Raw genomic sequence first — 72,089 nt, forward strand, 5'->3', positions numbered from 1 at the left:
AAAGTATTTTCATAATCATACCAAGATGTCATTTACTTGTGTCACTGTGGTCAGGTGTACTGATAGAGAAAAGAGGCTGTGGGTGAAACTGCTGGCCCCTCCCCATGAGTCAAGGCAACACGATGTCCTAGCAGTCATTGTGTTCTGCACTGTCACACACGTGCAGGAAAACAATGGCCAGTCTCACTAAAGAATGTTTTTGATGAAGCAGTAAAAATTACTCAGTTTATTAATCTTGACTCTGAGTTCATGTATTTCCATATTCTGTGTGACAAACTGAGAATTATGCATAAAAGCAGTTCTGCTGTATTCCAAAGTATGATGGACGAAGAAAAGTGCTTGAAGAAAAGCACTGTGTAATGGGTTTGAGTTGTGAGCTGAACTAGCCTTTTTAAAAAAGTGAAACACCATTTTTACTTCAAAGAAGCACTGATAGACACAATGTGGTTATTCAGAATAGGGTGTTTGGCAGAAACTTTCTAAAATGATCAAAGTGAGCCTGTCACGTCAAAGATATCAACTGACAGTATATGTTGCCAATGGTGGAATTTGAGCTTTTAAACAAAAATTTTTAATTTTTGGAAAACTTTGCATCCACACCTGTAAGCTTGACAGCTTCCCCCAGTTCTAAGACTTTTCTGATGAGACTGGTCAAATTAATGAATGGGATTTTTTGGATATCATCTGAGGAAATGTGTCAACATTTAGGTGATCTGCATAACTCTTTGAACCAATATTTTCCAAGTGACCGATTCATGATGCGACAAAACCGTGCTTGGTAAAAGATCCATTCATAGTGCAAGACAGACCAATGGATTTTAATGTAACAAAGAACGAAAAACTCATTGGTTTTCAGATTCCATGTTGCAACTTATCTTTAAATAACTGCTGCTTGTTGAGTGGGTGTGACATCAAAGAACATCCATAATAATCTGAAAAGGCTATTAAAATACTCCTCCCTTTTCCAACTATACATGTATGGAGACCAGATTTTCTTCATATATTTCAACCAAAACAACGTATCCCAACAGATTGAATGCAATAAGCCAGATACTAAAGAGGGCTGCAAAAATGTAAAAGGGTGCCACTCATCTCACTTGATATTTTTTGGTTTGGAAAATATCACCATTTAAAATAAAAATATGAATTTATATTAACATTTAATGGGTTATTTTCTTACAATGAATTACTAAGTACATATTTTTTAATCCTTAGTTTTAACTTTGAGAATAATAACTATTACCCATATTAATAACTCTTTGGGGTCCTCAGTCATTTTTAAGAGTGTAAAAGGGTCATGTGACAGTGAATTTTGAGAACTGCTTTAATCTAGAACGAGTCATACATGCCTTACTCTGATTCTCTAGAGAGCCCAGAAAGATCACAGCCATTAAGAGCCACTAATTCTACTGTAAGGGGGCTACAGTAGAGGTTATGATGTACAACTGAAAATTCACTTTCATGTATATGATACCAGTTTATCCTCAAGCCCTCTCTGGGAGGGCAGCAGGATCTACCTTTCCCAGAGGAGGAACTGAGACTGTGACAGGTATAATACCTGGTCCCAGACCAACTCCCAGGCAAATCAGTCAGGATTTGGACCCAGGTCCTCTGACTCCAAGCCCAAAGCTCTTTCTGCTCCTGTGAACCTTACCTCTGTGCCCAGATGACCCTTGACTTCTGTCTCTTCCTTGCCAATCTTTCCCCTTGTTTGGTTTCATGGGCAGTGTGAGTCTGTCTTAAAAGAGGAACTGCAATTCTATTTCCACTTGAAACATTCTGTAATTGACCATGGCAGCTCTACCTCCAGCCTGCAGTCCTCTATGCCACGTGACCCTCCTGTCCCCCATAATGACTATCTGTGACTGAGGGACCAGGGTGGTCCCTTGACCCAGAGGCAGAGACCATCCATAGCTGTTCCGGACCATTCAGCTTCTCTACTTCAGTGATTTGATTTGAGAGACACAGAGGGTGCTGTCAGATTGATGGACAGTCCTGAAGCTGAAAGCTCAGGCTGACTTGGGGACTGAGGTGGCTCTTTGGGGGCCACGTGAAAGATGACTAAATAGAGGAAACTGGAGACGGGAGGAAAAAGAAAAAGAGAGAGAGCAAAGAAAAAGAAGTGGCCGTTGGGAGGCAGACAAGGGGGCCTCAGGTCCTTATCCTGCAATCCCCGTGATATCTGACTGCTTCCTTTCTGTCCTCCAACACCCCTGAGATGACCCATGCCACCCCACAGCCACCCCTCTCACCCCACCTTCTAGAGCGACCACTTCCCAGCTCCTTGAAACTCCAAGGGCCTTGGGGCCTCACCAAGGCTCACTTTGTCCTTTAGTCCTTCTGGCAACCCTGGAGGGACATGTATGTGCTCTCTGGCTTGCAGTTCCTCCAGGGAACTACAGCAGTGACAGGGAGCCCCAGGATGGCGTTTTTACTGGTGCACAGTCCTTTTGCTTTGGGGCAGACAGATCAGATCCGAACCCACAGGGTGGTTTGGGAGGCCTGGGATGGTCTTCTCCACGTTTGAGTGCAAGCCCTTTTTCCTTTCCCTTGGTAACCATGGTTTTCACTTCATTCCAAGTTAAGATGCAGTGATCGAACACACCCTCAAATCTAGTAAAATCACTTTAAATTGGATTGAGGATCAGATGGATGGACTGCATTTCATGGGACTCGTTTGGTTAACAAGAGCTCTTCTCCAGCTCTGAACAGAAATCTCTCTCTCCCATGTTCATCTGAAGCTTTAAACGCCCCCTCATGAAACACCAAGCACTAAGGAATGCTGACTTTGGGAACATGCTGGACAGAAGGGCTAACCCGCGTGGCCTGCTGAAAGGAAAGGCGGGTGTCTCCTGTCCTCTCGCCACGTGCCAAGCGTCCCTGTTAGAGTCCTGACCAGGTGTGGTTGTTTTCACCATCACCTCTCCATCCCCACGTCCTGGGGCTGCTCTGGCAACCCTCTGCCTAGATGGCAGACCCTATGCATGTGTGTTTCCCTGTGCTGGTTCCCTTGTCCTCTCCTTCTGGAGCCTCACAACAAGGGTCATGGGAAGTGAACTATGACCAGAGCCTGTAGTCCGGCAACTCGTTGGTAAAGAGGACATTGTCACACCCAGCTGGCAGGGGAGTAAATTGGTCCAACCTTTCTGAAGGGCAGTTTGGCAACATGTATCATGAGCTTTAAAGTAGTTCATACTTTTTGACACAGTAATTTTTTTTTTTTTTTTTTTTTTTTTTTTTTGCGGTACGCGGGCCTGTCACTGTTGTGGCCTCTCCCGTTGCGGAGCACAGGCTCCGGACACGCAGGCTCAGCGGCCATGGCTCACGGGCCCAGCTGCTCCGTGGCACATGGGATCTTCCCGGACCGGGGCACGAACCTGTGTCCCCTGCATCGGCAGGCGGACTCTCAACCACTGCGCCACCAGGGAAGCCCAGACACAGTAATTTTTTTAAAGAAATTTTTCCAAAGGTAATAGTATTGTTCTTTAAAGCACATTTATATTAACAAAAGCTCAGAAACAACCTAAAAATGTCCCAAAACAAGGAACTAATTAAAGAAATTGTCAATACATGAGGCCATTGAAAATCTTACTTCCAAACACTACAGACATGTAAAATTGCTCATGGAAAGCTGTAAAGTGAAAAAAGCAGGATACAAAATCCTAATGTATTAAAATAGTATGTATAACATATATAGGATGTATAATATCTTATATGTTATATGTAGATATAGAATTTATATTTGTGGCATAAAGAGTATTGTGTGTGTGTGTGTGTGCACGTGCACGCGCGTCCGTGACTGAAAGTTAATGCAGTAAATTGGTAATAGTAAATGTGGATTTATGGGTGAGTTTTTATTTTCTTCATATTTTTATATAGTTTCCTATATTTTCTGGTGATCACATACTGCTTTTATAATTAGGAAATAACAAAGTTAAAATCATTTTTTAAAAAAATCTTAATGCTTGACGTGGGGTCGTGTAACCCTCGGGCAAATGATGCTGCCTTTCTGAGCCTTACTCTCCACTCTGTAAAATAGTAAACAATGTCTATCTTGATTTTCTAGTGGGTGTTGTAAGGATCAAATGCAATTAGACAAAATAAAATGCAGCCTATGAATATAACTTCTGATATGTTTTGCAAAGCAGTCGATCTTTGACAATCTGAGCAGCTGAGAGCCTTCCCATGACACCCCTTTGAAGCAGGATAAAGCCCAGACTTGTGGCTCCCACCCCAGCCTCTGCCTGACTCTCCCTCCTCCTCTCCAGTTCTTTGGTTCATACTTTCAGCTCCAGCAACAGCAGCTCAGATGCGTAGCTCCGCAAGCACCGTGCTGCTTCTCCCCTCACCTTCGATCCTGCAGTTCCCTCTGCTCATGCTGCCTTCCCTCACCCCATTCACTTGGCTCTAGTCTTCCTTCTGTGTCATCTTAGGCATCCAGGAGGACCTCCTTGTCCCCTCCAAGGTGGTTAATCTCCCTGGACGAAAGAGATCCCTCCACCACTGCACTGCACCATGCTGCACTCGAAGTGCTGTTTAGCTCTGAGCCCCTTCCCAGCTTAACTGCAAACAACTTGAGGGCAGTGACCTTCTCTCTTTGGCTGTTGGGTCCCTGGTGCCCAGCATGGGGTCCAGTCTTAAGAGGTGTTTTAAACTAAGACACTAGGGCTTCCCTGGTGGCACAGTGGTTGAGAGTCCACCTGCCGATGCAGGGGACACGGGTTCGTGCCCTGGTCCAGGAAGATCCCACATGAGGAGCGGCTGGGCCCGTGAGCCATGGCCGCTGAGCCTGTGCGTCCAGAGCCTGTGCTCCGCAACAGGAGAGGCCACAACAGTGAGAGGCCTGCGTACCAAAAAAAAAAAAAAAAAAAAACTCTACAGAGATTTATACTAAACATGTCCTTAATTCATAAATATGTTGGAACAATAAAAAAAATAGGACACTAAAGCTTTGTATTTTTTGAATTAAAAAATCTGCAACTTCAACAAACGCTGCTCCCCACTCAGGGCCACTGCATACGGTTTTATAGGTTGTACACTGTGCAAAGGTGCCTGGCTGAGAAGGCAAGTTGGGGCCAAAGTCCAACCACGGTTGACTTGGCCAGCCGTGTGCACTGGCCCACGTTTGCATCGGCCCAGAGCCATGGGAGACTCTGGCTTTGCACAGACTCCATTGTCCCACCAAGTGATGGCTCTGGGACTATACCCACCCAGAATTGTATTAGGCTAGTGTATTTGGCTATACCTGTCTAACTCCTGCAGAGGCTGTGTATGGCCCAGCCAAAAGGCAGAAAAGAGGTGACCCACAGGGACAGCGATATCCTCACAGATCAATACTAACCAATGCAAAGTTCACTGTTTCGGAGGACACAGCATTTTTATAGAAAAAAAATGATTAAACTTCACATGTTAACATGAAAACATTTATAATCTTCTAACTCATTATTTACAATCTTCCTTACAACCAGCTCTGTCCAATAGAACTTTCTGTGATGATGGAAATGTTCTGCGCTGTCCAGTATAGTAGCCACTAGTCACATGGGGTTATTGCACACTTGAAATATGGCTAGGATGATGGAGAAAGTGAATTTTAAATTTTTATTTAATTTTAATTAATTTAAATAGTCACAAGTGGTAAGTAGCTACTATATTGGACAGTGAGGGTAAAAACAAAGTGTTCTTAAATTTTAATGTGCATAGTAATTTACTGGGTACTTGTCCAAAAAATAGAATCCCAGGCTCTTTCCAAGGGAATCTGATTTAGTGGTTTGGGACTAAGGAATTTCATTTTTAACCAGCACTCCAAGAGCTTTTTATACAGGTTGGCATTTGGACCATATTTAGGGAGTTGCAGTTAAATGGGTGTTAGGGTATCTTGGAGTTGTTGGTCTTAGGCCTTCTTAAAAATTTAGAATGTTTTGGTTCCTAAGCTAGAACTTGCTGTGTTAACTCTCACCCTATTGAGATTCCGGAATAAAAGAAACACTTCCTAGAGATAGATTTTCTGGCTTTGCTGATTTCTCCTTAGAAGATCACATAATTGTCCATGTCAATTTGCTCTGCTGTAAAGAAAATGAAATTCTGTCCGTGGCAACACTGGGTGCTCAAAGTAACCAGCTGAGACCATTTCTTCCTACCTCTTCTTTCTTCCTGCCCCCGACTGACCCCACCCCCAGTACCAGCCTCTCTACTCCCACCTCCTTCCCATCCCCTGGGACCTCTCATAGAGGCAGCATGCTCTGGGTCCTGGCCTTGGTTAAGAAATCCCTCCACTGAGTGATTGGAGGAAATGCCTCCTGCTCTTCCAGAATAGGTCCTGGACAGTCATCGCTAAGTTTAGCTGGAGCCAGGGATGTGGCAAGAAAGAGTGATGCTAACACTCTGCCTACACAAATTCTCCCAAGTGCCCCAGAGCCTCCCAGTTTGGGAGTATATTTGTTTATGCCCCAAATACAATGATCCTGAGCAAGGCCTTCACTTGCCCATGCAGAATTTAGCTCCTTTCAAGAGGTACTTGGTAAATTCTAGGAGAAGCTCTTGTTGGGCCAGGCTACCAGCTGCAGCAACCACTTGGGGCTGCCCTGCGTGATCTCTCTCTCTGGCTTCCACTCACCTGTTAAGCTGTTAGAAGAAACTTTCCAAGACCACCCTCCTCAGCATGGCGCTGGGTTCTATGCAGCAGAAGGAGAATGGCCGCTTTCCTCTCCCAGGCCACACTTTGTCACCTGGGTCCTAAGCATCCCACTTTGTGCCCAGAATCTTACAGAGTCTTCCATGAAAATAACCCCATCAGTTTCAAATCCTTATCCCTGTAGAGGTCAACCTTAGGCCAAGGGGGCAGCTGGAAGACAGATCTCTAAAACCCCCGCCTCCTTCCTCGCCCAACTACAAAGTCTACACCTCTTGCATAGGAATGGGTGCAAATAGATAGAGGGGGATAATAACATGCAATGACTAAGTTCTAGCTCAGCCAAAATTGCCCCTTGATACGCATAATGAAAAATGATCCAGTTTCATAAACGGAAGAGTAGGACGCCGGCCTTCTCCCTGTGGCTCTAAATCGAAGGGGTACACTATGCCCAGAATAGAGTCAGAGATGCTGCAGCCTGGATGGTGGGGAGGGGAGAGTGGTGAGAAGGAAGTCCGAAAGGGTTCTTCTTATGAATACAAAATTTGCCGCTCCTGGAGAGCACCACCTCTTTGTTCTTTCTTTCCCTTTGCTCCGCTGGAAAGCACAGTTCATGGATTCGGGCTTTCCACTGAGTCAGCCCACTTTCAATAGACTCCAAGGAAGAAGAGTTAACATCTGCTGTGAGGCCCTCAGGGCAGCTAGGCATGGGAGACTCTCTCTGAGGCTTCTCCAGCAAAGTCTATTCAGTTCACGTTTCCTCTCAAACTAGTACTAAGTGGAAAAGCTAGCACCAGCGGGCCTGCCATTACCCGGACTCAGGGCTTGGCTGTCACTGCAGCATAACCACATTCCAGCAGATGGAAAGTTAATTGCAACAACGAAATTAATTTTGTTGGGATGACTTGGGGAGCTAATTTTCCTGTCCTTGCATAATCTGGTCCTGCTGACCCCGGGAGCAGCCTGCCAGCCAGCTGCCGTCACCGAACACGGAGCACGCGCACCCTGGCACCTTGGCTGCGGTTCCTTTCCAACTGAGCTGCGGAGCTGCCATACACACGACTTGGTGAGCGATCTCTGGCTGCCATTCAGGGGAAGACAGATGGCCGAGAAACGATTTTCTGGAGTTTCCTGACCAGATTTCTCTCCTGTATATCATGAAGCAAACCACGGCTTTAAGATCCATTCGCGGAGTAGCAGGCAGCTGCGGTCTCTTACTGGAACCCTGCTTGGTTGGGAAAAATCTGATCACTATAGGATTGAGGTCAGGGCTTGCCTATCAAGTGGTCCATTTTCATTTTCTGGAACATGGGTAGGGAGGGGGGCAGACTTGGGATATTCATAGCTGGTATTAAACCAAGGAGGCCGCCAAGAAGAGGGAGATCACGTAAGACTGTGAAAATGGCACTGGGGTGGGACAAGGCTGCCCCGTCACACCACAGGGAGACAAAGAGGGGGCCCTGCCATCGCCTGCCACCCCACCCAGGGCCAGGCTCGGTACTTTACATGAGACCTTGGCCGTTTCATCAATGAGGAGATTTTTTTTTTCCTCTTCATGGACTAAGTGCTCTTCCCGGAGATCATCTCTGCTCGTGTGGCTTCAGTGACCCTCCGTGCGTTGACAGCTCACAACCGAGCTCTGTCACCCTTCTCAGTCCCCAGTGTATTTACACAATTGTCCAGAGAACTTCTTTGGCCTCAAACTCAGCACAAACTCCCTATCTTTCCCCGTGCCACCCCTGTGACCATCGCCTATCTCTGGGACTAGCACCACCACCCACCAGAGGCCAAGGCAGAAGCCAGGAGACCACCCTGGGTCCCTCCCTCTTCCCTTGACCTACCATATCCCCCAATCACCAGATCCAGTTGTTTACCTGTGAAATAGCTCTGGGCGCCGTCCATGGTTCGCCATCCCCCGGCCACTGCCCTGGTCCAGACCACCTCACTGTCACAACCGTCTCCTAATGGATCACCCCCTCCAATCTATTCTGCGCGGCAGCTGAGATCAGAGATCTCAGCCTTCTGATCCTGTCGCTGTCAAGCTTGAAACTCTACTGTTTCCTGAATTTACCTTGGATGTCCCTTCAAGATTGACTCCTGCTACCTCCTCCTCAGCGTCACCCTGTCCCTCTCCTGGCACACCGCACTCCAGCTGCACTTGACGACTTTAATTACCAGAGTGTGCTTCTCATTCCTTTCTCCAAACCTTTGGAGGCTGTTCCCTCTGTCTGGAATCCTCCCACCCACAAATGCTGATCTCCTATTCACCTACCCTCAGGTCGGCTGGCTGACGCCCACTGGCTCTCTGACTCCAGCTGAGATGCCACTTCCTCTAGGAAGACCTCTGACCTCTTTCCGATTGTTGGGGGTAGTCTTTAAGAAGACGTGACCACTGGTTTCACCTGCAGGCTGGACCCTGGCAATTGGAGGCCCCTCCCCACCCTCCCCTGTCCTTAGAACGTACATTGTGCTTGCCTTCCCCGCTCTCAGAAGCTGCCCCAGATCAGCAAGTACATGGGGGAGTTTGATTCAAACCTGGTTCTGTTTGCCTCAAAGCCTGTGGCCTTTCCTTTGCATTCTGATGACACAAGCATTATCATGTGGATTATTTAAAGCGAGGCTGGATGACCTCTAGAGCAATTACAGTAGCTTGGGAATCATTGCAGTGAACTTTTGAGGGTGCTTTGAATCTGACATTTTGAAATCAATGTTGAGTATTCATCTTCCTTCCACTTACTATTCTGGTCTAGAACACAGGTCTCCTGCTGCTCTTTATCTGCAAATTGACTGACATGCATCTTCAAGTTATGTTTCTTTCCCCTCAGAGCAACATCTCAGCGATAGTGCAGTTTGCTTCATGGTACAGTCCTGTAATAACATGCCCTGAGAGTTGGGAAGACACTGAGCCATTACCGTACCTTCTTATTAAAGGAAATTGCTTGTATTTCTGTCCCAAGATTGTGTGACTTGTAGTTGATGCAATGTAACCAACTAGTATTACAAAATTCAATCAGCCTGGAAAATGTCAGCAGAGGCCAAGGAAGAGCCTCCTACTCAGCTGCAATCACTGTAAACGCGACTCATAATATTTGCTCTTACGTAAACCATGGATAGATTATATTATCTACCTCTGCTTTATTCAAATGGTGAATGACGTGCAGCTGGGGAACACAGAGACTCAGTAAAAACCCTGGACGCCCTCAGAAGTGGGCTGGACTAGTCACTTACTGTAGGATCATTGGCTCCCACAGGGCAGGGGATAAGCGCAATGCACCAGGGCTCCCCCGTTTCCCTGTGCCCCTCAGTGAGGCCATCCCCTGGCTACAGGCCTGGGCTGTGGTCACAAGAGATTCCCACCAGGATCCCCTCTGAAGAGGGAGACTTTCATCGGTCTTCCGAATCCTCACCTGCTTAAATGAAAGTTTTAAAAACATCCCCTCTGGATCTGATTCAAAATAATCTAGCCAAATTGGGATGAAATATGTTGTAGATGAAATAGATTGGACATTAAGTTGATCATTATTGAACCTGAGTGATGGCTATCTGGGGGTGTCGTAATGTTCTCTATTCTTTTGTATATTTCTAAAATTTTCCATAATAAAGGTTCTTGTAAATGCTGCATTTGAGTATAATCTGGTATAATTTTTCTGAGGAATAATTTGGTATTATATATTCAAAATCCTTTAAAAATGTGTAAATCCTGTGACTCAAAAGTTCTTCTAGGAATTTACCGTTAGGAAATAATCATGAATGTGTGAAAAGATTTATCTGCTGGAATGTTCTCCACAGTCTTGTTTATAATGTGAGGAAAAAGGAAACAACCTAAATGTTCAACAGTGAAGACTGGTTAAATAAACTGTGGCACATATTATGATAGACTATTATGCAGTCATTAAAATAACATTGGGTCTGGGGATGGCTGAGAAGAAACAGTCGTTTCATACAATGTTGGTGGAAACGAATTGAGTAACTTTGGAAGACAAATTTTTATTATCCGTCGTTTTTTAAAGTGTACATATACTTTGAGCCAGTAATTACATTTTTAAGAATTCTTTCCCATTAATAGACCGAAAAAAAAAATTTATATACTAGGACGATTGCAGCATTCTTTACAGTAGAAACAAAATGGAAACAATATAAATATTCAACAAATGAAGACTCTTTGAATAAATAACAGTACATCATACAATGGAATACTTTGCAGGCATTATTTGTATGTAATAATAATTAGAGCTAACATGTTTGAAAGCTTACTGTGGGCTGGGCACTGTTCTAAATGCTTTACACATGTTAATTTATTCAATGTACTGATATGAAAACATCACTGTATCTGTTAGCTATTTCCACATAACAAACTGCTCCAAAACTCAGGGGCTTAAAGCAATAAGCATCTTTCATTGTTGGTTGACCTTTGGTTGACTCTGTAGTCAGATGTGGGTTGGGTAGACAGCTCTGCTGATCTTCAGCAGGCTCTCACATGTTTGGAGGTCAGCCAGTGTAGACTGGTTTAGAACTGACTTGGCTGGGACAATTAACCTCCACATGGACTTTTATCTTCCAACAGGTTAGCCCAGGTTTGTTCACGTGAAAGAATTCCAAAGGAGGAAGTGGAAGCATGCAAGGCTTCTTGAGACTTAGAGTGAGAACTGGTATACCATAACTTCCATCACATCCTGTTGTCCAAAGCAAACCCAAATTCAAGGGGTAAGGAAGTATTCCCCCTCTTTTTTTTTAATTCTTTTTTTTTTTTTGGTATAGTTGATTTACAATGTTGTGTTAGTTTCAGATGTATAGCAAAGTGATTCAGTGTTTTATATATACAGTCTTTTTCAGATTCTTTTCCACTACAGGTTATTACAAGATATTGAATATAGTTCCCTGTGTTATACAGTAGGTCCTTGTTGTTTACCTATTTTATATATAATAGTGTGTATCTGTTAATCCTAAACTCCTAATTTATCCCTCCTTCCCTCCTTTCCCCTTTGGTAACCATCAATTTGTTTTCTATGGCTGTGAATCTATTTCTGTTTTGCAAATAAGTTCATCTGTATTATTTATTTAAGATGCCACATATAAGTGATATTATATGATATTTGTCTTTCTCTGTCTAGTTTACTTCACTTAGTAAAATAATCTCTAGGTCCATCCATGTTGCTGCAAATAGCATTATTTCATTCTTTTTTATGGCTGAGTAATGTTCCCTTGTACATATATACCACATCTTCTTTATCCATTCATCTGTCAATGGACACTTAGGTTGTTTCCATGTCTTGGCTATTGTAAATAGTGCTACTATGAACATTGGGGTGCATGTATCTTTTCAAATTAGAGTTTTCATTTTTTCCACATACATGCCCAGGAGTGGGATTGCTGGGTCATATGATCACTCTATTTTTAGTTTTTTAAGAAACCTCCACACTGTTCTCCATAGTGGCTGTACCAATTTACACTCCCACCAACAGGGTAGGAGGGTTTCCTTTTCTCCACACCCTCTCCAGCATTTATTATTTGTAGACTTTCTGATGATGGTCATTCTGACTGGTGTGAGGTTTTGATTTGCATTGTGGTTTTGTTTTGCCTTTCTCTAATAATTAGCAATGCTGAGTATCTTTTCATGTGCCTTTTGGCCATCTGTATGTCTTCTTTGAAAAAAGTCTATTTAGGTTTTCTGCCCATTTTTTGATTGTTTATTTTTTTTTATATTGAGTTGTATGAGCTGTTTGTATATTTTGGGAATTAAGCCCTTGTTGGTTGCATTGTTTGCAAATATTTTCTCCCATTCCATAGGTTCTCTTTTTGTTTTGTTGGTGGTTTCCTTTGCTGTGCAAAAGCTTGTAAGTTTGATTAGGTCCCATTTGTTTATTTTTGCTTTTATTTCTTTTGCCTTGGGAAACATAAGAAAACATTGCTACAATTTATGTCAGGGAATGTTTTGCCTATGTTCTCTTCTAGGATTTTTATGGTGTCATGTCTTATATTTAAGTCCTTTAAGCCATTTGAGTTTATTTTTGTGTAAGGTGTGAGGGAGTTTTCTAACTTCATTGATTTACATTATTCTCCCTCTCTTATGGGAGTAGCTTCAAAGTTATATTGCAAGAAATATGAGAAGGCGGGGAATAATTGGGACCATTTTGATAATCAATCTACTACATATGTAAGGTGCACAAGTGTGTGTTGTGTGCTCCTATTTGTCCAATAAAAGATAAAACATGACACATATTATCTCGCACACACATGCACGCAAACATGTGTGTAAGTGGAAAGTTTCTGTCAGGTGTGCAAAGTTACTGTTCACTATGTGTACCTTAATGAAAGGAACTGGGGTATGTGTGGAATGAGAGAAGGACTTTCTTTTTATTGAAAACTAATAAAGTTTGGATTGTTTTACCATATGAATAAATTAACTTCATAATTAAAAAGGCTAGTTAGCAAAATTAAAATGTCCCAAAAAAGGAAATAAAAATACGTATAACTTAATGAAAAATAAAATATAACATGTCAAAATTTGTGGGATGCATCTAAAGCAGTGCCAAGAGGGAAGTTTATACCATTAAATGCTTACATTAGAAAAGAAAAGGTCTCAAATCAAAATTTAAAAAAAGAAAAAATGGTGGCGCAGTAGTTGAGAAGCTGCCTGCCAATGCAGGGGACACGGGTTCGAGCCCTGGTCTGGGAAGATCCCACATGCCACGGAGCAACTAGGCCCGTGAGCCACAACTACTGAGCCTGCACGTCTGGAGCCTGTGCTCTGCAACAAGAGAGGCCATGATAGTGAGAGGCTCGTGCACCGTGATGAAGAGGGGCCCCCACTTACCGCAACTGGAGAAAGCCCTTGCACAGAAATGAAGACCCAAAACAGCTAAAAATAATTAATTAATTAAAAATGAATATCTGAAAAAAATTGTATTATATAAGAACATTTAAAATATGAAAATGGTCTTAAAATATTTAAAATGAAAATATGCAGATTACAAGCAGTATAAATTATGATATATAAATATGAACATAAAAAAGGTTGGGATGATGTATGCCAAAATATTAGATCATGAGGTGATTTTTAAATTTTCTTCCTTATAATTATCTATATTTTCTATTTTTTTCTATAATTTACATTTATTATTTTGTTCAATCAGAAATGAAGGTCCTGTAAATACAGGAAGCTAAATCCCAAAGATCTCAGGAACAGTTTCAGTCCTCACATTCTAGGGTATTCTTTCCATAGGCTTCAGAATAGCAAGGCATGGACTATAATTCCTACCATAGTTTGACTAGCCATGGGAAATGTGTATCCAATTTCAGGTCCAAATTTTAGTCATTCTCTCCTGTCCTCCTAACAACAGTAAAGGAGAGTGGAATTATTAGGCTCATTTAACAGATGAGGAGACAGAGACGCAGCTCAGGGCTGAACTCAGATTGTCTCACTCTGCAGTCTACGTTCATGAGCAGCAAACACTGGTCCCTCCCCCTGGGGAAGACTGAGGCAGGGCTTAGACCTAGCTGCCCTGATTTCCAGTCTTTTTTAGTGTTTGGGTTGTCTATTGGAAGTTGTCATATTCTGGGGATATAGCCGTGAACAAGACCAACAAAGTCCTTACTTCATGGAACTTACATTCTAATAAGGGAGATAGATACTAAGCAATACAGTGATTAAATTCTTCATTATAATTGTGCTAAGTGCTACAAGGGAAAAGTATAGGCTCCAAGAATGCATATGACAGAAAGAACTGGCTTGGCCTGGTGGATCCAGGCAGACTTCTCTGGGGCAGTGATGTTGAAGTTGAAATCAGGTCATATCACCACTTGTGCTAAACCCAGAATGTCGTGCATCTTGGGCAATGATACAATTTTGAATGAACACACTTTCAGATATCATGGTGCAGTAGAGAAAGGAACAGTTCTAGTTTTGTCCTCTGTTTTACCCTCTGCTAGTTCTGACTGTGGACAAGGCATTTGCATCTCTGAGTCCCTGTTTTCTCATCAATAAAAATGAAAAAGTTAGATTAGCCAGTGATTTGCAACCTCTTTTATTTTGTTTATATATTTTTAGCACAGAATCTGAAACATAGCAGAGCTGAGCTGTTGTAAAATGTGTTGGCCCTGCCCCTCACCCAGCCCCCTCCTTGATCACTGTGGCAGTCCCCTAACACCCCTTCAGGAAGCCCTAGGACCTGAAAACCCCAGATTCCTTTCCAGATGTGAAGTTGTATGGTATCAACTTGGAGTATCAGGACCTCACACACATTCTCCACCACACATGTGTACAGAGAGCAATGAAGCTGAGGCAGGACAATACCATTGATTCGGCATTCAGCGTCCACTCCAACCCCCTTCTAAAGTGCCTTCCTGGACTAAACATGCTGAAAAGCTAAAAACTACATTTTGCAGATTCTTTGCCACCAGCGTTCCCCACATGACCTAGGTCCACCAAGCCAAGACACCCACATGAGACTTGGAAGGCGAAGTTGAGCAATTGGGTCAGTGGCCATGTGCCATGAGAGGTTGGACCATCCAGCAAGGGTGGCAGCAGAGGGATTAGCTTTTATGGAGTGGCTGGGAAGATGATTCTATCTTTAGCATCATAGCCTCTGGGTGGTCAGCAATGGCAACAGTGGGTTTCCTCTAGAACAGTCTGGAATTCTGCTTCATCATTTCCCCTGTCTGCATGATCCATGAATTTGTAGCAATCAAGCATGATTTGAGCCAATTCTGGAAATTCTACAAACTAAACAACACCCTGCAACAAATCCCCTTCTGTTTAAATGAGTGAGGATGAGTTCTGCTGCCTGAATACGGTGGCCAAGAAACACCAAAGCAGACGCTTAGGTGGCCCTTATCAACATGCTGGGCCCTTATTCTTCCTGGCTGATTCCCTACCTCCTGCCTCTCTACACGCCTCCTTCAATCCTTCCAAAGAGGACTCACAGAGTCTCACTACACCTACCATGCTAGTTACACATCTGGATGCACCAATAGTCCTGAGCATGAATTCCAGCTCTGCCACTTAGGACAGTACAAACTTAGGCCAATTCCTTAATCTTTCTGTTACAGGTTCCTCATTTGAAGAATGGGGATAATAATGCTGCCAACCACAGATGACTGTAGTGATAATCAGTTGAGATAATGTAAGAGAAGCTCATGGCACAGTGGCTGGCACATGGGAAAGGTTTGATACTTGGTCACTGTCATGGATGTGATTATGCCCTTTGGCTTCGGCACTCCTCTTGTGGCTGACCCGCTCAGTGGCAGCCAGAGCCATCTGCCTGTAAGTTTACACATGACACAAAACAGGAATGGGGTGTCTTGATTCCAAGTGTCCAGCCTGAAAGATGGGCCTCACCTCTATACCAGTCAGAGTTTGTGGTTACAAGGAACAGAGCTTGACTTTAGCTCTTCAGTTGAAAACAACATTTATTGGAAAGATGCAGAGGACCTTCAGAAGCCACTGGTGATGGGAGAACCAGGCTCAGAAAATGAGAAGAAAAGCAGCATGTTTGGAGAAACAAGATGACCATCTTTATCAGCCACTCTCTGCCACAACCGGAAGTGAGATCTAACTGACACTTCCTCTTAGCTCACCCTCTTCAGATGCAAAGTCCCAGGCAGGAACATCTGATTGGGCCAGCACAGGTCACGTGCCTGCATCCTGCAGCCAAGGTGCAGGGAGAGGGACCACCTAACTCTTGGCTTTCTGTAGCAGGAAATGGAGCATTACCTCCCACCAAGAAGATACCCACTGGGTGTGATGGTTAATTTTATGTGTCAACTTGACTGGATCACAAAATGCCCAGATATTTGGCTAAACATTTTTTCTGAATGTGTCTGTCAGGATGTTTCTGGATGAAAGTAGCATTTGAGTCAGTGAACTCAGTAAAGCAACTTGCCCTCCCCAGCATGGGTAGACATCATCCAATCCATTGATGGCCTGAATAGAACAAAAAGGGAGAGGAAAGAAGAATTCAGTCCTCCCTGCCTGATTGCTTGAGCTGGGACATCAGTCTTCTGCCCTCAGCACTCCTAGCTCTCCCTCAGATCATCAGACCTGGGTTGGAATCTGCGCATCCTTGTTCTTAGGCTTTCAGATTCAGACTGAATTGCACCACCAGCTCTCCTGGGTCTCCAGCTTACAGACCACAAGTTGTGGGACTTCTCAGCCTCTATAATCACATGAGCCATTTATATATATATGGTTCTGTTTCTCTGGAGGACTCTGACTAATTCACTGGGAAACTCCCCAAACCAGAGAAGGAGGGAATTAGATGATGGACAGTGGATTACTCAGAGCTCTCCAGAGAAACAGAATCAATACAGTGCCTATGTAAATATATATATGGAAAGAGATTTATTATAAGGAATTGCATCATGTGATTATGGAGGCTGCAAGTCCCAAGAACCGCAGAGTAAGTTGGCAAGCTGGAAACCCAGGGAAACCAATGGTTTAATTTCCAATCTGAAAGTCACTGGCTCAAGACCCAGGAAAAGTTGATGTTTCAGTTCAAGAAAAAGTTGATGTCTCGGTTCAAAGGCAGTCTGGCAGGAAGAATTCTCTTAGTCAGTAGAGGATCAGCCTTTTTTTAAAATTAATTTTTTTTGGAGTATAGTTGATTTACAGTGTTGTTAGTTTCTGCTGTACAGCAAAGTGAATCAGTCATACATATACATATATCCACTCTTTTTTAGATTCTGTTCCCATATAGGTCATTACAGAGTACTGAGTAGAGTTCCCTGTGCTATACAGTAGGTTCTTATTAGTTATCTATTTTATATATAGTAGTGTGTATATGTCAATCCCAACCTCCCATTTTATCTCTCTCCCCCTTTCCCCCTTGTTTACCATAAGTTTGTTTTCTACATCTGTGACTCTATTTCTGTTTTGTAAATAGGTTCATTTGTACCATTTTTTTAGATTCCACATAAGCGATATCATATATTTGTCTTTCTCCGTCTGACTTACTTCACTCAGTATGACAATCTCTAGGTCCATCCATGTTGCTGCAAATGGCATTATTTTGTTCTTTTTTATGGCTGAGTGATATTCCATTGTATACATGTACCACATCTTTATCCATTCCTCTGTCAATGGACATTTAGTTTGCTTCCATGTCCTGGCTATTGAAAGTAGTGCTGCAGTGAACACTGGGGTACATGTATCTTTTCAAATTATGGTTTTCTCCAGGTATATGCCCAGGAGTGGGATTGCTGGGTCATATGGTAGCTCTACTTTTAGTCTTTTAAGGAACCTCCATACTGTTCTCCATAGTGGCTGCACCAACTTACATTCCCACCAACAGTGTAGGAGGGCAGCCTTTTTTTTTTCTTAATTCAGTCCTTCAACTGGTTGGATGAGGCCCACCCACATTAGGGAAGGTAGTCTGCTTTATTTATTCTAATGATTCAAGTGTTAATCTTATCCAAAAACAGCCTCACAGAAACACCTAGAACTAATGTTTGATCAAATATCTGTGCACCCCATGACCCAGTCAAGTTGATACATAAAATTAATCATCACAGATAATGATCCCAATGTCTGTTAGGATTCTTTGAGAGAATAGGAGTGTCTCACTGGAGCTGACAGGTGTGGGGTTCCTTGTGTGGGACACCAACCAGGCCTCCCAGGGGACGCAGAACCATGGATGCCAGCAGTGACCTCATGGCTGAAGACAGCTTGAGTCATGGGGAAAGCTGTTGTTCTGCAAAGTAGACCCCAGGCTGGTGCAGTCTGAGAATCTTAGCTTATGAGAGAAACACACAGTATTTTTGTTCCACAGCAAACTTCTCCTCGGACCAGCTTTCCTTCTTTGGTATGATGTAGAAGAATTAGCAACATTTTCTGTCCTCACCAGTCTGACATCCTGATCAGGCTTTGTTTAATAGCCCTATTTATCATGGGGCGCCTGTCCCAGACTATTTATGTTATTAACACCCATTTGTCCCTATTAGGATACATTTCTGCTTGGGAGTCTTGCCATCAGAGGGCCAGTCTCTTTATATGATATGCTGAGTCTTGTCATTCTCTAGACAATTAGTGTTGGTGTCACCTGAAAATACTGATGTGTTAACATATTTCCTCCTTCTCACAATAAACCTTGGGCACAGTGCACCAAAAAAGACCTTCAAAATGCTGTGTTTCTGATCTCATCAGGCTTTTCAGGATACAGCAGTCTCATTTTTGAGCAATTTCTGGGATAATATACCATCTGAGTCTCCTCAAATTAACCAATCACTGCAAACAATGCATTTTCTTTGGTGGCTATTGTCATATACACCTCTCCGTTTTCAGTTAACAAAAGGAAAAAAATGACAATTTCTAGAGGAAAATTTGCCAAATTCCACAAAACTTGTTCAATCATTTGCTCAAATTAAGTAGAAAATCTTATCCTCTAACAGGGACAGTAAGAGCCCGTTTCATGAATTAAATCATTCTCTGCAAAAGAATTTTTCCCCCTAGAGAATGAATAAACTCAATTGAGTGTGAGGTTTTTAAAGCTCTGCTTGAAATTTTAAAGGAAGTTATTTTTGCTACACGTATACAATTTTAATCCTCTAAAATGAAACTGATAATTTTTGAAAATGTAAGCTATCAAACCATGCCTTCTTTCTTACGTACCATGGCAGAACTCTTTTGAAGTGCTCCATGTTTTCAAAGGAGACTTTGAATAACTGTTCCAAAGGACCACTTCTGATTAAGTAAGTGGATTAGCTAAATTTAACACTTATTCAGACTCTTCCTACCACTGACACTCAACTTTTCTGGATCCTGACCATATCTAGGTTTTTCTACTCGGATGTCATTTTGACCATTGACCTATTACAATGTCATTGCTAGCAAATGTCCCCCTCACACCCACCTGGACACAAGGAAATGGGTAATAATAAGAGTAAATGTGATGAAATATTCTTGTCTCTGAACCTGACCAATCAAATTCCAAGAGCTTGCCTCCCCATCACACACTTCTCCACACAGGGTCCCGCACCACATTCTGCCTGTCTCAGGACTCGCCCCTGCATTGATGGTAATTGTTATCATCCTGGTGGAGGCAGCCTCGTCACCCCTGGGAGGTATCCATGTCCATCCACATCAGTCCTGTGTACCCTGGCCATTCCTCTGGGTCCACAGTCGGGTTTCCCTCTCTTACCCAAGGGCACAATTCATTTTTTTTTAAGATCCCATCTTGGAAGGTTTCACACTCTTGATTTTCTTACAGCACCCCAGTGTTTTCATCCTTTTAATGTTATTTGCATTTCCAACATAAAAATGTTGAAAATATTGATAATCATCATCACCATGTAATAAGCCTTTTTTATAAGCTCAGACACACTTTACATGGGTTATCTCAATTGAATCTCACAACAGCTCACTACCTTCTTGCTGGCTAAGGTTGTGGCTAGGAACAGACACTTTGGAATCAAGCTGGCAGGGTTCCAATTCCAGCCCCAAGATCTTAGGCAAATTACAAAGCCTCTCTAAGCCTTTCTTTCCTCAACCATACAGTGGGGGTTAGAATAGCCTCTGCCTTGAAGTGCGATTATTAAATGAAATGGTGCATGTGAAGCAGCTAGCAGAGTGCCTAGCACAGAGTAGGTGTTCAGTAAGTGGTAACTGACCCAGGGCTCTCCTGGGAGTACCCCCACCTGTGTGATCCACAGATTGCCAAACTCAGCAGTCTCCCATCTGGGGAGCACTGCACCCCTCAGTCTTCCCACCGCTCCAACCCTCCTCCAACTCCCAGGACTGTTGTAACACTCTGAGTTTCTCCCACTGTGGGATGGATTTCCTTCCTACCCATGAAGATAGAAGGGCAGACCCTGCGCCTCTGCTCTGCTCATCTGGTGATGAGCCCTGGGCCAGGCTCACAGAATAGGACTCTCTTCTTCTGTGGTCTGAAATTACCCAAAGTCCTTATGAAATTCTTTTCAAATTAAGGTACTTGATTTCACTTGATATCTTCTTTATTCTTAAGAGAATGGAAGTATTTCTTTTCATGCTGGGTTTGGAAATAGCCAGCTCATCCTGGTGCAGGACCCTGTTTCCAACCTGGAAGCTGCCAGCCCTGGGAGGCCTCAGGGTTATGGTCCTTTTGAGCACCAAGCGGCCTAGAGACTGAAACTATCATGTGTCATTCACTCATAGATATAGTCTGCATTTTCAAATGTACATGAGTAATACAAGCTACTTTATAAGCTTTGCTGAATTCATGGTTGCTTTTTATCATGACTGCATATAAAATTTATAATCAGTAGATACTAAAAGCACAGCTTTGGTCATGTAAGAATGTTCAACATGCTTGACATTAAAAAAGGGGGTCTTGGGCTTCCCTGGTGACGCAGTGGTTGAGAGTCCGCCTGCCGATGCAGGGGACATGGGTTCGTGCCCCGGTCCGGGAGGATCCCACATGCCGCGGAGCGGCTGGGTCCGTGAGCCATGGCCGCTGAGCCTGCGCGTCCGGAGCCTGTGCTCCACAACGGGAGAGGCCACAGCAGTGAAAGGCCCGCGTACCGCAAAAAAAAAGAAAAAAAAAGGTGGGGGGCGTCTTTTTACTTTAAACACTTGGAAACTCCTGACGTCACAGAAAGTACACCGGAAGGGAAGTCAGGTAAGTTGTCTGAGAGTGTGATCCTGCACAAATCGCGTCCCCTCCCTAGACTTCAGGATCCTCATGTGTAAAATGATGGGGGCTGGAAGAGATTGTCTCTAAGCCCCAGCACTAAAATTTTGTGAGTCTAAAATCACTCTCTCCTAGCTACATGAAGATGAAGATTTATAAGAATGGCTGACAGTTTTAAAGGAAGGGAAGTATACAGATGTGCTCTATACCCACGTAAAACAAGAGCAGGTTAGTATCTGCATAGTTTTTCTAACTTATTTTTATTACTTTTACCCCTCCTCTAACACCTTCACTTTTTCCAGCGTCACCGGGGTTCTGAGAGAGTCCGGCCCCTCAACTTCAGCATCCGTATCTGCCTTTCAAGATTTATTAATGTCGGTATTTTCTCAGTGATTATAAGGTGGTTGCTATTGCCTCTCCATTATTTACCCTTTTCGCTTGCTTGGTTTTATTTTTGTTTTCTCTGCCCTCCAAGACCTCGCCTTGAACAGATTGCTTTCTATTACCACAGCCTTAACGCTCTGTTGTGAGCCAATGTCCCCTGTCGCCCTTTTACCATCTTAAATTCATCCGTGGGAGTTGCAATTGCAAACACTCCAACTGTTGCTTAAATATTTGCCCCTTTCTTACAACAGCTTATTTGAAAAGAATGAAATTCTCACTGTTGAGTCATATGTTTATGTGCTCACCATCAGTTGCGCCTTTGTACTCGCTCTGAGCAGAGGGGGCTTTCAGCGCCTTTCCATCACCACCCTCCTACCCTTCACCCACTCCATCCACCTTGGCACCGACCAATCAGAATGCCTCTTTATGTCTGGACAACCAATCAGAAAACGTCCTCATTCCAAGTATTTATTAAGTCTCTGTGAAGGGGGAAAGCCTCTTTCCTAAAAGAAAACTCTGAAGCTTCAGGTTTTCAGCTCAGGAAAGAATATCCATAGGTGGGGAGGACTGTGTGCTGCAAATTTTACCTTCCCTTTGGTGAAAGCAGAGAGGGAAGCCTTAAGCCCTCCAAAGTGATAGATCAATTAAAATTCTTCCGTTTGGAAGACATTCTTGCTGCCACCACCAAGAGGGGAACGGCTGCACCTTTAATACTGCGGCTCAATCATGGACCCAAATTGTTTTTCATGGATTATTTTAGAACAGCTAAGGCAGACTGGAATTTTCCATTAGACTTTGTTACATACTAAGGGATAATACAAAGGAAATGCCACAAAGAAAATGTCAGAAACATTCTTCAAATCAAGTGTGCAAAATACAAAGTGCTTTTCCTACCATTGCTGTTTTATAGAGCCTGGCCCATTCCCTATTCTCTCTGAAGTGGTTACTCTCTAAGCCCAAGAGCAGACCAACTCTAAATGTCCCTTGTATGAATATCTTGCTTCCTGGCTTCCAGCCTGCCTCTCTGTTTCTAGGCAAGGCAGCCTCAGGAAGCTAGCAGAGTCTTAACCTTACAACCATCATGATTTCAGCAAACACTTCCAGCCCCCTCATTTCTGTGCTAGACATGGAGGTGTTAAGTATAGTGTGACGCCTCTCCTACCCTCCAGGTTTGTATTCACTAGGGGGGAAGGCAAACCAGCACACTACCAGTTCCACTGCAGGACTGTAGTGCCGTGATGGGCAATGTACAGAAAAGTGCTACCTAAATCAGACTGAGAAGTCCAGGAAGAATTTCTGGAGTCTGTCATGCTTGAGATGAGATGTGAAAGCTGAGTAGGATTCGCTAGAGTTTAAAAAGAGACAGAGGAAAAAGAAAGTCATTTCAGGCAGCAGGGACTGCATACACAGAAGCAAGAAGGTGTAAAAGAACATTGCTCTATGGGAAACTGAGTGGCCCTGTTGGATTGAAGCGAAAGGTGTGAAGAAGAATCTCAGGAGAAGAGGCCAGAAAGGGGGTCAGAGGGCTGGGTCACGAAAGGATTTGTGTACTAAGTGAAAAAGCGTAAACTCTGACAGGGCCGGGGAGCCACTGAAGAATTTTAAGCAGGGGACTGACGTGCTCAGATTTGTGATTTTGAAACTCGAGCAGCAATGTCTAGCAAAAGAGAAAAGAAAGAGGGGAAAAGGACAGGATTCAGTCTGGAGCCTATTACAATAATCCAGGTGAGAAATGATGAGGGCTGAGGCTAAGGCAGACGCTACAGAATTTTGTGACTATTTAGATATGGGAGTGGGCGGAAGAAAAGGAAGAAACAGTCTAGAATACCTCCTGACTCTGTACTTGAAATAACCAGGTAAATAGTGACAACTAACATAATTGAGTATCTACTATACACCCCATGTCAATTATTTGCATCCTTTCATCCTCCGAGTTTTTATTTATTTAGATTTTATATTGATTTTTCCCTTTATTTTTTAATTGAAGTATAGTTGATTTACAATGTTGTGTTAGTTTCAGGTGTACAGCAAAGTGATTCAGTTATATACACGTGTATATATATATATATATATAAATCTATTCTTTTTCAGATTCAGTTATATACACATGTGTATATATATATATATATATATATATATATATATATATATATATATATATATATATAAATCTATTCTTTTTCAGATTCTTTTCCATTATAGGAAAAGACATTTAGGTTGCTTCCATGTCTTGGCTATTGTAAATAGTGCTGCTGTGAACACTGGGGTGCATGTATCTTTTCGAATTAGAGTTTTCTCTGGATATATGCAACGCTCTACAGTTTTTTATCAAGAGCCTACTATGTGCCAGCCATAGTGTTAGACACTGGGGATATAGCAGTGGCGGGGGGATGAAAATCCCCGCCCATATGTAGTATGTGGGAGAGTGGTAAGTAATAGGAAGAGACATGAACAGGAGAGGTGATAGGAACATGAAGAGTGGAGAAAGTTTGAGAGTTTAAATATGGTGGCCAGGGAAGGCCTCACTGGGAAAGTGCTGAGAAACCCTGAGACCCAAGGGGCATGGTTATCTGGGGGGCGAGCATTCTGAGCAGAGGTCCTGGGGTGAAGTAAACCCAGCACATTCAAGAACCCCTGAAACAGCCAGTGTGGCTGGGTGGAGTGAGGTGGTGGGGGAGGGCAGATCATCTAGGGTCCTGTAGACCATTGTAACAACTCTAACTTTTACCCTGAGGGAACTGGGAAGCTGTTACATGGTTTTGAGCAGAGGAGTAATGCTATATGACTTGCATTTTGACAGGATCACCGCGGCTACTGTGTTGGAAATAGACTGAAAGAGGGCAGAGCTAGAAGCAAGAGACCAGCTAGGAGGCCACTCCAAAAACACAGGTGACAGATGATAAAAAAAATGTCTCAGGCCAGGTGATGGCAGCGGCGACCGCGAGAAATAGTAACTAATGGAGCTATTTTTGAAGGATTGACTAATGTATTAGATGTGGGTGTAAGAGAAAGAGAAGAGGGAAGGAACGACACCAAGAATTTCAGCCGTGGAGGAGCAAGATGGGGGAGGGAAACTAAAAGGTCTCCCTTGTGACAAGTTAATTTTGAGATGCCTGTTAGGCATCCAAGCAGAGATTTAAAGAAAGCAATTGAATATATGAGTCTGGAGTTCAGGAGAGAGGTCTGAACTGAAGCTATAAATTTGAGTCATCAACATAGAGATGGCACTTAAAGCCATGAGCTTGCATGAGATCATCAGTGACTGTAGAGGTACAGGGAAAGGGTCTAGGGTAGGGGTAGGTCCTAAGGGAAATCAACAGTCCCTTGCAAGTCACCCACTTTAGGAGAGATCATTATGGGGTCTGAGATTGGGAGGCTGACCTCCTCAGACAGGGAAAGAAAGGATTGCTTCTACTGACACAGGAGGCTTGGCAGAATTTAAAGTCTGAAGTCCTCAAGTTCATCAGAAACTGCCCATGTGTCCCCCTCCCAATTTTCAGAATCCTTCTCTTCCCAATCAATGCCCTAATTTTAACAGAAAAACTTGCAAGATTGTAAATTTTGTGGGGGTTTTTGGTAATAGCTTTTGAAAGATGTATTGGATTGACCAAAAATTGCCTTCGGTTTTTAAGTAAAAATAAAAGACACATTTTTCATTTTCACCAAGAACTTTACTGAGCAACATATTCACCCTTTTGTTCCACTACCTTTTGCCATTTTCCAGGCAACTTCATAATTCCATCTTCCCAAAACTTTTTATCTTTTTGAGCAAAGAACTGTTCCAGGTGCCTTTTACAGTCTTCCAGGGAATTGAAATTTTTTCCATTAAGAGAATTTTGTAAAGACCGAAATAAATGGAAATCTAAAGTTGCAATGTCTGATGAATACGGTGGATGAATCAGAACTTCCCAGCCAAGCTGTAACAGCTTTTGCCTGGTCATCAAAGAAACATGTGGTCTTGTGTTATCCTGATGGAAGATTATGCATTTTCTGTTGACTAATTCCGGATGCTTTTCATCGAGTGCCACTTGCAGTTGGTCTAACTGGGAGCAGTACTTGATGGAATTAATTGTTTGGTTTTCCAGAAGGAGCTCATAATAGAGGACTCTCTTCCAATCCCACCATATACACAACATCACATTCTTTGGATGAGGACCGGCCTTTAGTATGGTTGGTGATGGTTCATTTCACTTGCTCCATGATCTCTTCTGTTCCACATTGTTGTACAGTATCCACTTTTTATCGCCCGTCACAATTACATTTAAAAACTGAACATTTGCATTATGTCTAAGTAGAGAATCACATGCGGAAATACAGTCAAGAAGGGTTTTTCTTGCTTAACTTATGTGGAACCCAAACTTCAAAGCAATGAACATAACCAAGCTGGTACAAATGATTTTCAACGCTTGATTTGAATATTTTGAGTATGTCGGCTGTCTCCTGTAAGGTATAACATTGATTGTTCTCAATTAATGTCTCGATTTGATTGCCATCAACTTCAACTGGTCTACCTGAGTGTGGGGCATCGTCCAGCGAGAAATCTCCAGCACGAAACTTCACAAACCACTTCTGACACGTTCAATCAGTCACAGCACCTTCTCTATACACTGCAAAAATCTTTTTTCTCTTGTGTTTCGGTTGCATTTTTACCTTTCTTGAAATACTAAAGCGTAATATGCTGAAAACGTTGCTTTTTTTCTTCCATCTTCAATATTAAACTGGCTACACAAAAATTCACCAATTTTGATGTCTTTTTTTAAATGCACGCTGATGTGACAGCTGTCACAATCCAATCTAACAAAACTTTTCAATGAAGTTAAAGACAGCTAATTACCTCTAGAGCCATCGTAAGGAAAAAAACGAATGAACTATTTGGCCAACCCAATAATTCACATACTGTATGATCCACCCCTTTAAAGCATACGATTCAATGGTTTTCAGTACATTCACTGATGTAAATTCTTTTTGCCTTGTAATTCAGCCACCTTCAAGATTAGACCTTGGGTTTGGATTTCAGAAATCTTGGCCTTGAACCCACAGAAGACAAAGTTTCTTTCAGGGCTTTCTGGTTTATCACTTGGATCTGGGCATATAGAGCATTGAGCTCATCGTTTTCTTTACCCAAGCTCTCCAGTGTACTTAAGGGCAACCAACTTCTTTACAATTTTTATTTGCACTATAATCTTCTGTGGAAGCAGCCACTTAATACTCAATGCCTTGTTTTTCCTAGGAGCTTGATTGTAGGTGATTACAGGTGGTCATGTAAGTTTGCCACTTAAATGCCGTGGACTACCAGTGTCCACTTTACCATTAGCAACAGAGTCTTTAAGCCTTTAAATCTAGTCAGATCAGTCAACCAATTCCATATTCCTATCCTTAAGCTTCTGTTCCCCTGGAACCACTTTTGGCACCAATAACAGTGTTCAGTCAGGGGAACGGAGTGACTGGTGTTATGGGACGAAGGACTTATTATAGGAATAAGACCTTGCACAGTTGTGCAAGGAGCTGGGGAAGTAAAGGCCTGAAAGTGATATTGACTGATCAGGGGAAGAGTCACTCAATCAATCTGAGAAGCCAGACACGTCCAACCACTTATGAAGGGAGCCTCGTGGGTAGGTCTAGGGGAAGCTTTGGTGCTTCCATGGGTCCAGTCAAGTGTCTTGTGGTGGGCCTGGGGCCACTATTGGTCAGTAAGGCTAGCAGTTGGGGACATGTGCTGGACATGGAGAGGAGGAAGCAAAGGCATGCTGGAAAGTGCTAAGCACCTGTGCACCTGTCCTGATTGGCTACTGATGACAGTGACCTCTAGAGTCACTGCCGCTCATGCATTCCTGCCTTCATAAACAACTGAACTGTTTCAAGTTTTCGGCTATTATGTATAATGCCTCTATGAGCTATTATCATATACATATCTTTGTGTAGATACACACTTTTGTTTCTCTTGAGTAAAATCCTAGGAGTGTAATTTCTGGACTCTATCTTAAGTTTATATGTAACATTTGAAGAATTTGCCAAACTATTTTCCAGTGGCTATGCCATTTTATATTCCCACTGGCATGAAACTTGGTCTTTTCAATTGTTTTGCTTATAGCTCTTCTAGAGGGTATGTAGTGGTATCTCATTGTGGTTTAATTTGCATTTCCATGACGACTAATGATGTTGAGTTTTCTCTCATGCACTTATTAGCCATTCATCTATCTTCTTTAATGAAATGTATATTCAAATCTTTTGCCCATTTTTAATTTGGATTGTTTTTATTGTTGAGTTTTGAGAGTTTTCTATATATTCTGGATACAAGTCTCTTATCAGATATGTTACTTGCAAATATTTTCTCCCAATCTGTGGCATGTCTTTCCATTTTCTTAACCATGTCTTTGGAAGTGTAAAAAAGTTTTTAATATTGGTGAAGTTCAATTTATCTATTTTTTTCTTTTTATGGATCATAGTTTTTTGTTTGCTCTGTTTTTTGTTATACCTAAGAACTCTTTGCCCAACCCAAGGTCATAAGTGTTTCCCCTATATTTTCTTCTAGAAGTTTGATATTCTTAGGTTTTCATATTTATACCTATGGTCTGTTTTTAGTTAATTTGTGTGCTTCTCAAACCTTAATGTACAGATTACCTAGGGAATCTTGTTAAATCCATATCATGAAGAAAAAAATGCATATTCTGGTTCAGTGAGTCTACTGTGGTACCTGAGAGCCTACATTTTTTAAAACCTCCATCTCTTCCCCTAAAATACTTATGGAAATCCCACTCAGGCAAGTTCTCTTATCTTCCTCCTCATCTTTGGCACAGCTGTTTACCATGCAGATCCACTCAGCTACTCTGAGTTCCTTCTAGTCCCCTCTTACCTCATTGCCCAGATTCTGCAACAGAAGGAAAGACAAAGACAATCCTTCCCCTGCGGAAGGAGGGAGAGGAAAGGCCAAGATGGCAATGACAGAACTCTCATTAGAGGGTGGATGAAGGGAAGAGTCTGTGGATATTCACTTGTTAACATTTTTACTCCTGACCCATAATACAATAACTGGGGATAAGGGTAAGTAATGTGGTGACAGGAATTGTTTTGAGGAGAAAAAAGTGAGCAAATTTACACACTGAAGGAACAGGGCCAATCGAGTGGAACAATCTGAAATTTAATAAAGAAATCTGGGATGATTGATGGAGTGAGATCATCTTCCACTGAGGGAATTAGGAAGAGGAAAAGGATGGTCCAGGCTGAAATCTCTGAGCAGCTAAGGGGTGCAAGGAAGTCCTTGAAAGAAGCCCTCAGATCCCACCATAGAACTAAGGGACAAGGTCATTGAGGAGACAGAGGAAGATGGAAGGGTAGATTTAAGGGAAAAAAAGCGGAATATGGAGTAGTTGCTAAGGAGATGGGAGAAACACTAAGACACATGGAGGATTTCCAGCAGCACTGAGCCCTGGGAGGTTGGAAAGTGTGAATTTGTATGGTGATGCGATTTTCCTTAGCAGAGCTCATTGGTCTGAGTGTAAGTGGCTGGACTGATCCAGGGCTGACTGTTCTGGAGTAGATGGACAGCCATGGGGTACGAAGGTAAAGGGAAATGGTGAGAGAACAACTGAAGTGATGGATCATGGTAAAAAAAGAAGTAGAGCCAAAGGGAGAAAAGAGTTGGGGGCCAAATGAGCAGTTCTGGAACCAGAGGTCACACTGGGGTTGAAAGTGTGTGTTAAGGGAGTGAATGAGCTGCAAGGGTGGGATGCTGTTATCAGAAAGAAAGTTGGGTGTTAAGCTTCAGAACTGGAGCCATTCTAGGTGTTAGATCCAGACCATGGGAATGAAGTAGAGGAAAGATGAGAGTTGTAAAACAATGGCAGAGCAATAGAAGGGTTTGTTCTGTTACAGCATCTGTCTGATTTTGTGCTCTACGCTACCCATCAAGTCAGAAAGCTGTGGTCACTGCCCTGAAGGAGCAATTGCAAACCCAAGGGACAGACACAGGAAAGGCAGATCTCTGGATAAGTAGACTCCTAGGTGGGTGTACCTGGGAGGTATGGGGAGTAACTGGATGAAGAGTTAGGTAGGAGAGAGACATGGGACTTTCAGCTTTGCATAGGGCTGGTCCAGGAGGAATGAATTTCCCACCTACTGTCAATTCTCATTATAAAAAGATGGGATTGCAAAAGGGGAAGGAAAGAAGCGAGCTGACATTTACTGAGGGCCTGGCACTGTGCTAAGGGCTTTATATGCAAATACATTATCTTATTTCTCTTCAAATAATCCATTTTACAGATGAGGCATTTGAGGATTTGGCAGGGTAAGTAACTTGTCCAAAGATGTACAACTATGAAACCAATGAGCCAGAATCCCAATTGTCCAAGTCTTTTGAATTTTTCCTTTTTGACTGAAGAGCAAAAGCAGAGGGTCTGAGCTGCTAGGAGAGGATTCAGATCCAGCTTCAAACGTGGCCTTTGCAAAGTGCCTTCTCCTTCATTCACCCGTCAGCTCATGTCTCAGAGTGGGGCTGGGATCAAAGGAAGACAGTCTGCCAGCTAAAAAGAAATTTCCAAAATTACTCAAGCACCGTAAAGGGAATATATGACTCTGGACAACACTTCCTAAAAATCCTTTCATCTATTTCCCTCACCCACCACAGCCTTCCCTCTCTTCTCTCTTCTCCTAAATTCTTGAGAAAAAATTTCTTCTAAAGTCTGCCCCCAGGCCTTTGCTCTTTTTCCTGTGCCCTGGGAGAAACTTGGGCAACACAGCCTCCCTAGTGGGCAGGAGAAGGGGAGAGTTTGGAAACACACATGCATTATCGATAGTTGATGTCTTGTCACGAGAAGCATTCTCCCTGTTTTTGAGAGGAAACGGAAGCATGCAGGAGGCATCCTGCCCATAATCACTGCAGCTGGTTTGAGGGAAATCATCACTGAACTCCACCTTGAACTTTTAGACCACTACCTTGAACTTCTGAAACTGATACCATATAATTTACTGTTTAATTCAGTCTGCTCTGTGTTATTCTTGTTTTGTTCCTGGCTGTTTTGGATTCAGTCGGAATAGCTTTCCTTAGCCTTGGGTTTCTAGTATAATTGTTCCACCACTGTCTCTCTAATTATGTGGCTGTCGTCCTTCAACTCTTATTTTCATGTATCTGTATCATTTATTCTGAGCTTCCTCCAGTCTTTTTTGGGAAAGGAACAGAGCATAAGTAAATAAAATATCAATTTCATATGCATTAATGTTATATCTCCAACCTGATTGTGAGCACCTTGAAGATAGAAATTGTGTTTCAGACCTCACTTGATCACAGCCCCCTGGTGCCTAGAGGGGTACCTCGCAGGTATTCCACAAACCCTTATTTCACAAATACTTTTAATTGATTAAGGAAGGTAAGAGGCTGGCATGTATTGAATACTTACTCCTGACAGATACTCTGCAAACAATATTACATTTCATCTACACAAGAAATGAGGTGTTATTATTCCTGTTTTAGTAAGATGACCAACTCATCCTGGTTTGTTTGGGACATTCTTGGTTTTGACACTAAAAGTCCTGCATCCTAGGCAAACCCATGATGGGTGGTCACCCCACATTTTAGAGATGAGGATGTTGAGTCTTAAAGAGCTTCGTTATCTTCTTCAACTTGTCTTGCAAATTCAAATCCAAGTCTGTCTAGAGTATGGAACTAGTGTATTAACAGGACAGACTGGAATATTCGAGAAAAAGAAACTGGGGTTGTCCAGGGCACTCTGGTAAAGGCTGTGGCATACCCCGGCAAGTGATTCATGGGTTCTCATTGCAATTGCCAGGGTGATGAGAGGTAGCTATGAGGTCCTGCGGAGGAGGAGGGCTGTTTAAAGAGCTGCAGGTGGCAGGGCTGGGAGCTGGTCTGAGGGCTAACTACAGAGGGGACAGTGCTGAAGGGCAAGAAGACAACCTCAAGTGGATTCTTTTCATCCCAAACAAGCCACCTTGAACTTTTTGTTGCAGTCACCAAGGGTGTGTCCCCTGCTGATTGTATCAGACCTGATTCTCACTGACTGCATCAGCTGATGCTAACTTTACCACTTACAGAGGAACAGATGAGTAATTTGGACCCGATCATTATTCCCTGCTTACTACGTGCCAAATATTTATGGAAGCAAATACGTGTTTAGTTTACAGCTGATAATAGGGAGCCCATTAGCTCCCCCCAGTTATCCTTCTTCCCTCCGGCAGTCAGGGAGTTGCTCAACCTTGAAGGAGAACAGCTGAAGACTTTCTGCTGTATGGGAAGGATCACATTTCTTTCCTGCCACCAAGTTTATCGACTGTCTAGGAATTTTTCCTGTGTTCTACATTTTTGTCTATTCAGGTTCTCTGTTTCCAAATCTCTTTCTCACTTTACAAAAAATGAGGCCCTTGTGGTACTGAAGATCCGAAACCTCCAAATTCCACAACTGTCCCCAGCACGGTTTCTGATACTTCCCACCTGACAGGACAACCCAATCGATTGCTTTCCTCAGGCTCAGGGATGACCAAGGAATGCCCAGGATGTTCTGGTTCCCTTAATTCATGTGAACTCGTGTTTTTATTTTATTTTATTTTTTATTGAAGTATAGTTGATTTACAATGTGTTAATTTCTGCTGTACAGCAAAGTGATTCAGTTACACATATATATACATTCTTTTTTATATTCTTTTCCATTATGGTATATCACAAGATATTGAATATAGTTCCCTGTGCTATACATTAGGACCTTGTTGTTTATTCATCCTATATATAATAGCTTGCATCTGCCAACCCCAAAGGCCCACTTCATCCCCCGCAATCCCCTCCCCCTTGGCAACCACAGCTCTGTTCTCTGTGTTTGTGAGTCTGTTTCGGTTTCATAGATAGGTTTATTTGTGTAATATTTTAGATTCCACATATAAGGGATATCATATGATATTTTCTTTCTCTGTCTGACTTACTTCATTTAGTATGATAATCTCCAGGGTCCATCCATGTTGCTGCAAATGGCATTATTTCATTCTTTTTACGGCTAATATTCCATTGTATATATGTACCACGTCTTCTTTATCCATTCATCTGTCGATGGACATTTACATTGTTTCCGTGTCTTGGCTATTGTGAGTAGTGCTGCTATGAATGTAGGGATCTGTGTATCTTTTTGCATTATAGTTTTGTCTGGATAGATGCCCAGCAGAAGGATTGCTGGATTATACAGTAACTCTTATTTTTAGTTCTTTGAGGAACTTCCATAGTCTTCTCCATAGTGGTTGCACTAACTTACATTCCCACCAACAGTGTAGGAGGATGAACTCATGCTCACGGAGCCACACACTGAGCTCGGAGCTGGGCACCCAGGGCAGAATGGCATGGTTCTGTCCGAAAGGAGCTCACAGGATAGTAAGGTACTCACAGTCTTTACGCATTTGTGAAGGAAAAAAATATGTCATTATGGTTTATGTTACCGATGTGATTAAAAAGCACTTTTATCCTTTGAAAGGCCCCAAATGATAATAAAATGGAGCAACACAGGACATGATAACCAGCTATCAATCAGAAAAGTATTTTCAGAACGACAAAATGAAAGAGAAAACAAATGTATTATGGCCTTGTGTGGATGACACCAGTGAATGCAAATTGTTACTCTTGTTTGAGGTCCACTATTTTTCCAGATTCCTTTTTTTATTTATATATAACTTTATCCAAACACAACAAATTTTAAATTCTATGTCTTATATACTTTAGAGTTTATTAGCTAAATAATCCTATGATTCTCAAGCTATAGCTGCCACTGATTCTTAGAGTCTAGGATTCTTTTGACAGATTTTCATAAATCAGATTTATATATAGTTATAATTCAGATAAAATTTACACTCTCGTTGTAAGTGGAATTACTAAGAGTAAAAGCTTTCAATTTTTAAATCACTGGGCTCACCTGCTTCCAGAAAAATGATCTCTCACCTCAAACTGCTTTTATTTGCAACTCTTCCAGCAATCAGAACTCTACAAGTCAATTTATGGGTCTGGATTTGAGAGTTTGCTACTTTAATTAGGCATATAAATCCCTCTGCTTCATTTTCCATTACAGCTCTGTGTCTGTCCAAACTTGCTCTATTGAAGTACAGAGTATATCATGTATTCAACGAGTAGTAAGTCCACCTTGGAGACTTACCAGATGGCCGTGATTTATCAAGGGTGGTCAGAAGATCAATGTTTCAAATACTCTTTAATGTGGATAAAAGAAACTTTGTTAATAATTTCTTCATGCTAGGTTAGATTTACTTTAGGAAACATGGTATTATGATGGGATTTCAAAAAGATTTTTTTTTAAATTTTAAATGCCCTGAAGAAAGAGAAACAAATATATCTAGAATACCAAGGGTAATAGAGGAGGTAAGAAGAGGTAGATAACATTTTTCCTTACTTATAACCCGGCTCTGAGTTCAACAGTCTCTCTAAACATATGTCTCTGGTTCACTTCATCGAGGCCAGAAAATGATTTTTTTAACTTTCAGTCTCTGAGGACAATATCTTCAAGAAGTTATGGGTCACCAGGACCAACTAGAACTTTCACAAAATAAGCCACTAACCTTCTGGGTGAACTTCTGCAGGGGTGCCTGGCTATCCAGCTCCAGCTCTGTTTGCAGCAGACCCACACTGAAAAACAATGTACATAAGAGACAAGATTCCTTCTGAGAAAATGTATGGGTTGTATGCTGAAGGAAAAGAAAAAAATTCACAATGAGAACTTGACTCTCCCCAATAATCTTGTATTTCTCCCCTGAGTTCTGTGGGGAGTGGGGAGAGTTGGCCTATCAAAGGAGGACAGTTTACATCCTCCTTTTCCATCACATCACCTTTCCATCTTCCCCCAAATGGCCAAATCTCTTTCAAGGTTATGAGAAGTTGTTCCCAAGGCAAGAAATGATCTTGGGAAACTGAGCATCAGCAACTCTGAGGTTTAAAGGGAGAGTTAATAGTGATGTAAAATGCAAAGGTAACACTGAATGACCCCCACATTTCCATTATGATTTCAAAGAGAACATTTCACAGAAGCCCGACCACCCAGGATCACAGGCTAGTATTGAACCCCAAAGTCTATAAATGACTGACCCTTCAAACCAAGTCATATTGATTTTAGCTTAGAAAGAGTCTGGTGTTGATGACACCAAGATTCTATGTTTGTAGGGAAGAGTTCTGGCCAGCAGCCATCCCCTGCATGCTGGGTCTCAGACTGAGTCGTGAGACTCAACACAACCACCAACATGAATGAAACCTTTGTTTTGAGGGGATGGGAAGGTGGAGGGCAGTTGCAGTTACTGAAGACCTACTTACTGTATTCCAGGCACTCTGCCAGGCACTGAACATATAGAGTCCCTTTTAATCTCAGCACAAATCTGATTTGCTCCAAACAACATTGACAAAGAAAAGAAAAATGATCTGTACAGGCCATTAGAGGCTTTAAAAGTGTTCTATGCAAACCGTAGTATGTATTCTCAGCCTGCCTGTCTTCGTCATGGCTCGATCCCCAGGGTCTAGCACAGGGCCTCACATGCGGTAAGTATTCAATAAGTATTTTTGAATGAATGTGCATTTTTAACCCATTCCCCCATTAGAAAAATAAAATCCCACATTTTGCTATATAATTTCCAAACAGTTAAATATCTTAATAAAAAAATAATGCAATGGAAATTTCAAGTAAGGCTTTTCAAATTATATGTATCCTGCTCTTTGCCATCCCATCCGAGGGGCCATGTCTCACTGGTTAAAAATTATTGCCTTAGAAGTAGCTGAGCGTGGAGTTTAAAAATGAGAAGAAGATCAAAAGGAAGTAACCATGGGTGTGTACAGTAACTACACACTGAGCTATCCATTGTGGGGCCTTTATACAGTCAAAGAGTCAGAACGATGCCTGACGAAGTCCATGATAAATTATGCGATAAAATAAAAAAATACAATAAAATATTCTACATCCACTAAAATCAAGATTTTAAGGATATTTAATGATATGGGGAAATACTGTATTATTATAAGTGAAAAAAGCAGGATGCAAAACTTTGTGCGTGTTTTCATTGTTGTAATGCATATACATTACATGCATGGGAAAATGGGAGAAGGAAATACACCAAAATGTTAGTTGTGATTATTTATGGGTGGTGGAATTATTAGTGATGTACAATTCTTCTTCATACTTGTCAGTATTTTCTACTATTTTTATAATACATATGTATTACATAATCTTAAAATTTTTTTAAGAAAGAAGGATTTGATAATAGAATCACAGAGGTCAAAAATATAGGGTTGACTTCTCCCTGATGCCACGATTGACTCTAGGGAAATGGCAGAAGTTTTTATACTAAATAGAATAACTTTTTGCTAATTTTTTAAAGGAATTCTCCCCTAAATTAGGCCTCAGTTCGGCATAGTCAGCCACATTGCTGATTTGACTCAATAATTTTGTCTTCATAGTTTTCCATGTCAGTCCAGACAATAGCCACTCTGAAATTTATGTTTGTATTCTGTGAGAAAGGCTTCAAAAGTTAGTAAGACACTTCTGTAAATAGTGTCATTCGTCCACTCAAAAATCATTAGGTACCTACTGGGCCCCAAGTGCTGTGGTGAACACTGGGAAAAGGTCCATTTCATTCTGAGGTTTTTATATCACTCTTCAGATGGGGGCTTTATATCACTCTCCATCTGGGATGTGCCAGGAGAAATGCAATCAGAAAGGATGACTCAACAACGAAGAAGGCAATCTTGCCATTTGTGCCACCATGTATGGAACTTGAGGACATTATGTTAAGTGAAATAAGACAGAGAAAGACAAATACTGTATGATCTCACTTATATGTGGAATCTAAAAACTCCAAACTCATAGAAAGAGAGAGTAGAATGGTCGTTGCCAGGGGCTGGGAGTCGAGGGAAATGGGGAGATATTGGTCAAAGGGTATAAACTTCCAGTTATGAGATGAATAAGTTCTGGAGATCTAATGCACAACATTGTGATTAGAGATAACAATACTGTTTTATTATACACTTGAAAGTTGCTAAGAGAGTAGATCTTAAATGTTCTCACCACACACACACACAAAAAAGATAATTATGTGAAATGATGAAGGTGTTAACTAACCTTACTGTGGTAATCATTTCACAATATATATGTGTAATAAATCATCACATTGTATGCCTTAAACTTACATAATGTTACATGTCAATTAATCTCAATAAAGCTAGGAAAAAAATGTTTTTAAAGGATGAGAATTGAGTCAAAAGCCCTGCCTGGTCCTGCAGGCAGCTGGGATCTGCCTTGTGGGAGCTTCACCTGTTCCAGGTCTTACTCAGCTCAAAGGGCTAGGCCAGAAAATACCAGAAAGCGCCTACAGGTCCTCACTGAAACCCTCCAAGCCTGGATGGGCAGAGTCTTTGTTGAGAGAAGCCATGGGGGAGAAATGAGTGTTAAATTTAAAGAGAAATATTTTAAAATTATACTACTTCTGCCAGAATGACATCAACTATGACAATAATATGATGGTACTAATAATAAATAAACAGAAAAATAAAGGCAGCTACAGGGAGCAGTGTGCATACTTACACTGTGACATCTCTCAACCTCAGAGTCCTTTTCTGCAAAATGGGGACAATATTGCTCCTTTTGCAAGGTTGCTTTGAGAATTAGAAATAATATATGTAGCTGGCAGGATACAATCCCTGACAAATATTAGGCATTCCATCATGATAGATATAAAGCCTGTCTTATCCTGCAGCACTTCATACTTTGAGTTACCTACTTTGTATGGCAGGGTTTTTTTTCTTTTTTTTAATGAGAGATGAAACAGCCAGAAGATAGCCAGGAAGTGGGAAAGAGCACAAAACAAGGGTCTGTTGGAAGAACTGAGGGACTTTATAGAGCGAAGGCCTTGAACTGCAAGTGAGTGTTAGAGCGCCCCCTTCAGGCAGGGTTTGGTGTGCATTAGTCCGATGTGGGGGGCAGTTTAAACAAGCCACACAGAGCCAGGTGAAATCCCAGCACGTGTCTCTGCTTTGTTTGTTTTTCTTTCAAAAATGGTATTACTTATTCAACCAGCTTTGCACAATAGAGCTAAAATTACTGTATTTAACATTAACATATCTATATTACTATACTTAATTAATGCATGATTTAGAGCAAGTTTCTTTTTTTTTAATGCCAACATCATGATCTAAATAGGTAGCTTTCTCATTAACCTTGGATGTTAATCAGTGCCTTTTTTTCACCCTGAATCTTTCTTGGTTCATCAGAACCCAGTTTGTCATCTCTCAAAACCACCAGCACCATTTCTTTTTTTTTTTTCCCCAATTTATGTGTGTGTGTGTGTGTGTGTTTTTTCCTGGAAAACACGGTTTATATTAAAAGTGGAAAAATATTTTCGATTTGATTCTGGGCTCTACTATCTTCTCTAAGTTTACTATGTGTTTTGCCTTCTATATATCATTAATGGCATCAGAATAATTTGAAATAAAAATTAAAAAGCTCTTTATACTCCTTCTCACAGGAGCCATATCAGTTTGAACTGACCAAGGCCATTTCTATTCCACAAGTACAGTACATAACAAGCACCTATTAACCATTAATTCTGTTAAAAAGAAACATTATGCTAAAAGCTCAAGAGAACACAAGAGAAGTATAAAACACAGACTCTTGCCCTTGAGGGTTTTCTAATCTAGTTGTGAAGACAAAACACACACAGATGAAATGGTTAAGTCACAAGGAAGAAAATAATTGTGAGCTTCTCTACACTAGGACTCATACTTCATTCAGCTCTACATGCCCCATTCCCAATACCTAGAACAGTAACCTAGAACATAACGTAGGGGTTCGACAGATGTTTATTGAATTAAACTGAATAGCACGATGATAGAGAGAATAAATGCTGAATGACTATAGAAGAAATTCCCCTTTTCTTGCTTATTTTTCTCTTTAACACTTGCCACCTTGTTACACAAGATCATTTATTTTGTTTATCATTAATTTCATCCCTCTAAATGCGAGCTTTCTGAAGGCAGAGATTTTTGTCTGTTTTACTCACTGCATCTCCACAGAGCATAGGCCTGTGTCTGGAACATGTTCACCCAATAAATATTTGTTGAATGAATGAATGAGTGAATGAATGTTTTAGCCATAATTTATCAAGGGAGTGCACAAAAGTAAGGTTGAGGTTCCTGAAGTCTTGTGGAATTTTAAGTTCAGGGTTAATGACCTGAACACAACATAAAATATTTACCAAAGATGTACCAGTGTGTTTGTTGCAGCTTTATTTATCATCATGGTACTGGAAACCATTTAAGAGAGGAATAGCTAAGCAAATTATAGTACATCTCTATAATGGATATCATAAATCCATTAAAACAGCAACAGAGATCTGTATTCTTTGGGTGGATACTTATGATATGTTAGAAGTGATAAAATAAAATCACAGTACAGTCCTATTTTTAAAACAATTATTGGAGGGGGAGGCTAGAGGTATACGAACAAAAAAAATGTGTGGAAGGATTTACAGAATGTTATTACTAGTTGGCAGGAGTAAGGGTGAGATTTTCATTTGCTTTTTTAAATTTTTGTTTTTTTAAACATTTCTTATTGTCTGATTTTAAAACAAAAACAATCGTAATATGCATGCATTATTTTAAAATCAGAAGAAAAGGGTATTTTCATTTTTAAAAAGAAGGCTGGGAATTTCATCCTGCAACAGTCCCAGGAGTGTAGAAATGATCTGCTTGGGTCCTGATGTGGGCCTGTGCTCATTACCTTCCCCGCACCCTGCTTCTCTGTACCTCCCAGTGGCTGCTGTGTGACGTAAATTGTAGTTGACTGTAACTGATTTAGGCCGTCTGGGATTAACTTGAGGGGATATTGATTTCAGCGGGTGGTCAAATTTAATAGCTAGAGGTCATTACAGAAGTTTCTCTCTCCATCTTTCTTCTTGACAAAGTCTGCCCTGGATTACCAACTGAACTTCATCAATGAAATCCCAGAGAACTGCTGTCTCTGGTCCTGACAGCAAGATTCTGTGCCCTAGTAAGAGAACTGGCCCCGAATTCCACCACTAAAGGATCAAATAGACAGGGTCATCACTGGGTTGGTAATAAGAGAGCTAGATAGAAGCTTTGGCTGGGTGACTGTGTCTTGGAAGTTATTGTGATTGGGGGCTGGGGAAATTTAGGCATATTCTTCTTACCCAGGGCCCCGGGGTTATGCCACTGACATGAGGTGTCCTCTAGGCTTGTAGAGTTCCAAACGACCACTTTATCATGCTGGTTCTGGTTTAACCACCAATGCCTGTAACTAGGGGGGTGTTTTCCTTTAGAGATGTAGTAGCTGTTGGTCCAGAGATCTGGAGCAATGCAGGGAAGCAGGAGGTAGGAACAGCGTGGACTTTCACCACCAGATTGACTTGGGATAAGGTCTTAAATTCTCTAAACTTCAGTTCTCTCATCCATAAAGTTGTGTTATTAACATGTTCCTCACAGAGTTTTAAAGAATACATGAAATTACAAAATGCCTAACCAGTGCATGGCACATAGTAGGGTTCAGTAAATGCTTATTCTTCTATCAATGTCTACAAGTGTCTCCATCTGATTGGAGATTCCTAACGGGTAAATGAAAACTGTTTCTCTACTCACAATACTTCCAACACCAAATGTGAGGGTTTTTCATACCTGGCAATTCTCCAATTTTCTGCAGATACCAACTGGGTGCCCTGCAATTTAACTCAGTTCTGATATTAACCACCGGAGTTAGTGCAGACCCCGCAGGTTAAGGGCTCAGTCCCACAAGACTATTCTCCACTTCAGATGCCAGTTGCAAGAAGTGTGTCCCCAGGTTACCCACACTTCTGCCCAACTTGGCTACAGATCAGGGCTTCCCACAACCCCCCTCCTGGGATTCGATAATTTGCTATAATGGCTCACAGAACCCAAGGAAACACTCTACCAGGGACAAAAACCAAATGTATATTTCTTCTTATATCACAGTATCACAATGGGCCTCAAGACACTGAACAATAAAGATATCCTCATTTTTCATAGTATAGGTATTTATTACTTGATTTATTTAATGGCTATTAAGAAAGGGAAGAGGGACGATATATGAGGATCCCACTAAGTGCCAGACGGTCTTCTGGATGTCATGCTTACATCATGTTCTCAAACTCAGTATCACTGTATGAAAACCCTGTACAGATTGTCACAGAGGCTAAGTGACTTGCCCAAGATCATGTAAGTGGCAGAGCTGGTATCTGAATCCAAGTCTATCTGCTCCCAAAGCCTATTTTTATAGACTATATTTAGGTTGTTTTAAGTGGGAGAAATAGTATGAAATCCTGTTATCCTATTATTTTCAGGGTGAGAGATGGTCACCCCTCTAAATAGGTATGGTCAGAGTTTAATTCTACTTCAGTCACGAAGTTCCCCCCACTACCACTTATTCAGCTGGAGACTGAGTCTGGTTATATAATACGTGATAATGATGACAGTAACGCACATTTTTAACAACTTATATCCATCAGGCTAAATGCATTATATGGATTCTCATTTCATCTTTCACAAGTCCATGAAATAGGCATTATTATTCCCATTTTAAAGATGAGAAAACTGACATACAATGTCAATAAACTGACAATACTTATAAATAAACAAACAACTTATAAATAAACAAACTGACAATACTTAATCCTAAGTAACGTGCTCAAACAGCAGAGACTAATTTGAGTGACTCACCACTGAACTCCCCACCTCCCATGGAAAGATGATTCTTGAGCAGACTGGTAGCAACGCATCACACCCTGATCAGGATTCCAGGGCTGAGGCAGGAGACTGGTGCATCTCTCCCTTCCAACTCCTAGAATGAAGTGGCACCTGCTTCACAAGGTCCAGGGATGGCTCAAAGGGTGACCTCTTGCCCTGTCCCCAGAGGTTTGTTCTCACCCTCGAGGGCCAGGAGGCAGCTGGGAAAGCCAGTAACACCTGATGTGGCCTTCATAGAGCAGGGGCCAGGCGAGTGGGGAGCTTCTGGGCTTAGAGTGTCAAAGAAGGCCATGGGAAAAAAAAAAAAAAAAAACTGGCTGAGGCAGAGATTCAGTCACATGTTCCAAAGGAACTTTTTGTGACCATGACTCACCAAGCAACACTGTTTTACATATGGAGCGGTTATGTAAATTTTCTTCCCCAGAAAGAAAAATCATTGTCAGACTAAGAAAAGATACAAACAAAAATAACACATATAGGAGACAGGAGACTTTAAAAATATAAATTAAATCTCACAAGATGAAGACAAAATTATATAAAACTACACTTCAGTATTTCCCATTACTGTACGGTTTTCAATGGTTATTTGTTATAAAATATGGAATTATTTTTCCAAAGGCTCACAGCACACAGGGAGCTTCTTCATGGAATACCAGCATGCAGATAGCGTTGTTTAAAAATGCAGCTTGTAAGTAAATAAGCAACAAGTCCTTGATCTCGGGTCCACACAGACCAGCCATCTGCTTCTGCCCACGTGACAGAGAACGTTATCTTAAAGGGCCAGGATTTCTTAAAGCAAGCCTAGTTCCCTAATACAGTGGCCTTCAATTTTTTTCAATCACACAACTTCAGCAGTAAAAATATTTGTACATGTACCTAATATAAGTACTATATTTATTTATCTATAAGTTATAGGTAAGTGTACCTCTATCATTTGCTAATATCTCAAGGCTTAATATACACTTAGAGTGTGGCTTACCGTAAACACCAGTGGAGAAAAAAGCACTGTCCTCTTGATAATTTCTAAATTTGTTTTTGCCAACTTATTGTCTGATCTGATTAGATGGTCTTTGTTTCTCACTTCATAATATATCTGATAGTAAGCATATATCAGATTAGGGACAGTGCCATTTTCTTGTTGTTTACTTGGATTTGTGTTATCTTCAACACACTCTTTCTTTCTTTGCAGGGTTCTTAAGCTACTCCTCCTTGTGAGGGTTCATTTAATTAAAACAAAACGGTGCAATCTGTGTATCCTCACAAGGAGCGCAAAAGAGGATATTATAATACTCTGAAAGCAGATGAGTGAAGGAAGATACAACCATCAGCCTGTGTGTGTGTTCATGCACATGTGTACATGTAACACTCAGTGTGCCTCAGGAGCCCCCTTACGTTCTGTGTGACATGGGACCAACAGACATACAGACCAAACAATCATGTATGGATCACTCTGTGTAGTAAATGAAATTAAAGCTTGACTCTTATTTTTAGTTAAGATATATGCAAACATTCCAATATTTTCTTCCTGTATCCCCTATAGAACATTTTGCCCTTCCTGAGCTGCCCAGTCCCCACTCTGGGATACCAGGGCCATGTCCTCCTAGATTTAGGTGCCATTGGAGTCCATGTCTGTGGGTAGGTTGGTGGGGTTTTGATCCCCCTCTGAGTCAGGTCACCTATAAAGAGACCTCAAACCTTGCATCATGGTAACAAAGACTTCTTTGGAAAGCCTCTAGAAGGGAAAGGAAGAGATGCGCAAGGTTTTCCATCAGCTCTCCCTCACCCTTAGCCACAGGACAGCCACTAATCCAATTTCTGGGCATTGTAAATAAAAATAGTGGTTATAGATTAATTGACTTCCCTGGAAGAGTGCATTCATAAGACAAAAAAGGAAATTAACAAACAACCATACATATTGAGGAAGGGGATAATGGGATTTTTTTTTAAGCTACTGTTCCTTTTTCCCACAGGTCTTGTGATGTCGTTATGCCTCATCCTGCTCCACAACACGTACCACCATTGGCTACAATAGTTCATGTTTTTGCATTTGTCTCCTTCACAGGACTGCAGGTTCCTTGAGGCAGAACCAATACAGTTTCGCAGCCTCGGTGCCTAGCATGGTGCCTGGCATAGGAGGTGCTCCATAAATGTTGTTGAGTGAATACACTCTTGGGGATAATTATAATAACCTGTAAGGATCAAGAGAGATGCTAGAAGTTAAGCACTTAGCACAGGGTAATTTCTCAATAAATATACATATTATTGTGTAAGATTATAGAATTGCTCAATCAGTGAGCAATTTTATTGATATTTTTCAACAGTACTTTGTACACTGCAAAAGAGTACATTAATTTATGGTTTTGAATTCCTCTGTTTCCATTGTAGAAACTAATCTCCTTAGAAATACCGAGTCCCAAGCATGCACAGGCCCTCTTACCATTCTGTGGGCTGCACAAGAAACTGGGCTCTGTACTTAGAAAGCTGTTTTTAAATTAGATGGCATGTTACTCAGGTAAGGTGTAAGATGTATAGTTTTATTCTCTCTACACTTGCATCCCCGATTCTAGAATCAGCTTTATAACATCCTTTCTAGTTAGTTCATTTGGTGCTGCTACATTAGCTATTATTCCATAGAAATAGTCTAACCACTGACCCATTATTCAGCAGCTCGTACACTGAGATTCCAGAGGTCTCCACACCCCTTCAATGGTCCTTTCTAGAACATTCACTAAGCATTTGGCTCCTTTTTCAGAACCCCTATCCCTTACACAGCAGTGATGAAAATGCCTTTCCATCCATCCATCCATCCATCCATTCCGTAAGTTATGTGTTTTCTCTTATGCCTACGATATACCTGGCATTACTGTAGATATGGAGTATACAATAGTGAACAAAACAGACCCAAATTCCTGACCTCATGGAGCTTACATCCTAGATAAAATAAATAACTAAAATGTATAACGTCAGATAGTGATAAGTGCTAAAGTACAGAGTAAAGCAGACAAGGGGGACGGGGAGTTTGGCGGGGTGGGGGCGGGTTGCACATGTTAAAAGGGTGGTCACGTGAGGTTTCACTGGGAAGGCGACCTGCACAAAACCTGGAGGAGGAGAGGATGCAGCCAGCAGGATACAGGAAGAAGAGTTCGCCAGATAGAGGGACCAAAGCTGCAGACCTGAGACAGGAGGGTGCCTGTGACAGGGAGGAGTGAGCAGGGGGAAGTACAACAGGAAGCAAGGAAGGAGCCGTATCCAGCAGGGCCTGTAGGCTCTGAACTTATTTGGCTTATAGTTTGAGTGAGACCGGAAGCCAGTGGAGACAGAGGAGTGACGTGAACTCACTTACGCTCTAACCCGATCGTGTTGCTGCCAGGTCAGTCATGGATTCCGTGGGGAAGGGGGGACACCAGGGAGGGGGATGTTACAGTAACCCAGGTGAGAGATGATGGGGCTTGGACGTGTGGTAATGAGAGGTGGAGGTGGTGAGAAGTAGCCAGATTCTGGATACCTTTTTAAGGCGGAAAATGCAGGATTTTCTGACAGATTCAATGTGGGGTGAGAAAAAGAAACACCCAAAATTGGAGGCCTCGGTGGAGCCACTACCCTTTAGCCTACTGCACAGAACTATGAAATATGTGTTCCTTGCAGCTTTTGCCGTAAACCAAAGACAATTTTCTAAACTTAGCCTTTCTTTTTTAACCATTGCTCAAGGCATGCATTTCTTGAAAAGTAAGTGTATTTGAAGTTTCCAACTAGTCTAACAGTACATAAAATACATGATATGCTGATTCTCTGCAATGAATATCAATCACTAAAACGCCTTGCTTCTCACAGAAATTCTACCAGCAAAATTAGAATTGCAATTTTATTCTTCCTCGGTTGTCTGGTTAAGGTTTCATTTAAACCTTGGGCTTACTTTTGAAAGCCCTATAAACATTTTACACACCTACTCATATATCACTGAAGTCATTCTGAATTCGGCCTACAGTAAAATTAATTACCATGTCATGAGTCTGTCACATTTCAAAAGAAATCATCAATATTTACTCAGACCTGATTCAATGTCACTTTGCAACGAAACAATATTGGCAGCAAATTTCTTTACAGTACATTCTTTAGTTGGGACACTTCCATGTAAATATATCCATAAAAGTTTTCAGAAGACCATTTCAACACGCAGAGAAGCTAGTAAATCAACACTCATCTCTCTTCAAAAATCCATAGGCTTGTAAAATCCACATGCATTTCCAGTTCCTCCTGGGACCGTACCATGATCCTGGCAGCAGCAGAAACAGAAGCCAAGCCTGGGAGTGAGACAAACTGCTAAGCGTTTAGGAGACTGACTGTAGGAGAGCTGCTATGATAGCAGGAAGCGAAGTCCTTGCAGATGAAGGCAATGCAGGCATGACAGGCTGGAGCGATGAGAGCCAGGATTTGAGCGCAGTCTGTACCCAGAAATCAAATCCAAAACTCACCAACATGGCGGGTCTGGAGGCCGGCAGCATGGTGTCATGAAAAGCACACTGTAGGGTGTAGGTTCAAATCACAGCTCTGCCACTTGGGCACCGTGTGACCTTAGGCAAAGTAATCTCTCTGTGCCTCAGTTTCCTCATCTGTACCAGCTTCACAGAGTAGTAGGGAAGACTCAATGTAAGAGGCTTAAAAGAAGGCCTAATACATACATATACATGATAGATCAATAGATAGATACAGATAGATCAATCTATACATATACACACACTTAGATATGTATATACATATATACGTACACATATATAGTACATGTACCATATAGGTATATATATAAACATATATAGTATAGTACAGCATAGTATACCTAATTAAACTCCAAAGGGCTGAATTTTTTCAATTTATTTTATTGAAGTATAGTTGATTTACAACATTGTGTTAATTTCTGTTATATAGCAAAGTGATTCAGTTATATATATTCTTTTACATATTCTTTTTCATTATGGTTTATCACAGGATATTGAGTTTAGTTCCTGGGGCTACACAGTAGGACCTTGTTGCTTATCCATTCTATACATGTTTCCATCTGCTAATCCCAAACTCTCAATCCATCCCTCGCCCACCCCTTCTCCTCTTTGGCAACCAGAAGCCTATTCTGTATGTCTGTGAGTCTGTTTCTGTTTTGTAGATAAGTTCATTTGTGTCATATTTTAGATTCCACATATACTTTATATCATATGGTACTTGTCAAAAGGACTGACTTTGAGTCCCCAGCTCTGTCACTGATTCTCTTACTTCTTTCCCTCAGTTTCCTGGGGATATTAATGGCAATCTTGCCTAGAGTTTGTGAGGGTTAAGTAAGATAATGTGAAAGAGGTCTGCAAAGTATAAAAAAGTACAGAGAGATGCGAGCTATTGTTATGAGGAGGTTTTCTATTCTACTCTTCCTTTATTTCTATTCCCTTCTCCATCCTGGTGGGCCTGACTTTTTCTCAGTGATCTGGACTTCCTTGACCCGCACAGACACAGCAGCAACTGGCGAGCAAAGCACTTCCTCAGGCTGGCCAGGCCCCCATCTCATGTCCTGGTTCAGGGCTGCCCTTCAGGACTGTCTCTCAAGGAAGCACAAGGGTCTTTAAGAGACTGGAGCTGAAGTGTGTAGGTTGAACTTGCTTGCACTGATAATTTAGGTCTTTGTGCTCGGTGCTCGGATGACTAAAGTCACAGCTAAAAGAGGAGCTGAAGACACTGCCGGGCCCGAGAGTGGAAGAGGTTACATGGGGGTGAGGCAGCTCAGGGGAGCCCAACACGTTCCTCTCGCTTTGCTTTCCTGCTTCCACTGTCTTTAGCAGAAGGAGGATTCTGTGCCATTTCCTCCTCTCCAAGGGCAAGAAGACAGAGTAGTTAAATGAAAAGGAAAAAAGATTTTAAGCCTGATGCACACCTCAAATCTAAATCAGCAGAGAGCTGTGGAATCCCTACTATTCTTTTCCATCCATTTCCTAAGTTGGCAAAAGAGCTTTTCAGTGATTTTTTTTGTCTGGCTTCATTTTTTCTCACACTTAGCAGCTTCATTGAGACATAGATTACATATCATATAATTCCCCATTAAAGGTATACAGTTTAACAATTTCTAGTTAATTTATATAGCTGCATAACCGTCACCACAATCCAGTTTTAGGACAGTTTCCTTACTTCAAATAGAAATGTTGTGCCGTGTGGAATCAGTGCCCACTCCCACCTCTAGCCCTGGGCAAACACTCATCTACTTTCTGTCTTCACAGATTTGCCTTTTGTAGAAATTTCACATGAATAGAATCGTACACCATGTAGCCTTTTGTTTCTGGCTCCTTTCACTCAGCATAGAGTTTTTGAGATCCGTGCATGTTGTTGCATATATCGGTGGTGGTTCCTCCTTATTGCTAAGAAGTGATGTGTTATACGGGTATACCACATTGTGTTTATCCATTCACCATGATTTGGATTGTTAGTGGCCTATTTTTTTAAATGTTCTAGGTAAAGGAGGAGGTTGATCCCATTTCTTTGAAGATATTCTTTGTTAATCTTTACCAGAAATATCCCTTTGCAATAACAGCTGGGCCCCTTGAAACATCTTCTACAGGGCCCCTTTGAAAAGACAGCCTCTTCCAACATAATGGCAAAGAGTCCATTATGATCCTGTACACAGGCATGCCTCATTAGAGGTAAACGCAAATGCTAGAGCAAAGCAATCATCTGTTTTCCAGTACCGTTGCCTTGAAATAAAGGAATATTCCAACTGGAGTAGATACACAGGGCTGATGACCTCCTTTGGGCCGATGACCTCCTTTGAGCATAGGATGTTTGCAGATCCCAACCCACCACTGCTGATCACAAGAGGGACCAGAACAAGGAGAGCCAGGGAGCCCCAGGCCCGTGTCATCAAACCAGCAGCAGGGGAGCAGGCCATGTTCCCTGCTGGGAGGAGGATCCAAGGAGAAAACCAAAAGTGTGGACCCCAGTCTCCTATCCTTCCTTCCGAGTGCACCCCCAGTGCAGAGACTAATTGTGTCTTGGTATTCTATTTTGTTCTTGACTCATACCCAAGCCCCTTCTCCTGGCAGGTGGGTTGAGGGAGGGGGTGTTGCCATGGAAAACCTTGAGTTGCCTCTAGAGGTTACAGTGTGGAGCCAAAAGGCAGATCAACAGAAATGCCTCACCATTCCTGGCAAAAGGACACACAGGCTCTGCTGATAGAGGAGCTTTCTCTCAGTCAGTCAACAAATACACATTGACGGCCACAGTGCACGAGTCAGGCGCCCTGATAAGCACTGGGGTAAAGGGAAGACAGAATGTCTGGCCTCAATGAGCTCACTGCTCAACAAGAGGGAGCAACTGATGAATGAGTGAATGAATCCTATAGGAAAGGTTGTCCTAATGCTCCATAAAAAACCCCTGCGGACACGGGGATGAGGGCTAGAGGAAGTGTGCTGTAGAAGAGTTGACATTTCATCTGGACCTTAAAAAATGGGAAGCTTGTCAGACAACAAGCAGAGAAAGAGAGCAGTATTTAGACAGGTATCCAAGATGATTTTATACTCTCAGGGATAAAGCCGTACTCGGCCAAGCTAAAACCTGGATTTCCCCTGAGACCAAAGAAACATGCTAGTTCTGAGACCTGCCAAGAAGTCCGAGAGGGCCGACTGCTGGCCACTTACAATGGACCAGCCACTTTAGCTGTTTAACCACGTGTTTGGTGAGCCAAGCCAGCTGGCAACAGAATAATGGGGAAAGGGATTCACTTTACAGCCAACGTGGCCAAATGACTCCTGTTCCATTAAGGGTGCTCTACCTGGTGCTTAAAATCTGACTTCTTGAACCTCTCCAGAAAGCGAGCCACAAAGAGCATTGCTAAAAGATTAGTTAATACAGCAAATCTCACACGTACTGTGAAACAGAGCAGTGTTGTTTAGCGTGGGGATAAGATGGGCTCAAGTTCTACAACCAAGAGACATTTATCCCATCAGCCTCTTCTAAACCCAGGAGTGAAGAGTGGCTGCTGTGGGGAACTTCTGGTTAAACATAGCAACTAGAACCCATATCTTCATCGCTGTTTCCCACCAAAAGTCCACTAAGATGATAGTATTAAAAACAAAAAACCTACAGAAACTAAGATTATAGGGGACAAAATTCAGCAGATATTAAAATGTCTGTAAAATTTCCAAAGCTGAAGAGCAGGTCGACCAGAGGTAACCAAGAACAGAGCCAGCAGAGAGAGAGAGAGGAAGTTAAGATGAAACAAGCCTATGTGTATTGCAGATCCCTAGAAGGCTCAAGAATTGGAGTCTCCCCAGTTCCAGTGGGGCTGGAAAAAGGACAAGTGATTACAAGACTGAAAGAAGCAACTAGACCCACCCATCCTTTCCCTTGCCTTGCCAAGAAGACAATTACTCCCTACCCACTCCAGCAGAAGGCTGGGGATTTACCCTCTGGTAAGCTGAACCAGTCAGACTCCAAACTTGGGGATACTGGGTCCAACTGATGATGGCTGTTAGCCTCTCTAATGAAAACAGGGATTGCGTGACAGCCAGCATACTGTAAGCCCCAGCCCTCTTCCCCTACTCTGCTCCAGAATGCCAGAAGCAGGCGTATATTCCTCAGGTAAGACTTCCTCTCCAGGGAAACTAACCAGCTCAAGAGGAAATGCCTACCGGTACTGACTTTGGAAGACCTCCAACAAAGCAGCCTGGCCCCATCTGACCACCACTGCGCAGCAAAGCCCCCTGGACAACAAGCCTCTAGTATGTACACAGAATTTTGTATTGTAGCGCCTTAAAACACTGATGATGCCTTAGTGTCTTAAAAATGGGCAATCAAGGATTACCTGACATTTGGGGAATACTTATAATGTAAAAAGAGAGCCAAACAAACTAGCAGATAAAAGAAACTTGGAAGAAGAGACAGTAAAGGGAACAGAAGAAATTCTAAAATCTATAGATATTACCCTCAGAGTAAAATAATTGCACCCCTGAGTTTGAGAATAAGAGACTGTAAAAAAATAAATATTCAGAAAATAATAAAGAGCTCTTGGAAGTCAAAAATATGATTTAAAAAAATTTAAACTCAATAGGAATATTGAAAGATAAAATTGAGGACATTTTCTAGAAAGTTAGAATCAAAAGAACAAATAAATGGAAAAGGAAAAATAAAATGAGAGAATCCATCAAGGAGGATCAACATTTGAATAACAGACATTCCAGAAAGAGAAAGCAAAGAAGATAAAGGGGAAGAAATTACCAACGGAACAATACATGAAAATTTCACAGGACAGAGGAACATAGGCCTCCAGTCTGAAAGGGCCCCTCAAGTGTGTAATGAATGAAAAACAAAGCCCACACCAAAGTTCATAATCATGGAGTTTCAGGGCACCAAGGGTAAAGAAAATATCCTAATCTTCTAGAAAGGGGAAATTGGAAAAGAGATCACATACAAATTTCCAAGGCTGATCAGGAATCAGAACAGCAATGACTTCTCAATAGCAACACTGGTAGCTAGAAGACAATGGAACACAGATTTTAAAATTCTAAACAAGGGACTTCCCTGGCTGTCCAGTGGTTAAGACTCCAGGCTTCCACTGCAGCAGGCGGCAGGTTTGATCCCTGGTCTGGGAACTAAGATCCTACACACAGAGCAGTGTGGCCAATAAATAAATAAATAAAACATTCTGAACAAAAATTATTTTCAATATAGAATTCTATGCCTATTCAAGTTATCAGTAAAGTATGGGGGCAGAAGAAGGACATTTTCAGACATGCAAGTTCTGAAAAAAATGCACTTCCATGTACCTTTTCTCAGGAAACTACTAGAAAATGAGCTCCACCAAAATAGAGAAAAATCAAGAAAGAAGAAAATATTTCCATCTTCCAGGAAGTAGGGAATGAACACACAGAAAGGAGGGAATTCCCAGGATGTGGTGCTGGGAATTTTCAGGGTCACAGCTTTGCAGAGAAAAACCAATCCAGAGGTGAGCAGCACATGGAAGGAAGGAAGGGAGAAAAGAATGGGAGGGAGGAACGGATAGGATCTTCAACACAGGTCGTTTCCTGAGAGAATTCTCAGTTCTGACAGTGCGGGGATTAATCAGTGATGGGTACTAAGTAGTAAACTAAGCAAACTAAACACAAGGTGATTTTTAACTCCAGAAATGAGCAAAAAGATGAATGAGAGAGGAAATGTAATGGAGTACCCATATGATTCATCTGTGACTAATAATCATAAGAATGTAAACTCTGACTCTTGATTTGAAGGGCGGTTTGACAGTGTTGCGAGGATGATGCAGGGACAGGACTTCTGAGGAGGAGCATGAGAGAGCTAAGTCTACAGGTGTATTGGTAAAAAGTCAATAGGCAATATTTAAAGCAGAAGCAAAAAGAAATAGCAATAAAAGTACGTTTTTAAGAAATATGGAAGTTAAGTATCAGATTAAACATCTAATAGAGTTGAAAGTGGTTGTGATAGTTAACTTTATGTATCAACATAAAATTAACTATCGGATATCGTTGACTCAGATATTTCGTCAAAGATTATTTCTATGAGGGTCTTTTTGGATGAGATTAACATTTAAATCAGTGGACTCTGAGTAAAGCAGGTTACCTTCCATGATGTGGGTAGGCTTCATCCAATCAGTTGAAGGTCTTCCTAGAACAGAGACTGACTTCCCCAAAACAAGAAATTCTGCCAGCAGACAGCCTTCAAACTTGAACTGCATCATCTCTTCTTCTCTGGCTTTCCAGCACAGCCACCTACCCTGCAGCTTTTGGAATTTCCAGACTCCATAATGGCATGAGCAAATTCCTAAAAATGAATCTCTTTCTCTCTGTAGACACACCCTCTTTGTCCCGTCTTTCTGGAGAACACTGACCAATACAGTGGATGTCACCTGGAATGGGAATGGGGGTGAGGCACCCAGCAGAAGATAGATTTTTTTTGTTATGAGCCTGCTTGACATTTCTGATCTTTTAGACTATGTCTATCTGTTACCTTGAGGGAAAAGGATTACAGTTTAAAATGGTTAAAAAGAAAAAGATGATATGCTTTATAATTAGGTGGCCCTGGTTTAAATTCCACCTCTGCCATTTCCTGGCTGTGTGACCTTGGACAAATCTCTCTGAGCCTCAGACTCCCCACTTGTAAGACGGGTCCTGGTAGGGTCATCAGGAGGGTTAAATAATCCAATAGATGTAGAATATGGCTGGCATATACTCGGAATGAATAAAGGATAGCAGGAATGACAAAGTTACCTTTCCTTTTATCGGCTTCCCCTGGCAGGAACTTGGGTGTTCCTTTCATTTCGTCAGGATTATTCCAATAAAATACACTGGCAGAAAAACTCATTCTCTTGGAAAAGAGCATTTGCCCTTTTAATATTTTACCCCTGATGTGCTTTAGAAGACAAACGCACTTCGGTGTTCTAATTAAAACTCCTTCCAGCGCAGTGCCTGACCCCATGAAGCGAGGTCAGGTCCTGGAGCTGCTATGGACCGATGGCCCGCGGACACCCGCTTGGGGCTGCGGCGGCTTAGCGGCTTCCTGCCATCACTTGCCGCGCACAAGTGAAATCACTTGCAATGACCTAATGTGTACTGCTGCCACTCAGAAAACCGAATAAAGACGCGAAGTGGTGGCAGCATGAGAAGCCGGGGAAACGGGTGCGCTCTGGCTGCGTCTCTCGCTCGGGTGACCGAGTCCAGGGAAATGCGAGACTGGAAGGGCATTTGCGACCCGCGAAGGCGTCGTCCTGTCGGGAAATACGCCTGCCTCTCCGGGGGACGGTTCTTCCCCTGCTTGTGAAATCATCAGAGGCTACCTGGGGGCTAGGATGTCCCTCAGAGGGGTCTGCAAACGCCCTGAATTGTCTGCAGGCTTTGGTGTGAGCGTGCCTGTGTCTGGGGGGACATCCAGAAGAGTCTGTGCCCCTCAAAATGTGGCATTGCCTTAAAGAGCTGGCAGCTTCCCCTCTGGGTTCCCTGAATATCACCAGAGTAAATAAGCATGGGGAACTCTGAGATATCGTTGCTGGGATTGGCCGTGGGTGTTGATCTATCCATAGCCCCCGAAGCCCCAGGTGGAAGGTCAGTCCGACTGCCTTTCTGCTCCCCTGGACTCTTCCCTGCAGCCCCAGCCCTGGACCCAGCCTGACCCTGGGGGGAAGCCTGCCCCCAGCCTAGCCCTTCTTCAGGGGTCACCTGTGCCCTGCACAACCAGGGAAGAGAAGTGGGGGAGGGGAAGCCACACTTTGGGGTTAGCACGTGCCCGTACTTTAGAGCATCCATTTACTTCTTACAACACCTGTGACGTGGACATTATTGTCACCGTTTTCTAAAGGATGAAACTAAGACCCAGAGACTTGCCCAAGATCATTCAGCTACCCCACTGTCGGATCAGGTGTGAACTCAGTGCTGACCCCAGAGCCAAGGCTCTTACTGCCCCATGACACACGAGATCTTTTGGGACGCACAGTCTACATACTGGCTGTTCAGAACCATCGCATTACATCTGCGATTTCCCCACAGCCACGTTTCCTCATACATTTCAGTATTTGCATGTCTTGCTTCCACTGTCTAGAGTTCCCTCAGCCATTGTTTTCTTGAGAAAAATCTACTCACCCATCTACACTCAGTTCAGTTTTCCTCTGTGCTCTGAAACCCTCTCTGGCCTCTGACATCCTCCCTGCCCTCCCCCAACCCCCAGCTCCCCACCACAGCTGATTTAATTCAGTCCTTCTTTCTTCTCAGCTCCCAAAGCATCGCACACCTACTTTTATTAAAGAACATAAAGGTTGTTTCCTTCTCTGTCCTTTTCATCAAAATGGGAACTCCATGAGGAAAAATGTTTTTGTCTTTTTCATCTTGGAAAACAATTTTAAAAATCATATGCAGCCTTCTTCTAGCTATTCAGAGCTACTTATAATTCCCCCAATGCCGTAAGCCCTCCACACCTCCCTGCCCTCTTTGGAGCTGTGGGATCCCTGCCCTGTGCCGAATACAATACCTGGTACATAAAATGTGCTCAGTTAAAGTGTCTGGAATGTTAGTTGTTGAAAGGATGGGTTGTTTCCTGAACTATACAATACCCCTGCTAATCATGTTTCCTTGTCAGCCTTCTCAAACATGTTCTGAATGAGGCAGGACTTTTCCAAAGACAGCATATTAGCTCCTGAAGTAATCTCTGCCATTCATTGGAGGAAGCTGGGAGAGATGGAAAGATTACAGAGCCAGACCTCTCAATCCCTCTTGTGGTGGCAGAAAGAAGCAAGAATGAAAGCAGGAGAATTAGTCTTTCCAGGGAAATGTCCTCTAAAAGGAACGGCAACCAAATCGGACAAGATGGATTCACGGACGTTTTTATTTCTTGATGCAATTGGACAAAACAGCCGGTTTCCATCCTCGCTGCATTCATTTGCTGGGTCTTTATTTGTTGGCAGTTTCATGGTCCTGTTCCTCTCTCCTCAAAAAGAGATTTGCTGAAGGTTGACTCCCTTCCCATTAAGGTCACCAGAGAGCTGCTGGATGCTGGGAAATAGTAACTTCAGCAGAATGTCAGGGGAGATTTAGCGTAAATGAACTCAGCATCGCGCCCCTCAGTAAAGAGCAGAGCTGACCAAGAGCACACATGTGGAGACAGGCGTGGCACCGCAAAGGCAAGGGCAGGCTGGACCAGGCCTGGGAGATCAAATCCTATTGGGCAAGGAAGAGCCTCCTTGGAAGCCCCAGCAAGTAAGAGGCCCGAGAGGGTGGGAGTTCATCATCGTCCTTCCTACAACCAGCCTCAGGGGGAGCCCCAGACATTTTGTTTTCCACTAATTTGCAGAAATTATCAGCAAAACCCAAGAAGCGATTCATTCAATGACAGAAGAAGGAAGAGCAGCGACAATTTGCAACATGGAGCCAGATGGATACACTGCTCTCCTTCAGCAATGTCCCTGAAATGTGCTTTCCCTTTGTCTGGACCGACAGCAGTGTCTGGCCAGACCTCCCACCTCAGTGCCTTCCATTTTCAAAGGGACTTTTAAGTTCTTCACCCTGGGAATGTCCTTTTGTGTGTCACAGAGATTTTCAGGCCACAGGTAGACCACCTCTCTGAATGGGTCATGCATTAGGGGGACCTCCAGAAAAGGAACTTAAATAGAAATCCTTTCTAAGTTTTTGCAAAGGTGCCCAGGAATCAAGCTGGTAACTGAATTCTTCCCCTGTTCTTATCTCAAACACAACATGTTTATGGCTCCATGTGTTACATCCAAATGCATAGATTCATATTAGATAAAATCCAGGTCAATTCACTCCTTCACATTTTGGAAAAGGATGTGACACAAACTCAATAACTGTCACTCAGTTAGCCTACCGCATACCTGCCTGAATGTTAGACATGTGAGCCTGAGCAAGTCACTTTCTGAACCTCATTTTCTTCTTCTACACAATAAAGTGGCACTCAGTGGTCCACAAGGACACCTCCAACTCACTGACATTGTAAGTGTTGCCTATGTGACTAGGGGCAAATTTATTTTCTAACAACTTGCTTCCTTCTAGGTTTTATTAAGATAATGACTTTATGGTTTTATAAAAATCTCTGTACCTTCCTCAACTTTGCTGGGAACCTACCTAAAACTGCTCTGAAAAATAGTCTTTAAAAAACAAAAAGAAAACAAAAAATAATACATATAAGAAATTTAAACAAAATCGGACTGTACTCAAAAGAAAAAATGTTTTAATCATCCTAAATACTATTATTTAGATATAAGTATCATTAATATTGTTAAACATTATTCTCTACATCTCTTTGTGCATGTATTCAGATAGAAGAGTAGATAGATAGATGTAAATGATTTTTCAAAAATGGTGTAATATATATAGTCTATATGTTCATTTTTGTAAAAGTATCAAATTTAATATTTTTTAAGTTAATGTGAAAAAGAAATTGAAGTGAAAATGGAAATCTCCTACCACAAGAAATATGTAGTGAAAGATACAGTGGCAAATGGTCACAATTTCTTTGTCACTCCTCCCACTACTCCATGGCCATGAATCTGAGCTTGGCCTGTGACTGCTTTGACCAATAGAATACTTTGGAAGTGATGCTGTTCCAATTCTGAGCCTAGCCTTTAAGAGAACTAGCAGCTTCTACTTCCTTCTTCTTGGAATCCAGCCACCATGCTGCAAGGAAGCCCAAGCAGCTACACAGCAAGGCCAACAAGAAGGAAGACTGAGGCCCCTGGCCAACAGCCACAAGTGAACTCCCAGCCAACAGCCAACATCAACTTTGCCAGCCAAATGAGGGAGCCATCTTGGAAGTGACTCCTCCAGCCCCAGCTGACACCAGGTGTAGTAGAGATAAACTGTCCCTACTCTGAGCTCTGCCCAAATTGCCAAATTGTGATCAAACACATGATTGTTGTGTTTTAAGCCACTAAGTTTTGAGATAGTTTGTTATACAACAGTAGGTAACTGAAAAAAAATCTCCCTATAGTTAAGAAGAAAAAGAGGGAAAGTTTAAGAATTAAAGTTTCTCAATTATGTATTTCACTTTTAGAATGTCTTGATTGACTCTAGCTATTTCAAAAAAATCCCAAGATTATTTAGTCTTAGTTACATTTTTAAGTGGTAAAATGTGTACCATAAGATTTTTTTACCACATCCCCTCAACTCCTAATTTCGTCACTTGGTTGATGGATTTTAACCTCAAGTACTCTGCAAAAAAAGAGAGAGAGAGAGAGAGAGAGAGAGAGAGAGAGAGAGTTTATGGGTACTATCAAATATTGTTCCTCTAATTGCTTTGCTCTCCCAGTCTTTTTGTTTTGCATTTATTGTTATATCAAGCCTTTTCCTTTCTGTCATCTTTTCCCAATTGGTACATGGAGCTAGAATTAAATAATACTGAATCACATAGTGGAAAGTTATTTCCTTTTTATTCTCTTTCAGTTCTATTTAAATCAAGAAGAAAGTCTCAATTCAATACTAGTATATTTTCAACATGTTTCCAAACATATCTACTCTTCCTTTTAACAAAGAGAGAGTATCTCTTAAGGTTCGGCACCTTTAAGAGGCAACAATGTAGAGCTAGAATTTAATCATGTTAATTTATTTTCATTATTTTATTTTATTCTATTTTGCCAAGTTATATTGGTTTTCAACTTACTGAGGCAACATAAAGTTTCCTTTTAAAATAAATTTCTTAGGTTAAAAAAGTAAGTTGATTTAAAGAAAATATTAAGTATATAATAGAACAGATGGCACCTGAATGGGACAAAAATTAAGTCTGTGATACATGAATGCTTGGCCTTTAGGAAAAACTTTTGTTATCCTGTTAACAAATCTCGACTCTTAACTCCTTTTTTTGCTGTTGTTATTAAAAATCTGTTCCCAGGCTCTGCTCCACCCAGCAAGGGTAGGCTGTCACTTGTGGGGGGAGTCCCAGAGCTTGCGCTTCAATGTCAGCCCCAAATCGTTCACTTCCCCACTTCACTTGCCTATCTACCTGAGAATCCCTTTCCACCTCCCCTCCCAAGTGAGAAGCCAGATGAGGAGAGGGGAAGGTGTCTGTGAGGTCAGGTCTGTGTCAATAGTTCTCACACCAGGAGAGGAACTTTGCCCTCAGTCCCTGTGCTCTTCTGACTGGCTTCCTGATCCCCTAAGCATCTTGTCTCATTTATTTTCTTTTTTGTCTTCAAGAATGCTAAGTTCCTATTTGTTGCAGGAATAACTAGTGTGTGTGTGGTTATGATTGTTCTGACTCCTCTCTTCCTTGTTCTCTTAGGCTTGTGTGTCTCCTCCACTCTTTCTGTGACACTTTGTGCTTTTCCTCTTCACTCCCTCAGACCACTTTTGTACAGACTGAGAGGGGATCAGACGACTCTCAGGATTCTGTTGACTCCCATTCTTTCCCCAGTAACAGCTCTGACTCACTGAGCTGCACCAGAATCTTCCATTTCTTTCTTTGGCCATCTAATTTTTAAGTTTGTGGCATGAATTTGTAACCACATCATTGCTTATTTGGTATGGGTGAGTTGTTTTGTTATTGTAGTTTTTTCTGGTTTTTCACAGTTTTTGCAGAGGAAGAGTCTGTGAGCTTGCTTTTTTAAAGTTCTCTCCTTCCCTTATTATTATTTTTTTGGAAGATCTTTATGATCATTTGAGCTCCATTTGATCTAACCAAAGTGTTGGCCAAGATTTTGGGGCACAAACTAAAAAATCCCTGAGTCTCCCCCAAGGTGTTGCAAGGCAATGTGGTTAGTGGAAAGGATATAGTCTGGATTTTAATCTCAGGTATTTAAGGTACTTAACTTCATCCAGCCTCATTTCTTCACCTATAAAGTGGCTAACTTGATGCCTGTCAAATAATGAATACTCAGGAAATGTTAGTCCCTTTTTCACTTCCTTCTTTTCTTCTAAACTTTCTCAGTGTCAGGACTGACCAGACACAGAGGTAGTGGAAACCAGCTTTGTTTGTTTGTTTATTCTAGGGATGAAGGATGCAGGGTTTAGTGTAAAGATTGATGTGAAACCAGACTAATCGATGGGGGGGGGCGGGGAAAGCCACTTGTTTCCTGTCTGTTAAAGAGCCCTGAGAGTAACACATACCTAGGAGCACTCTGAGATCAAGCAGACTCCATCCTCCTTCCAAGAAATGAGTCAAAGGCATGTGAGAGATAAGACAAAGCCTTTGATTGTGGGGATTCCGAAAGGAGCATTGATGGATCCAGCTGAGGCCAGTCAGCTCTTTGATTTGTTTTAAGTTCTCTAAGCATTTATTCTCTTTCTCTCATGCAAGGTCTTACACACATTCACACAAATATGCATATGTTTTTACATGTATATACACATTCACACACCACGGTGCACACACATACGAGCACTCACACACACACAGGCACACAGATAGACATACACATTCAACTCACTTTCACATATGTGCAGACACAGACTCACACATACACATACTCACATGCACACACACGTTCTCCCTCACTCATTCATGCACACATTCCTGTCAAACTCTTTTCCCTATTAAAAGAAAAAAAAAATCACTCCTACTCTTAGGCATCAAGAAACAGTATCTCCTCAGTCACAGTAATACTCTGAAATGTTATCCTATTTATCACAGTGGCCTGGAAACTAGCCAACTCAATTAAAATGTAGGGACATCCAACTCCAGGGTCTAAAGAAACCAGCCTGGGTGAGAGCAGGAGAGTAACTTATTGCATTCATCCTTCTTACCAAATGACTAAATTCACAGTCTGCTAAATAGATTTGAATCAACACAAAGCCAAACCCCAAATTTTCTATTTGAGTTTTATAAATCTCAGGTATGATCTTTACCACAGGTAATAGAAGCCAAGTTCATTAAAAACACGTGTTAACCTAATTAGGCGACTGAGCTAAATACCCATTCTACGTCGGAGGACAGGTGAATGCGCAGGCAAATGAGGTGGCTGGTTTAATTTCCCTGGGATCGCTGCTGGTGGTGATTTATTTTAGAAAGCCACAGCTTTAATTGTGAATAGCATATGATTTATCACATGTGCCCCATATGCTGTAACCAAAGTATTATTAAGCTCGAAGAGCCCTAAAGTTCCTGTGAGCTAAATCAGCAGTAAGTCTGTGTCACTGGGCAGACAATAGACACCACCTTCTTACCTTGTCATGTCTTCCACTTCATTTAGATGCTCTTTATGGCAGCATCATCCTTTTTGAGTGCACTCTGGGAATCTCAGGAAGGATGTTGCTAAATCTAATATACACATAAATCTAATAAATACACAGCCGTCCTGGCTGAGCCAACCCAGGTTGCAGAAATGGTGGGCTGGTGACCCCTGGGGCATCTATATGCATGGGCTGATGGTGGGAGGAGTTTTGAAGGGCCAGAGGTAGTAGGGTAGCAGAGAAAATGAAGGAAAGGGGCACTTTCTGTCCCTGCCACGGTCTCCTTACCTTGGCCAGCTCCTGCCAACACGGCAGGCTAATTGTGCTGGAGATCTGATTGCCTATGGAGAGAGGGGTTAGGACAGAAAGCCAAAGGACCAACTTTAATGAAAGTTCTGGTGAAATTCTGGGCACAACTGAGACTGTGGCAGCCAAGCACAGCCAAGCTGGGAGAGAGGGGTCATTGCCCCTGTTTCTGTAACCACAACATACCAGGGGGGTCTGGCAGGGGCTGTAAAGCTGCAGGGAGCAGCTACAGTGGTGACCCTCAAGGCAAAAGACCTGGTCTCACAAGGGTCACCAGCAGCAGCAGAAGCCAGCAACCTCCCTCGAGGGCTTCTGCACCATGGGCTCCCAAGCCCATGAGAAGATCAAGCAAAAGAACTCGAGGACACTCTTTCTGACTACCTGTGAGTTGTCCCTGGAGACTCACAGAAACACCTGGAGGAAACTTCAAATGGCTGTTGGAATGAAATCCTTCATTCTTCTAGAGAAATTCCAATGTCAATGTCAATGTCACTTCTTTTGGTCCATCCACTGAGAGAAACATGAGACACTCAGACATACAATAGACAAATTATCCAAACTTTATGCTGATACTGTCAGGTGTCTCCCAGTGACCAAGTCCTGGCAAATGGAGTGGAAGTTGGAAAAATACGTGCTACTTTCAGGCCTGGGCCAAAATAATCCCCCACTTGCTATACCCTGTCTCTTTTTCCATCTCTCAGCTGAATGGAGAGGATTCCAAAGACCAAGATAGAGGAGGGCACACAAAGTGGTTCACAAAATGGAAGGAACCCAGCCCCTGAATTTTTCCACAAAGAAAGCTACCAAACCACAAATATTCACACTGGTAGAACACAGGCAAAAAATAAACTTTTACTGTGCTAAGCCACTGAGATTTGGGGATTGTTTATTATAAAAGCTAACATTGCTTTCCTTACCTACTATACCAGAAAAGTATTATTATCCCTGATCTACAAATGAGGAAATTGAAATTCATAGGGGTTAAGTCAGGGGTTCTCAACCAGCAGTGATTTTTGACTCCCAGGGGAGTCGAGATAGAGCTAGAGCTCTCCTATTGGTTCTGTTTCTCTAGGAAACCCTGACTAACACAGCTAACATTTCTGCATTTTTAACGAAGGTAAGACATATATATGTATATACACACGCAAGAGATTTCTAGAGTAAAATTCGTGTTCTTCTCTTCCTCCTGAGAACACAACTGGGATACATTCTCCAGCCTGCCTTGCAGTTAGGTGTGGTCATATGACTCAGTCTAGCCAATGGAATATGAGCAGAAGTGATGTGCACTTCTTCTAGGCCACGCCATGGAAAACTCCTATACATACATGCTTCTAGCTGGTTGGGATGGAGACAGCCACATGTTGAAGACAATGCAATTTCTTCAGACTGAGCTCTGCATAACTGCTTGGAGGAGAGTCACCCCAAGAATCTGTTCACCTGCTCCGGATTGTTATGTGAACAAGAAATATACTTCTACTGTGTACATTAGGGGCCTATTTGTTATACTAGCTAACATATTGCTCTGCAACTTGCTTCTTTCACTTAAAAATATATCTCAGACATTTTTCCATGTCAGTACATACACTGTAATTTCTTAGAAGCTGTGTTTTATTTCCCACAAAGTTACTTTTTGAAATTGAGAGATAGCTCATATTTGAGAAGTACAGTTCCCAAAAAGTTTCCATTAAATGATCAGAGCATCTTAGAATCAAGGGAATACCACAAATCTTACTTTTTAGGGATTAACAAAATAATACAAATTTATTGTTGCTGTTAAAAATCCAAATAGCACTGCAGGATTTTAAAGAAAAAGGGAAAGACTCTGGTATAGCTGAAATGTTCAGACAGAACAGCTCTTCACTTGAAGTTCAAGTTGAGATAGTTTTGCTAATGAAGGGGCAGAATACCCACAATTGAAAGTGCTAGGGCTTGAAGAAATCTGAGATCCCCAATGCATATAAGTAGGGAAAGCACTGGTTTAAGTAGTCCAGTCATACACAGGTTTAATTCTGGAAACTACTCAGAATATATTCAACAATTGCAATGAAAAATTTAAAAAAATATTTTATCAGGGTGCTATCCAAATAAAATAAACTTGAAAAAATATCATAGAGCATTTCTATGAAGGATTTAAGTGTCAAGGCATGAGACAGAGATATAAAATCAATCAATTTTGTGTACCATCTCCAAAAAGATTGAGAATCCCTATTTTTAAGGCCATATTTCATTCATGTTCAAGAAGAGCTACTAAATTCTTTATCTTCTTATCTCCTATCAAATTTTCCAAGTTCAATAAACTCCTTTAAATTACAAAGCACATTTAGTAACATTTGAGAAATAGAATGCTGGGCCTAGATTCGTGGGTCAGAAGACATTGCTCTCCTTAAAGGCTTTGGAAATATTATGCACATCAAAAGGGATTTTTGCAGGACTAACTCCATAAAACATTAAACATGAAAAATTAAGCAAGATCCACTGAAGTAAAACTTGACCTATTAAAATTAATTTTCTTTATAAAATGCATTTGCTGTTTTCTCTCCAAGGCAGGGAGGGGTTTGTGACCACTATACAACTCTGTTTTGCCTCTTTTGATGGTTTCTGAGGTCCCCGGAATCCCTAAATTATTCTCTCTGAAATATGTTCTCTTTGGTAGAGCAGAACTTTTCTCTCACAGAAAGAATTGGTGGTTTAAGAATGCCTTTTTTGGTTACAGAACAAAATATTCATCAAACCTTGCCTCCAGATCTCCCTACATCTATTTATGAAAACTTGCCATCAAAAGTCTTACAATGACAAGTAATGTTCCCAGGTGATGGCAAAAAATCTGATTGACATTATGATTTTTATATTCCCAGTCCAGTTCTTCAAATCCCACAAATCTTTATGTTTGTACGAAAATGATCCCTGAAATTTTCTTCCTCCTCAATTACTAGTTATGCCATGAACATATCATATTCAACTAGAATTCACTGTAGAGAGTAGTTTAAAATGTAGCTCACAAGATTTGATAAATTCCAGAAGCTCTACACCTAATGTCAGTTCTGATAAGTGAAGAAAATGTAGGTTCTTTGGAAGAAAATGTGGTTTGTAAAGCTGGTTGAACCAACACCTTCAAAATAAGAGAGACGGCCGGCAACTCACTATTAATAGGCAACATTTATACCCTCAAATCATGTGGTTTACTCTGTTGGTGAGTAATGAAAACCATTTGGTTTTTCTGTCCAAGAAATAACAAGTCTTGTTCAAAGAAACTAGTTTTATTTAAAGCTTTGAGATTTGGGGGAGATTTTTCCTTGCTTGAAAAAGAATAGTCAGCGTTAAAAGACTCTTACTTCTTTCTTTACTATAAAAAGCAGAAAACTACTTATTCTCTCAGAGTCCTCTGTGGAACTTGTATTTATTGGAGAGTAGATAAGAAATTATCATCACTTCACCAATGTCTAACTTGCTTTTTAAATTTTTTACTTCAGTTATTTAACAAACATATATATATATATAGTGTTTACTTTATGATAAGCAATGTTCCAAGCAATTTACATATATTAACTCCATTAATCCTCATGATACTTATATAAGATTTTCCTCATTATTTCTTCTTTCCCCCAAATTTAAGATAACAGAGAGTTATTGCTATAGATAGGACTCATATTTCAATTTAAGTCTTTTTGTCCTTTAGGATTACCCCAAGCAGATAGAAATGAAGAAAAATAGAGAGTTAACCTTTAAAATATGATTTGGGGATCAATATCAGTAGATATATAACAAACAGAAAAGTGTCAAAAAGGTAAATATTAAACTCTGATAGAGCTTATAGTTTGGGAAATTTGTATAAAAACAGGCTAACTTCCAACCATATAAGCTAACCAGCTTATGTTTATTGTATTTAAAAAATCAGGAACTTTTGTCCGTAAACCATAAAATGTAATGCTACAGATCGTATGCTAGAGTTAACAGAGTGTAGTTAATACAATTTTTACAATGCTTACTTAAGCATTTAGAGAAATATCACTGTGTCGTAGAATGCTATCCTACACGATAGAAGACCAAGGTCCCGCATTCAGTTCTCCATATGTGTCTTGAGTTGTATCATTTACAACACCTCCCTTAATGAAAATTGAGTGGCCAAATGAATTCCTGAAGTCCCTCCTGTGTGAGCCAAGATCTTCTTGCTCATTTCATGTCCCAGCTTACCTTCATTCAGCACAGTAGTCCCCAACTATCATTTACAGAACGCCAGATTTACACAAAAATAAAGCCTACTCAGAAAGCATGTTTCAGAAATGCTTCATATTATGTGGCCTTCCTGGAGATACACAACGTACCGAAGACTCTGAGAAGACCTGCAGTAAATGAACTTGTTGGATTTGCTTAACCGAACCCTAGTGTTCTGAGAACGTAGCTGGAACCACTGGTTTATCCAGTGAATTCTGGGCAGCCTGCATCAATGTATGAGGACAAGCACATTGCAGAGAACAGAGTTAGAATCGGCATGTGGGGGCAGGCCAGGGTATTGTTTCTTGGGAGGTTCCTTTGGTGGTGGTGTCCCCTTTTGTTTCTTAGGTGCAGATGTTTGGGTTAATTATACTTCTTAGTCCGTGACCTGTGATATTGGGATTTATAATAAGAAATACTTTCTCTCTCTCTCTCTCACTCTCTGTGTATATGTATATATATATATGGTCTTCTCCCCTTTCCTGGCACAGAGCTCCTAAAACCCTTGGAATCTCCTAAGTGACGAGTGATAGAGTTGTCTTTTGTTAATAAGCCTCTTTCTACCACCTGAGTTTATGTTAATAAGGTGACTTTTGGAAAGACCCTAACTTTGGGGCTGGTTGCCAGGGAAACCAACCTTGTGATTAGAAGGTTGGTAGTTTCACCCTGTCCCCCTTTAGGGCAGGTACAGGGACGGGATGTTGTGTTAACCACTAAAGACCAATGATTTAATCAACCATGCCTATGTAATGAAACCTCCATAAAAATCCAAAAGGACCAGGCTCAGAGAGCTTCCCAGTTGATAAACGAGGAGGTACTGGGAGAGTGGAATGCCCAAAGAGCTTCCATCACCCTTTCCCCCACACCTTGCCCTATGCATCTCTTCTGTCTGGCTGTACTTGAATTATATTCTTTTATACTAAACGGGTAATCTAATAAGTAAAATGTTTTCCTGAGTTCTGTGAGCTGCTCTAGCAAATTAATTGAACCTGAGGAGGGGATTGTAGAAACCTCCAATTTATAGCCAGTCAGAAGCACAGATAATAACCTGGACTTACAACTGGCATATGAAGTTGGAGAGGTGGGCAGGGAGGAGCAGTCTTGTCGGACTGAGCCATAATCTGTGGGATCTGACATTACCTCCAGGTAGATAGTGTCGTAACTGAATTGAATTTTAGTACACCCAGCTGGTGGCCAGAGAATCTGAGAATGCTTGGTGTGGGAGAAAGCCCCACAAATTTGATGTCCAGAAATGAAGTATTGAGTGTAATGTGAGAATAAAAGAGTACATAGGGGGCTTCCCTGGTGGCGCAGTGGTTGAGAGTCCACCTGCCGAGGCAGGGGACACGGGTTTGTGCCCCGGTCCGGGAAGATCCCACATGCCGCGGAGCGGCTGGCCCGTGAGCCATGACTGCTGAGCCTGCGCGTCCGGAGCCTGTGCTCCGCAACGGGAGAGGCCACAACAGTGAGAGGCCCGCGTACCGCAAAAAAAAAAAAAAGAGTACATAGGAAGAATTGTGTTTTACATGACCCATTTCACAATGGTCAAAGTAAGACCCCTCCCTGCTATTATTAAAAAATTCATCCCTATTTTAAAATTTACCTTAGATTTATTTTAATTGGTCATGGTAAGATACACAGACACAAAAATAACTATCATGAAGCAAGAAGTTTTTGTACTCACAGATCCCTAAAAACAGATCCCTGCATGCCATGCCATGCAGGGCCATACAGGAAGAACCAGAGTAAGTCAGCAGGCAAAGGGAGCAAGAGGACAACGTGGGCAAGAGCCATTATTGTGGTTTTCATGGGAAGGCGAGGCAAGGCTGGGTGAGCAGGCTTAGGACTGGCTAGTTTGAATAATTTCTGCAGACTTGTGTTTGAGGGCTGTCTCTTGTAGTCTGGTACCTGGCCCTGGGGTGATTAGGGCAGGTAGACAGTGGCCCTGTGTGTAAGAGCCCTATGAGAACCTGAAAAAGGGGGTGGTTTAGAGTTTGGGCTCAGATTGGTTGATTTGCATATGAAAGGTACACTCCCTGCACTGGTTGGTACTTTGTTTGCTCTCTCTAGGAATTAGCTAGTCCTAGGGTCAGCAAGACCCCAGATATCAAAACATCAGAATAAAAAAACATGCTTAATACAATCCCTAATTTTCACTCTCACTCCCTTCCCCCCCATTACAAACTTTTTCTCAAGTATTTGATATATATCCTTGGAATTATAAATATCCTTGTAAAATATGAAGTGAGTTTATGTATATGATTTTAATTTGCATAGACAGTAACAGTTTCTTTCTTCATTCAACACTATGTTTCAAAGAGTCATCTATGTTGCATTATAATCATCCAGTTTTAGTTTGTAGCATTTTAGCTGCAGTATCGTATTTCTTAGGCTGCAATTGGCTTACTGATCTCTTAATGGAGGAGTCTTGATTGCTTCCAACTCCCCTCCAGGAACAATGCTTTAATGTTTCCTTACATGAGAATTTCTCTGGAGAGCAATTACTGTGTTGAAGGACAAGTGGAACATTTAATTTCACTAAGTACTGCAACTTTGCTCTTCAGAGTGGCCGTGCCAGTTTATACCGAAGACACATGACCTGGGAATCCTCATTTCCCCACGTGCACTGACATGGCTGTTTCATGTCATCGAAGAGCATCAGTGTGGGGACTTCCCTGGTGGCACAGTGGTTAAGAATCTGCCTGCCAATGCAGGGGACGTGGGTTCGGGCCCTGGTCCGGGAAGATCCCACATGCCGTGGAGCAACTAAGCCCGTGGGCCACAACTACTGAACCTGCACTCTAGAGCCCGTGAGCCACAACTACTGAGCCCACATACCACAGCTACTGAAGCCCATGCACCTAGAGCCCGTGCTCCACAACAAGAGAGGCCACTGCAATGAGGAGCCCACGTACCACAACGAAGAGTGGCCGCCACTCGCCACAACTAGACAAAGCCCACGTGCAGCAATGAAGATCCAACACAGCCAAAAAAAAAAAAAGATAAAAGGAATTAAACTCTGATAAATGCTAAAAAAAAAAAAGAGCATCAGTGTGGTTCCAGTTTTAAATTACTGCACCAGTCATAGACAAGCAAGGACAAGATGAGCTGCCCAGCATTCAGTTCTCCTCTTAGACTGTTTCAATTACTCTCAGTGCCAAGAGATTAGATTGTGAACGCCAAATTTAACTTCCTGTAGCATCACCTCAGGCTCAAAAGGCTCAGTGGGGTCTCAAACTGGCTCTGATTTGTTGACATAAACTCCAACAATGGCTTCACCTATGAGTGACAGAGTTTATTAATGAAGGAACCAAGAAGAATGAGGGACCTTATTTTAAAGACAATATAGCATCTTCTTGGGTTAGACAGAAAAACAGTTCAATGAAATTATTACAAAACCAAAGAATAAGAAGGCAGCATAAGGGACTTCCCTGGTGGTCCAATGGGTAAGACTCCGTGCTCCCAATGCAGGGAGCCCATGTTTGATCCCGGGTCAGGGAACTAGATCCTGCATGCATGCGCAAATGAGTCCACATGCCGCAACTAAGAATCCACATGCCACAACTAAAAAGAAAGATCCCACATGCCATAACTAAAGATCCTGCATGCTGCAACTAAGACCCGGTGCAGAAGGAAGGAAGGGAGGGAGGAAGGGAGGAAGGAAGGAAGGAAAAAATATTAAAAAATAAAAAAAGAAGAAGAAGAAGCCAACATAAAAGGCCTATGCATGGAATCTTCTGACTTTAGGAGTCAGATTTTCTCAAGAAGTCAAGGAAGAAGAAGAGTGGTTTAAAAAACATGCCTCGTTCTCACACTCAGGGCAGTGGAAGATTGAAAATGAAAATAAAGGCTAATTAAACTATAGAAAGAGACAGATTTCCTTTTGAAAAAACACATAAAACATTGACCAACTTAAACTGGTTTTGCCTTCTTAAATAGGTTGTTGATTAATCAAACCTGGACTTATTTTACAGAAACAGCACTGTGCATATGCAAGAGGGAACCCAGGTCTCCAGGATGATCTCTGAACCAAGAATCTTCAATCTAGGGAACTCAAAGAATAGAACTGGAGATCTTTAAGAAGTCCTTCCACAAGGAAAATCTGGCTTCCAGCAGCCTGAGTAGCTCCTAGGGACTAATTCAAGACTAGCCCATCGGCATCCAAGCTTGAAATTCCTCTAACCCCTTAAATTTAACCCCGGGCCTTGATCCAGGAGACAGATTCGAGAGTCTTGCCTCCCATCTCCTTGTCAGTCGACCTCGCAATAAAGCTCTTTCTTTTCTCAAACTTTGGCTTCTGTGTGGGTTAGGTAGCGTGCCTTTGCTCAGTAATACTTTGAAGAAAATCTGGAATCTCAGAAGATCAGATGGACTGACATAAAGAGAATGATGGAAATGGGGCAGGGAGGCGGGGAGCAGGGATTTCTACATGTTACTAGGTCAGAAAGTGTGGCTGGCACTCAGTGAAATCTAACAGAAGAGATAAGATGAGAGAGAAGACTGGAAAGGCTTCGCCAGAAGTAGCTGGGACCTGGGAAACTCTTGAGAAGTGCCCTGTGTAGTGGGCACTCTGTAGTGAGGACAATTGGGGGAACTATCTTGTAGACTGGGACCACTGGACCAAAGAGCTAGGGAAATCTGGACCAATTTAAGGGAGGAATGCCAGGAATTCACATAAAACACTTGAGTTTCAGGATGATGCAGTCACTTGGGGAGGAGATGAGATGGGGCCTGTGTCCTGAGGGAATGCACATATTGACTTACAGAATTATTTATGGGAACTAGAGGAGAGTGAGACATGCTAATGACAGAGATCAGGCCTAGCATTGGATGCTGGCCTGATGGGAGACTCTCCTGGCTGGGATGATCTGACAGAAAGGTGAGGATGGTCATGATTTGTGTAATCAAAGATTACATGATTTGAGCACACTTGGACCACATTAATTTCCTATCTTTCTCTCTAGGAGATTTCAAAGACAAATGAAGATAACTATCTTTTTTAAATGTCTGACAGAAAGCAAAGAAAAAGAAAAAAAGACAGCATTTAACACCAGCAGGCACTGCAAACCCTACATAGTTAGAGAACAAAATAGAGCACTTAGGATACAGGTTAAACTGTTAGAAACTCACTGAGCCTTCCTGAGAGGAGTAGGAGAATAGTAAAGCAAATGAAATGCCAACAGTAGACCATACCTCTATAAAACTTGTAGCAGAAAGAAATGTTGGAATATCTAAAAGCTGGGAGAGACGGGTCTGAGAGCTAGGCATTAGGGGCTTTCCACAGCCAAGGCAGTGGAAGGCCCCATGTGCCACAGAGCGCAGCGATGAAGCCCTGGGCCAGTCTCAGGTGGTTGGGGGTCTTCAATGGGCCCTGGACCATGGGCTTCAGAAAGTCAACCACAGCTTCAGTTCATTAATCTGCTAAAGGCTGAAACAAATGTGGAGATGAAGAAAAAATCTTTCCTACCACAGTGCCTAGAACTCAAATGTTAACCCCACCAACACGCAGGCCCAAGAGCTCCCCTCAGCACTCAAAGGCTCTCCATCACAGTGTTGTTGAACCCAAGTTCATGTGCCCAAGGCAGAGTGAGGCCAAACACATGGAAACGTCGGAGTTTGGAGCAGAGAAAGGCTTATTGCAAGGGCCAAGCAAGGGGTATGGGTGGTTCATGCTCAAAAGACCCAAACTCCCTTAATGGGCTTCAGGGAAGACGTTTTTATAGGCAAAATTTGGGGTGAGGGCTGCAGGGTGTGTGACCTTCCTCTGATTGGTTGGTGTTGAGGTAACAGAGTGGTGGTCCAGGAATCTCAATCATCAGCCTTCTGGGTCCAAAGAGCCTTAGGTCCACGTGCTAGTGCTCAGCCTGAAATTACCATCCTCTACCTGGTGGGGACCTTCATTCCTGTAAAAGAACTCAGAGATATGAAGAAAATTTTTCTGCACATCCCTGAGGAGGAACCAGGCCCCTGCCCCATCACTGCACTATTGTTTCTTTCTGTGTTCCTTCACTCTCCTAATTAGTAACTATTTGAATCTGCCCTTTGGAAATAAGGGAAGGTCTAGGGGGCTGAAAGACTTTTTTCCTACAAACAAGAAATGGGGGACATGGAAAGGCTTTTATGCCCAGGAGGGCCCAGAGGGTCCTGCTCAGTCTCAACAGTGCCCAGCAATATTCCAGCAATTCACCATCCCTCTTTGTATTGATCACCATACAAAGCTGACCCCAGCTCACCTGTAAACACCCAGACCCTCATGTTCCTGTGGTTCTTACATTCCCTTCCCTCAGGCTTCCCTAAATCTTCCCCTGTATCCTCTGCCACTCCAGCTGCCCTCAGCCAATAACCCCAGATCCTCTCCCTCTTCTCTGAGCAGCTGGGTCACCCTCCTGCCACGGTGGATACCTGGCTCTCCCTTCAGGATACGGCCTCCCCTGAAACCTTCCCACTGGGCCTAGGGGAGGGGGAGGAGTTCTCCTCATTCATTATGCCCATTTTCTCCACCTCCTCCCAAAAGCCCCCAGCACCTTTTCCTCTCATGCCTGAATAAACTACCCAGGGGCTCCTCATACTCACTCCCTTCATTCCTTGAAGAGTTCAGTACGGGGCTCACTGTCTTTCTCTCCACCACTCCTCCCATCATTATCCTTCCAATACCCTGGCCTCTCAGCTCCTTGACTCCTCTCCTGCAATGACCTTGTCCTGCCAAACCTCAGCCACCCACTCGCATGGCTATATTCCTTGTCATTACCAATAACCGCACCCCTCCATGCTTGTAATTGCAAGCATTCTCATCCTGTGCTCACCACTTCCTACTTCCTGTTTTTCCACATCATTCACTCTAATCCAACTCCAGAGAGAATTACCAAGATCATGAAAGATCACTACAGATCCCACAGACTTTTTAAAAAATAAGAGAATATTATGAACAACTATGTGCCAATTAATTTGACCACTCAGTTGAAATGGAAAACTTTGAAAGAGATAAGATGAAAATGACACAAGAAAAATAGGAAAATATCTATATCAAAGAAAAGTAACCCCTAATTAAAATCTTTCCCAAAATGAGAAGTCTAGGTCAAATGGAGAATTCTTTCAAGCATTTAAGGAGGAAATAATGCCAAATCTACACAAACTCTTCCAGAAGAAAAGAGGAAAACTCAATTGCCATCTCATTTTATGAGGCCAAACGTTACCTTGATGTCGAAAAACAGGAAAAGACAAAATTAAACTATAGATTAATATCCCTCATGAATATAAAGGTAAAAATTCTCAACAAAATATTAACAAATCTAATTAAACAATTTTTTGAAAGGATAATACACTGCAACCAAGCGGAACTTATCCCAGGAATGCAAAATTGGTTTCATATTCAAAAAGCAAACAATGAATTCAAACCTTCATCTCAATAGATACGAAGAGAGCATTTGGCAAAATTCAACAACCATCCATGATTTAAAAAAACAAAAAGCACACTCAACAAGCTGGGAATAGAAGAAAACTTCCCCAACCTGATAAAGAACATCTATGAAAAACCTACAGCTAACATCATACTCAAGGGTGAAAGACTG

At 41.9% G+C, this 72,089-nt stretch overlaps 1 protein-coding gene across 1 annotated transcript; it reads right to left on the reverse strand.

Annotated features, from left to right (window-relative positions):
- Window positions 1-30,015: 30,015 nt before the first annotated feature.
- Window positions 30,016-41,852, reverse strand: LOC307195950 (uncharacterized protein). Its single transcript, XM_079940599.1, has 4 exons — window positions 41,543-41,852; window positions 41,336-41,456; window positions 34,171-34,237; window positions 30,016-30,134 (listed from the first exon to the last, which is right to left on the reverse strand). The coding sequence occupies exons 1-4, from the start codon at window positions 41,652-41,654 to the stop codon at window positions 30,096-30,098; spliced, it is 339 nt and encodes a 112-aa protein (XP_079796725.1). The 5' UTR covers window positions 41,655-41,852; the 3' UTR covers window positions 30,016-30,095.
- Between the last annotated feature and the right edge of the window lie 30,237 nt (window positions 41,853-72,089).

The sequence above is a fragment of the Stenella coeruleoalba genome (genome assembly GCF_951394435.1).
Source record: "Stenella coeruleoalba genome assembly, chromosome: 1".
Taxonomy (NCBI): domain Eukaryota; kingdom Metazoa; phylum Chordata; class Mammalia; order Artiodactyla; family Delphinidae; genus Stenella; species Stenella coeruleoalba.

What these genes read in the sequence shown, in the direction of transcription:
- LOC307195950 (XM_079940599.1), bottom strand. Translation starts at nt 41,654, where the DNA reads ATGGCCTTCTTTGACACTCTAAGCCCAGAAGCTCCCCACTCGCCTGGC. An exon ending in GGGAGGTGGGGAGTTCAGTG is followed by an intron (nt 34,238 to 41,335) that starts GTGAGTCACTCA and finishes ATTGTTTTTCAG; the next exon opens with TGTGGGTCTGCTGCAAACAG. An exon ending in TGCAGAAGTTCACCCAGAAG is followed by an intron (nt 30,135 to 34,170) that starts GTTAGTGGCTTA and finishes ATTTCTTTTTAG; the next exon opens with CTGGCAGACTGTCTTCCTTT.